Genomic DNA, 71,638 nt, shown 5'->3' with positions numbered 1-71,638 from the left:
AGAAAATATTGAAGAAATTCCAGAAATAAGAACGATGCAATCAGCTAGCATTTGCAATTGGTATTCATCACATGCCTTCAGTACATCAGATACTAAAAATGCACACTTTAAATTATAGGGTAAAACAATTTTATTCGCACTTTTAAATGACATCTCTCCTTCGCCGAACCTGTATGAAAATATGCCCATTTTAATAGACTGAATTAGACATTTATGAAAACTACAGAATAGCTTTTTGCTCAGAAACCTCTAATCATTGATTTTTTTAAGATGAGAAAATGAGAGATGCCGCTGTGATAATAGAAAATACTGAGTTGTGGCTCTGAAGAGTCTGAAGCGAAGCGTCTATTAATGTTAGCCGTATTAGCTTCTGGCAGCCAAATATAGAAAATGCCGTGTTGGAGGGGAAAAGTACAGCAAAAAAACTTTGTTATAAGGTTGCTGTTAACTTTCTGCTCTGATTCAAATTCAGAATTCAGAGTAGAAAATTTACATCACACTTTCTGTTTACATGCATGCATGATTCGTTCATTTTTTTTCAAATATAAGCGCACGGAGCTCCAAGTATGGATTGATTAAAGCACAAGATGCTGCTATTTTGTTCAGTTTGCCTCACTAAGCTGAGCTGATGAATCCGACAGGCATGCGACAGCAACTCGTCAGCCACCTTGTTACAATCTCTAGTATAATACTAGAAGGTTTACTTTAACTTGCAAAATTCAAAAAAGAGACAAGTAGGAGCTTCCCTGAATAAAACTTACACCAGCGTCAGGCCATACTTGTCACTGAATCTTCAGGGCATCATCAACTTACAGAGCCTTCAGAATCATGTATAGTGCATCAAAGCCAATGCCAACATGTTTCACATCGTTTCCTGGAAAAGAAAGCAGCATCTACATCCAGTTTCAGCACATCTTCAATTGCAAAAATTCAAATTCAGTAAATCAGTATGCTCCTATTGCCCAGCCACTTTTTGCTTGAGGAAGAATTCCATATCTAAGAACTCCATATCTTCTCACCTCGTGGTAAGTCACTTCATCAGCCAACCTGTTCACTTCGCCTACATTTCATTAATCTTGACTCTATAATTTCAACAAGCACCAGACAAGGGCGGGACACAGCTGATCGTTAAATGCTACTCAACAATGGCCTGCTTTCACAACAGTTAATATCTTATAAACAAAGCTACTCCAGGAAGAAGGAATATTTCAGCTTAGAAGAACTAAAGCAAGCAACCAACCAACCAACAAACTAGATCAAAACTGGATCTTCAACAGTGATCAGCACATCAACAAATCCAAAATTGTTTCTCACTGAAAAAGGGGTCCAAAAATTTCATGCAAAGGAAAGGTTGAGACTTCATATCATCTTCATGGCCAAAATGAGAACATTCTTTCATGGAAAGATAGATAGAGGGTTGCATTCAAAACTGAAATGGCCATTTCAGAACATACAAACAGAGAGTGTGCAGAAATACTACTCATTGATACTTCAAAGAATTTGCAGAATACCCTGATCTCATACTCTCCTAGCTCCAAGGTGTGCAATATGACAAAGACAGGTTCATAGCAGTGCGGTGCATGGTTTCTTCTCTACTGAATGACATAATGAACATACCAATTTTCTTATTAGTCTTGGTTCATGTAAAACTGAATCTAGCTGGAACCTCCCCTCTGCAAGCTCTTGCATAGTCTTCAGCGAGATGCGCTGGAGCATCCTTATGAGGGCATATGAACCTCTCTCATATTACATGAATGAGGACAAAATATTTGATAGCCGATCCATGGTTTGTTCTCTGCTGAGTGAAGACATTACATATCAGTATTCAGGAATCAAGTTATCAGTTTCATCACATGTTAACAACAACCAACCCAGCATCTAACTGACATACAGCAGCGAACAACAAGCACACAGTTACATCAGAGCCCATTCCTGGGTTACATGAATCTGAAATTAGTGGGCACTTCCCCTTTGCAAGCAGCATCGTAGTCTTTCCCAAGGTGCGGTGCAGCTTCCTTATGAGGGTGTATGAACATCTCCTTGAATGCCTTCTCGGACTCCTTGAAAACAGTAAAGTAGCTCAGGTCACGCTTGAGCAATCCATTTTCCTTGAGAAACTTTACAACATAGTACCGGGGTCTCATCCGGCCTTCCAGGCTGTAACTGAGCATTGCTGGGCGATAAGCAATGTACCCAGGTTCCAACCCCACCTCAGAGATGAGGAACTCGGACCTACGGTGCAGTGATTCCTTACTCTTCTTCAGCACAATTGGAGCCTTAGAAACAGCAATACCCACCTCGGCATCTGACCACCTGAACGTCTTCTTCAAGAGTTCCACTTTGGCGGTGATCTTCTCGTCGTCAAAAAATGCAACACCATGCAAGGCATGCCTGAACATCCTTGATCCACGGGGCACACCAAGTCGTTCAGCAGACGCCACTATCGCCTGGACGCGCTCCGGGTTGATGCTGAGCATCCATGGCACACGGATGCACAGCTTGGCAATATCGCAAACACCTAGCCCGCACTCCTGCAGTAACACGATGTTGGGTTTGACAACCCTGTCGAGGTCGCTTCCCAGGAGATTGGGGTTGTTCTTGAGTACCCGGAGGAGGTTGTCGTAGGATCCGAAGAGGGACATGAAGTAGGGTAGCCTTGAGGCAACAAATCTACGTCTGAAATACTCACCGGCTAGCGAGACGAGGCGTGCGATATCAGGACGCGCGAGACCGAGGTCGGTGAGCCGGACGACGACGGGGTACAGGGTTCTCTCGACGCCGGCGCAGAGGAACAGCGGGTCCTTGGCAACAAGAGCTGCGACGTCGGCGGCGGAGAGGCCGAGGCCGGCGAGGAAGGCGAGGACGGCGTCGGGCTTGGCGGGGGATTTGAGGTGGGACAGCTTGGCGGAGGCCTTGGCGGCCTGTGGTCGGGTGAGGCCGCAGGTGGCGACGAGGTACTCCTCCACGGCGAAGCTAGGGTTGGGGGAAACAGCGGGCACGGCGGCGGAGAAGAGGCAGCTGAGGTGGGAGATGGGAGAGGCGGAGGAGGAAGGGAGGAGCTGGGTGAGGATGCATTTCCGGAGGCGGAGCATGGTGGCGGCGCGGTGGCGCCGGCGCCCGGCGGCGAGGAACAGCCGGTGCAAGAGCAAGAGAGAGGGGTGAGGATTTGCGTGGTCTGGTTCGACCTTGTCGCTGACCAAGTGACCCCACCAATCAGTGTTGATCTGATGATGGGCTGGGCTTTTTTTAGAGCGCTCATATGCACGAATTTCCTTCATCTTTTTGTTGTTCTTCTCGTGAAAAAATACTCTCTCCGTCCGAAAATACTTGTCCGAGAAATGGATGAATCTAAATGTATTTTAGTTTTAGATACATCCATTTCTATCATCTTTTCAACAAGTATTTCCGGACGGAGGGAGTACTTGTTTGTTTTTCCTTTCTTTTTTTGTTTGGCCGCATCGCACGAAGTTTAGAGCATCTCCCAGCCAGGCCCGCTGGGAACGGCCGAGTCGACCATTTTTCTCTCAGTCGGGCTCGCGGCGTGCAGCGTAGAGGAGCATGATGCCGAGCCGATGCGAGGGGGGGATGGCGTGAGCTCGCGCGCATTCGTGAAAAAACGGTGGGAGGAATTGGGACACCTCCTGCCGAATCGGACGCTATTTAGCCCACGTCACCTCATCCTGATTTCCCACCACCATTTCCCCCCTTCACGCTATCCATCTCGGGCGAATTCGTCTGCAACTAGCAGGTAAACTGCACCTCTTCTTCGGCCGACAGTAGACGATGGCTGCACTTCGTCATCCTCCTCTTCTCCGATGAGTTCCGCGTCACCTCCCTACTCACCGTTGGCTGTAAGTTCTATCACTCCCCTCCCTACTTGATATAACTTAGGTCTATGAGTATGTGCTAGGGATAGATTTATGGACAATGGTAGCATTGCAGAGTGTTGATCTGTGACCATGTGATGTTGTGGTAGATAGTGGTGATGGATTACTGGAACCATAGGTTTGGTACTATGGTTTCATGATGTTATCCATTTTGGCTACATCGTAGCTGTGGTGGTCGACTTTCATGCCTGCAACTCAACGGTAGCACTCTTTTCTGGATGTGGTATGAAATGTGCTCTAAACTTCATCGAAAAAAGTTCAACGCTTTTGAAGAAAACTTCATTGAGTTTGAAAAATAAGTTCATCGAATTTGAAAAAAGTTCATCAAATTTAAAAAAAAAAACTTCATCAATTTTTAGAAAAAGTTCATTTATTTTGAAGAAATAATTCACAAATTTTAAAAAATTCTTTGAACCAAGAAGAAGAAAAAAGAAAAAAATAGAAAGAAGAAAAGAAGGAAAACGATGTAAGTGTTTGGCCTGAGGTTCGGTGGCGGTGTGGTTACTGCACAGTACTCTGTGATGCCCCCGATTCAATTGTACATTAATCATGCATGCAAATGTGTACGATCAAGATCAGGGACTCACGGGAAGATCATGTGCGGCGACGGCGATGGCGAGGGAATGGGGAAAGCGTGGTGGAGTGATTTGCGTGGGTTCGACTTCTTTTTTTTTCTTTTTTCTTTTTTGAGGGTTGTAAATGCATCTAGTGCCCCTTAGTGATTTTGGTGTATTGAAGACTTATAGGTTAAGGGTCTAATGTGTTTATGAGTATACACAGGTCTATAAGTCTATGAGGAGTTTGATATTTACAGAGAAAGTCGACCCCTAAAAATGAATATCTTCGACTAAAGATTTTGGTATTTCTGAAGACTTTCATGAAGACTTTGAAAGTGAAGAAATTGGTGTGTCCATGAAGACTTGATATACATGCGAGGAATATGAAGCTTGAAGACTTTCATTTTCATAGTTTTGTTTTTCTCATTCTTGAGTCATAGGAAACACCGTACTGTTAAAGTGGGTCGAGGAAATACTAAGGAAAAATTTCCATGTGATGCTCAACTCAAAATCCTACACCTACCAATCCCTTCGAGTGAAGCCATTAGAAATCTCATACAGTTCAGTCAATTTCTTCAGAGACAGAGACGAAGTTCTTCTGGTCGCTGAGGAATTTGCTCTGACTGAGGAGTTAGGAATTCGCCAGTGCGGATTGCCTACACAGTGAGGAACATGATAGCCCTGAGGAATTTGAGAGTCAAATTTCCGACCATTGCTGTGCTACGCGCCAGCTCTCCCAAAATATCTTATCCACATAACGGTCATATCATTGAAGGGCATTTATGTCTTATCATGTCGGGCTACTCCCTAGGCTATAAATAGCCGCCCCCTACAACCACTAGCTGGTTGGCTGCTCCGAGAGAAACTGACACTTGTCATTTGAGAGCAACACATCCTCCGAGGACTTTGAGCGAAAATCATCGAGTGAGGAAAATCCAAACCCAAACACCCGCAAACCCAAAGTGATTGAGTATCACTGAAGAGATTGATCCTGCGTGGATCCGACGCTTCTTACCTTTGAAGACTGTGCTTCTTCCATACGGTTAGGCGTCATGGTCTAGAGCATCCAAGAGGAATTATGGATCGCCGAGTGACCAAAGTCTGTGAAGGTTTGGAAGTCACCTGAAGACTTACCACGAGTGATTGGACGAGGTCTGTGTGACCTTAGTTCAAGGAGAATACGATGAGGACTTGGTGTCCTGAGCTGCATGCTCAGTGACTGGGTGTCCGGGATTGTGTGTCCTCGAGTTTAAATACTCAGCCGCTCCAATCAGATGTACAACTGAGATAGCAGTTGGAACTGGTCTACCAAATCATTGTCTTCACCAACCTTACTGGTTCTATTTCCTCAACTCTTTCATTTCCTCATTACTGTGTTGATTGTTTGTTCATATCTATGTTTGAAGACTTTGACTGAAGACTTTCTCAATTTCCTCAGTTCAATTTCTTTAGTCTGTTTGTCTTCATCTTGTGCTATCCTGTGTTTACGCTTTCTGTACTCTGTGTTTGTCTTCATTTCATCATGATGACCATGTGTGTATTCTGTCATGCTTACTTTTGAGTACTTATTCCGCTGCAAGTAGTTCTTCGCTAAGGAATTTCCTCACCGGCAAATTCCTCGGTGAAGAATTCATAAAAATTGCCTATTCACCCCCCCTCTAGTCGATATAACGCACTTTCAATTGGTATTAGAGCAAGGTACTTCCTTGTTCTGTGTGATTTTGGTTTAACCACCTGGAGTTCTAGTTATGTCGACCGCAGGTATGATCAAGGTCTTTGCTGGGTGTCCTACCTTCGATGGCATGGACTACCCCTACTGGAAGAATAAGATGCGAATGCATCTTGAAGCAATTGACAATGATCTCTGGTACGTTGTGGAAAATGGTGTTCCCTCAGTCACACCTTCCCTGAATGCTGCTGATGTGAAGAGATTCAAGCAACTCGATTCTCAAGCGAAGAATATCATATGTGGTCATCTGAGTAAAGGGCAGTATGGTAGAGTGAGTGCTTTGGAAACTGCTAAGCTTATCTGGGATAGGCTCTCCAAAGTAAACGAAGGAGTCTCAATTCAACGTGACTCTCGTGTTGATGTTCTTCGCAATCTCTTCAACCGCTTCAAAAGACTCGACAATGAAAATGTTCAGCAAACCTTCGATCGCCTCACTGATATCTCAAATGAGCTTCAAGCGCTCGGTGCCACTAACATCATCGATCATGAGGTGGTGAAGAAATTGCTGAGATCACTTGATTCATCATTTGACACTCTAGCACTGATGATTCAAGAGTGTGCTGATTACAAGTCACTAGATCCCGCTGATATCCTCTAGAGGCTAAATACTCATGAGTTCCAGCTTGCTGAAAAGAGAGATCTCTATGGTTCAAGCTATGGCAAACCACGTGCCCTGAAGGCCAAGGCAGTGTCTGAACCGGAATGTGAAGATTCTGGTAGTAGCCTTGGTGATCCTGAAGAATTGAGCCAGGAGCTAGCACTGCTCGTGAAGAAATTCCAGAAATTCTCAAGATGTGGTTGCTTTGGAAAATCTTCAAGGAGCAGTGATTCCTCATCAAGTGACTATAAGAGAAGGCTATGCCACAAATGCAAGAAGCATGGTCACTACATTCAAGATTGTCCTCAGTGGGACAAGGAACTAAAGAAGAAGAAATACAAGGATTACAATTCTGATGATGCCAAGAAGAAGAAGAAATCTTCAAAGTCTTCATCATCAAAATCCTCGAAGTCTTCATCTCACAAGAAGAGCAGCTCCAAGAAGGCTCGGACATTCATTGGCAAGGAAATGGATTCTGAGGCTGAATCTGAGGATCATGAGGAAGAGGAGGCATCCGAGGAGTCTGAGTCAGGTGTGGCAAGTCTAGCTCTTGCTACTGCATTTGTCAGCAAGTCTATCTTCAACTCTGAAGAAAATGGCAACACCAACAACGTTGATGAAGGCAATGACGACTACGCTCCCACCTATTGCTTCATGGCAAAGGCTGCCAAGGTAACACCTCTAAATCAAGTGAGGATGAATCTGATGAAAATCTTAAGCCTAGCTACTCCAAACTTGCTAAGATTGCTGTGAAACAACAAAAGGCTATTGAAAAACTTCAAAACATGCTAGACAAAAGTGATGATATGTTGGGTGATGAAATGGACCGCACTAAAGACTTAACTGAAAATCTTCAGAGACTTCAGTCTAAGTTTGACAACCTTGAAAGTCATCATAAAACTCTCTTAACTGATCACGAGAAGCTTTATTATGAATTTCTTCAAAGAAAGCAAGATCTTGAGAAGCTAAAAGTGTATTATGAAGATCTTCAGAAGGAGCGTGATTCATTACTTGCTCAACAAATCAACGCTACTGAGGAAGAATTTGACCCTCCATGCTTAAAGTGCATTGAACGTGAATATGCTAATTCTTCACCTGAATGTTTAAATGCTTCAAATGTTACAAATTCTTCACCTGCCTCTGCTATCACTAATTCCTCATCCGAGGACATTGCTAGTATTACTGACGATGCAGGGCTGAAGGAATTGTATATGACAGGCATGTACAAAAGCCTCAAAGGGCATCAGACTCTTTGTGATGTGCTTAAGAAGCAGATCCTCAACAGGAACCCTAGGAAAGAGGGTATTGCCTTTGAGAGGAAACTCAATGCTGATGGAACATATTGGAAGCCTGAGCAGTACCCCAAAACCTCATGGGTTGCTGCAAAGGGACCTCCAGTTGATCCATCTAACTTATCTGGCTTTACATGTGAATCTCCTCATTCTTTTGATGAGTCATTTGACTCCAACTATAAACTATTATCAGAATGGTGAAGTATTTGCTAGATATGCTGGCACTAACTGCAGGAACGGTTCCCCTATGAAGAAAATCTAGGTTCCCAAAAGTTATGTTGAAAGTCTTTAGGTGAATGTCCTCATGACACCACCAGTGAAGAATAGGAACCCTAGATCAAACTCTTCATATGGACCAAATTCTTCATACGGAGCCAAGTCCTCATACGGACCAAATTCCTCACATGGATCAAATTCCTCAAAAGGATCAAAATCCTCATATGAACATCATCGTGCTAACAACTCTGTTTCGCAGGGTAGAGCTAAGGGCTACGAATATGTGTATTATTCTTCAAATCATTATGTTCATAATTCCTCGAAGAATTTTTCTGCTTATTCATATGCTTACCCTAACCCCTCTTATGTGAAACAAAGTGGACTGGCGTCCATGCCACCTTTCTCATATGGTGCTCGCAGAGTGATGAATTCTTTGCCACCCTCCAGATGTGGGTGGTGAAGAAAAAGAATTAATCTCTTATGCAGGGTCAGGTCTCCAGTCGTGCTCAAAACGACTGAAGAATTTGCTGGAGACCTGAACATTTCCTGAAAGGACGCAGGCGAATCATGATGAAATGAACTTTCATTTCACCCGTCCTCATACTGATTATCTGATCAAATTACTTGATGAAATTGAAGTGATGATACTGATGTCATATTCTTCACTGATGAAGTATATGAGTTTGTAAGCTGCACTAATTCATGTGCAGGATGATCAACCCAAAGCAAATGAGTGCATCCTCGATAGTGGATGTACAAATCACATGACTGGTGACAAGAATCTATTGATGGATGCTCCCTTAACTCCGTCACATCTGAAGCATATCATCTTCGCTGACAAAGGCAAAAGTCAGGTATTGGGTCTAGGTAAGGTTGCGATCTCTAAGGATCGACACATGGACAAAGTCATGCTTGTCGAGTCCTTAGGATACAACCTCATGTCTGTCTCAATGCTTTGTGATCTTGATATGGTTGTTGTCTTTGGCAAGTATCGTTGTGTTGTGATCATGGAAGCTGACAATTCCAAAGTCTTCGAAGGCTTTAGGAGAGGAGACTTGTACATTGTTGATTTCTCTACAGGACCACAACCTGCCGTGTGCTTACTTGCAAAAGCTTCAGAAGGCTGGCTATGGCATCGACGACTTGGTCACGCAGGCATGAGGAATTTGTACACGCTTGCGAAGAAGAAGCATGTCATTGGCATTGAGAATGTCAAATTCCTCAAGGATCATTTGTGTGGTGCCTGTGAAGCTGGGAAGATGACTAAGGCCAAGCATCCAGCGAAGACTATCATGACCACCACTCGACCATTTGAATTGCTTCACATGGATCTCTTCAGTCCTAATCATTATTCTGCTGTGACTAATGATGCATCTCTATATGGCTTTGTTATTGTTGATGATTACTCTCGTTACACATGGGTACACATTGTTACTTACAAACATGAAGTGCAGGAAGTCTTCAAATGATTTTCCTTGAGGGCTTCAACCAACTTCGGTATGAAGATCAAGCACGTTAGGAGTGACAATGGAACTGAGTTCAAGAATTCCGATCTTAATGACTATCTTGATGAACTTGGTATTACTCATGAGTTATCTGCTCCTTATACTCCTCAGCAAAATGGCATCGTGGAGGGCAAGAACAGAACTCTTGTTGAGATGGCTCGCACTATGCTTGATGAATACAAAACGTCTCATCGTTTTTGGATTGATGCAATTGATACCGCGTGCCACATCATCAACAGAGTATATCTTCAAAAATTCTTCAAGAAGACTGTCTATGAACTCCTCACTAACAAGAAACCCAATGTGAGTTATTTCAAAGTCTTCGGTGCTAAATGTTAGATTAGAGATCCTCATCACAATGCTAAATTTGCACCGAAAGCACATGAAGGTTTTATGCTTGGTTACGGAAAGGACTCACACACCTACAGAGTCTTCAACATCACTCTTCACAAGATTGTTGAAACTGTAGATGTGCGGTTCGATGAAACTAATGGCTCGCAAAGAGAGCACCTACCTTCTGTGATAGATGAACCAGCACCTGAGGATTCTATCAAGTTCAAGGCTACTGAGGATGTCATTCCTACCGAAGAATCTACTGAAGAATTCATTCCAGAACGTGAAGATCGTCGAGCTGATGTACCTGAGGAAAATGCTTAAGAAAATGCTGATCAAATTCCTCAACGACAACCAACTCATCCTCGTGTTGCAAAAGAAGTGCAAGTTGAAAAGATCATCGATGACATTGAAGCACCAGGTCCACTCACACGCTCAAAAGCTTCACATTTATCTAACTTTTGTGGGAACTATGATTTTGTCTCTATCATAGAGCCCACTAAGGTAGATGAAGCATTTTTGAAGCCTGAGTGGATTCAGGCCATGCAAGAAGAATTACATCAGTTCGAGCTTAATAATGTCTGGGAACTGGTCAAACATCCAGATCCTCGCAAGCATAATATCATCGGCATAAAGTGGATCTACCGCAACAAGCAAGATGAAAATGGCCTTGTGGTGAGGAATAAGGCACGACTTGTAGCTCAAGGCTACACACAGGTTGAAGGAATTGATTTCGATGAAACTTTTGCACCCGTTGCTAGACTTGAGGCTATTCGCATATTACTTGCTTATGCTAACCATCATAATATTATCTTACAACAAATGGATGTGAAAAGTGCATTCCTCAATGGTAAGCTTGAGGAAGAAGTATATGTTGCTCAACCCCCAGGTTTTGAAGATCCAAAGAATCCTGACAAAGTCTTCAGACTCAACAAGGCCCTCTATGGCCTCAAGCAGGTCCCTCGGGCGTGGTATGATACTTTGAAGGAATTCTTCATGAAGAATGGCTTCACACCCGGTTCACTCGACCCTACTCTCTTTACTAAATTTTATGATGGTGAACTGTTTGTGTGCCAAATATACGTTGATGATATTATCTTTGGTTGTACTGACCAACGTTATAGTGATGAATTTTCCTATATGATGAGTGAAGAATATCAAATGTCTATGATGGGAGAGTTGAAATTCTTTTTAGGTCTTCAAATTCGTCAACAACACAATGGCATATTCATATCTCAGGAGAAATACCTCAAGGAAGTTCTGAGGAAATTCGGCATGCAAGATTGCAAAGGAGTCAAAATTCCTATGCCCACAAATGGCCATCTATGCACTGATGAAAATGGTATTGACTTTGATCACAAGGTATACCGCTCCATGATTGGTTCTTTATTGTACTTATGTGCATCTAGGCCAGATATAATGCTTAGTGTTTGCCTGTGTGCCCGATTTCAAGCAACACCGAAGGAATCACACCATAAGGCTGTGCAACATATTCTTCGATATCTAGCTCACACGCCAACACTAGGATTATGGTACCCCAAGGGCTCTACTTTTGATCTGATTGGATATTCTGACTCTGACTATGCTGGTGATCGTGTGGACCGCAAGTCAACATCTGGCACTTGTCATTTCCTGGACGATCTTTGGTCTGTTGGTCCTCGAAGAAACAGAACTGTGTATCACTGTCTACTGCTGAAGCTGAGTACATTGCTGCTGGTTCTTGTTGTGCTCAATTACTGTGGATGAAGCAAACTCTCAAGGACTACGGCGTCAACATGAAGAATGTGCCTCTCTACTGTGACAATGAGAGTGCCATCAAGATTGCTCACAACCCAGTTCAGCACTCAAAGACAAAGCACATTCAGATTTGTCATCATTTTCTTCGTGATCATGTGTTGAAGGGCGACATTTCTATTGAGCATGTGAAGACTGAAGAACAGCTAGCCGATATCTTCACAAAGCCCTTGGATGAGAAGAGATTTAGCAAGTTACGGTGTGAGCTAAATATCTTAGAGTCTTCGAATGTTCTTTGAAAAGGACACACATCCTAACACTTATGCAAAATTGATGACTTAGATGTGCAACACATGAAGAAACGTTTTTCTTCAATCAATGAAGAATAACACTCTAAGTGTGAAGAAATTAATGAAGAATTTGATTCTCAGAACCCTACGACAATTGTACGCGGTGTCTGAAATCATCATTCTTATACGGTGGGTCACGCCACCACAAAAGTTGAAAATCTTCAATTTGAGTTTTTCCTCAGTTTTTTCAAATTCTTCAACTTTGCAAAATCTTCACTGTTTCCGTCGGTTTTCTTCATTGGCTACATCATTCACTAAATATGGGTTTATGTCCTCTACAGCATTCACTTATGGCTATTTCTTCAAGTTGCAATTTCTGCTAAGTGAATGTGATCGGACCTTTCCCCCTCTATGCTATACTCAACCCAATCTATTCACAAATTCTTCATGTGCATTCTATTTGAAACTCGTTCAAAATCTTCACTGTGTCCTGTCAGCTGAAGAAATTGCGAACGGAACTTTAAAACTAATCTTATCCAAATTTTCGATTTTGTCGCTCAAACCGTCCCGTATCCCACGATAGACTTATCTATTCACCCACGATTTAACACGATCTCCACCTTCAGTATGTGGGTGACACATGTCAAGCGAATGAGAAGGGCCAGGGGCACGTTTGCCCTAAATCTTCGGCCGAACAGTTTTTCACTGTGACTATAAATACCCCCTCACCCTTCCTCACTTCCTTTACTCCGCTCGACCACTCTCTCTCTTGCTCGAGCTTCTCAAACCCTAGCGTCGCCGCTACTCCATCATCGTCGGTGAGGAAGAGCTTCACTGCCTCGACCTCTTCACCGTCGTACTCGCACCGGTTGCAGAAATCTTCACTCCACCGCCGCCGTAGCTGTCTTCCTCCGCCAAGTTAGGGCGTGGAAGATCTGAACTGACGAGCTTCAAATCTACACTTCTCAGTTCGTCGTGTTCATCATCAAGGGTAATTAAAAGTTACTTTTACTACCCTCTTTGATTCAAATTTTCTCTACAAAATCTTCAAAGGTGTTTTATTCTTCAAATCCCCACACACAAAACACCTCACTAGTCATTTGTTCTTGATTCGTTTCTCTAAGCATCATTTATCTTCAAGATTCCTCAATTGTGTGGATCCTCAATCTATACAACTCTGGAACCTAAGATAAAGAACGCTCAGTGAAATTCTTCAAGACTCATCTAGTTAAATTCCTCAAACTTGTTCATTTTGAAAATCCTCTGAGAACGCATATGACCTCTTCAAATTCCTCGCAACTATACTCTGTTCACAGGTACTCATGTCCGCTGCTGAATCACTAGGTTCTCATCAACTTAACTCATTTGCAGCGTTCCTCGAAGAAAAGTTGCATACTTCTTTAGAGAATTCGATTATTCAAATTCCTCATCTGAAGAATATGGCAGACGGTAAGAAACCACAGAAAGGAGGAAAGAAGCCTGAGGTCATGACTGCATTTGAAATTCCTGAGGACATCTATGCTGACTATTGCACACCTGATGAAGCCAAGTTTGGAAAAGAGAACAAAAATCAGCGCAAGGTGCGCATACAGAGGATTGAAAGGAGATGGGCAAGAGAATGGAGGGAGTACAGATATGTAACTCCAAAGTATATGAAGAAATTCGCTCTAAATCCTCCATGCCCAAGAGCTCCATTGGCACCTGGTCAAAAAGCTGATCCCACCAGCCTCAAGCGCGGTGAGGATTTTCCTAAAGAATGGGCCAAACGCCAAGCCAAGTTGGCAAGACAAGCCAAAGAAGCAGTGAGGAAATTTAATGAAGACTCTGCTGCTGCTGCTGCCACAAAGGCCTCTGACAAGCCTAGAAAATCAATGGCAAAGAAACCTGCTCATAAGCCAAGTGCTTCATCAACTATGCCCTCACGGCCAAGTTCCTCAGCAATGCCCTCTCAGCCAGAATATTCAAAGCCCTCACGGCCAATGCCTCACGCTGCTCCTACTCCTCCAAAGTCCTCAGTTGCTCCAGCAAAGTCCTCAACACCTGTACATCTGGCCACATGCCAAAGGACTGCAGGCATCTCCATTGCCTCTAGTGTTTCAGCGAGTTCCTCAGCTGCACCAAATTCTTCATCAGGCCCCACTCTGCTGAAGACCAAGGCCACTGCTGGACAAGGTCCTCGGCCTAGTCCGAAGAAGAAACAAGTTGCCTTCCAAGTGCCATCTGAAGATGAAGCTGATGATGATGAACTTGTAGAAATCATCAGAGATAGGCAAGAAAGGGCCGCTAGAGCCAAAGGGACAACAGTGCCACTGCTTTTGGATCCAAAGACGATCCTCGACTACATTGATCTCTGGCACAAGGACCCAAACACTCCTATGCCTGATTTTCATTTGACTCCTGGCCAAAGTCACATGCTGACCCATTTCATCTCTGAAGAGAAATGGAAATTTGAGAAGGCCAGACAAATCAAGAAGGCTCAGTTCAGGAAAGAGAAGTTCCTGAAGAACAACGTTGTCAAAATGACACCTGATGAACTCCTCACGATCCAGTCTGAAATCAAAGCCCTCAGCGATGATTTCAATGCTTATTATGCTGATTGGCAAGGAGCCAAAGTCAGGTTTGTTAAACTGACTGAGAAGTTCACCAATGTTGCAGCACCATCGCAACAAGAAATTCCTCAAGTTGAAGCCTCTGCTCAGCAAACTGAAGAACATGCCAGCACCGCTGATGATTTTCAGACTGCTGAAGAAAATGCTAGTTCCAGGGCTGATGACTCCATTCCAGCCGCTGAAGAAACTGCCAGGGCATCCACTAGTGGTGCGCCTGAAGAAAATGAAGAAGTCAGGGCAACTGCATCAGTTGCGCCTGAGGAAATACAGACAGATTCCTCAGCTCCTCCTGCGGCTACCCCAACTCCTACCCTACCATCTGCATCAGATGTGAGGAAGACCAAGGCTGCAGAAAAGGCCGCAGTGAAGAAAAGGAAAGCATCATCTGCTTCAGATTCTTCAGCTCCGAAGAAAATAAAGCCTATGACTAGCTCACTTGAGAATCCCATTGATGTTGTTCCGATTTCCACCATGCCATCTAAGGACCTTGTTCCTTATGGTGAAGAATATGTGATCCCTTGCGGATCTGATGAAGAAAATCATTCTGCTACTTCATCAGAATAGATTGATGAAGAAATTGAAGTGGATGCGATCCCTTCAACACCTGTTGCTTCCTCGCCAATGCCTCAGTTCACAGCTGAAGAAGCTGACGTTGAAGAAATTGAAGATGAAGACGTGGATATTGGATGCACCACGCCTATGATGAATGATGACTTTTGGGAGAGTCAGCATCCCAATTCTCCACACTTCACCCCACTACAACAGATACCTCAGTCCCCCGCACCAACAGTTCAACTGGGCTCTGAAGAAACTCATCCCACCTCGTCTGTGCATGAAGAAATTCCAGCCACTAGTGCTGAAGAAATTGCGGCTACTAATACGTTGAACATGCAGACTGCCACTGAAGAGGAACCAGAAATTCCTCAGCCCGAAGAACCGGAGATTGTGATTCCTGAGGTTATGATGCAACTCACTGACACTCTTGTGCCCAAGCCAAAGGATCCATTCTCAAAGAAGCAAAAGTTCAAGGCTGCTGATTTCTTCAACGAGCATGTGTTCTTCACCAACTATAATCCCTATGATTCTACTCGCATAAGGAAGAGGCGTTTCTGGACTGCTAGTCAAGCAAATTTCTATTCCTTTGTACTATTCGACAAAGACAAAGTCTTCGATCATGCACACATTCCTCACGTGGACATGGAATCTCTGTCGTGCTTCGAGCCAGTCCTCAGTGTTCTTCACGAAGCTGGATTACTGAATTTATGCACTGACATCTGTGATTGGAATGAAGAACTCATTCTTCAATTCTATGCGATGCTGCACATCACAGGAAATTCTGAAGATGTGAACTCATGGGTGCTGGATTGGATGTCAGAAAATACTCACTACAAGGCACCAGCAACTGAATTGCTTCGTGTCCTCCCACTCAGTCCTCCCCTTGATGGTGCACGTTGCATCTACAATGAACCTGAGCTTACAAATCATTACATGCAAGTGTTGATGAAGCCTTTGAAGCCAGGGCAAGCTCCTCGAACCAAATTCCTCGTCAAGGAATTACTGTATGTGCCACGGACTGTGTATCGCATTCTTACGAAGGCAATGAGTCCTATCAAAGGCCACGACTCAAATGATGAAGAAGTCATTGGCATCATGAAGAATATGCTTTTCAATATCGTTCATGGCGTTCCCGTCAACTTCCATGATTTCTTCATGAGGACTCTGGCAAATATTGCTATGTCACCGTTTGAGCTGAAGCCTTATGCGCCATGGATTATGAAATTCATCAGGACAAGGTCTTCACTCAACTACAAGGCTGATACTCTGAACCATGGCAGTTTCTTGCCTCCAATTGAAGTCCTCAAACGAACATTTTCCTCATCTAATGACAAAGGCAAGGCAACTGCTGTGATAGATGAAGGCATTCGTCCATTGGATGGTCAATTTCGCAAGGCTGTATCCTACTCCACCAATGATGACTCTGCCACACATGACTCTGCCGCCAACACCTCTGCCAAGCAAATTCCTCAAGCCACAACACCCAGGGTGATGACTGATCATGAGTTACTCCTCAGCCTTCATCAGAAAGTTGATCGCAATCATAAATGGGTCAAGCATCAGTTTGGTTCCATTCTTTACAACATGACCTCAACCCACAATGCTGTGAAGAAAAACCAATACTACCTCCATGAAACCTTCAACCGTACCTGGGCTGTTCTATATCATATCTACAGCGCCGAAGATCTGAAGAACATGGGTCTCAAGGAAGAATTTGACTGGTCTGCACCTCCACCGAAGAAATTCAAGAAGGTCAAGGTTCCTTCCTTGGTGGCCAGCTCCTATTCTTCATCGGGCGACACTGATGAAAATGAAGACTTGGATGACACTGCGGCAGGCCCTACTACGACAACCAACCCCGGCAACGCTGGCGCTCCTCCATCAACTTGATATTCTTCAGGGGCGTTAGTCCTCAGTTTTGATCCTTTTGGTCATTCGATGACAAAGGGGGAGAAATCTGAGTTAGTCTTCAAGCGGGTCTATTATATGGGCGTTTTTTTGCTAAGTTACAACTCGCGTTCTTCTGAAACTTTTATTGGATCGAGTTGTAATCTTAAACCCGATGGTGCTCTCATACTTTTGATGCACTGTGCTCTGATTCTGCATGCTTGTTCCTCGTTAATATTATTTCACGCATGTTGAATCTCCTCAGGCACCATATTTCATCTTGCATTTCAAATTCTTCATATTATATGTCAAATGCATGTATGAATTACAAGATATAGGGGGAGATCTCCATGATTCAACTCTTCAAGTGTGCATTGCTTCAAAAGCAAATTCCTCTCTATGCACATCTTCAGGGGGAGTTCTTCTATATCTTGCAATCAAATTCCTCAATATCAGTACTTACATGTCATATGTTTATCCCCGTTGAAAACTTAACCTATATTGTCATTAATCACCAAAAAGGGGGAGATTGTAAGTGCATCTAGTGCCCCTTAGTGATTTTGGTGTATTGAAGACTTATAGGTTAAGGGTCTAATGTGTTTATGAGTGTACACAGGTCTATAAGTCTATGAGGAGTTTGATGTTTACAGAGAAAGTCAACCCCTAAAAATGAATATCTTCGACTGAAGATTTTGGTATTTCTGAAGACTTTCATGAAGACTTTGAAAGTGAAGAAATTGGTGTGTCCATGAAGACTTGATATACATGCGAGGAATATGAAGCTTGAAGACTTTCGTTTTCATAGTTTTGTTTTTCTCCTTCTTGAGTCATAGGAAACACCGTACTGTTAAAGTGGGTCGAGGAAATACTAAGGAAAAATTTCCATGTGATGCTCAACTCAAAATCCAACACCTACCAATCCCTTCGAGTGAAGCCATTGGAAATCTCATACAGTTCAGTCAATTTCTTCAGTGACAGAGACGAAGTTCTTCTGGTCGCTGAGGAATTTGCTCTGACTGAGGAGTTAGGAATTCGCCAGTGCGGATTGCCTACACAGTGAGGAACATGATAGCCCTGAGGAATTTGAGAGTCAAATTTCCGACCGTTGCTGTGCTACGCGCCAGCTCTCCCAAAATATCTTATCCACATAACGGTCATATCATTGAAGGGCATTTATGTCTTATCATGTCGGGCTACTCCCTAGGCTATAAATAGCCGCCCCCTACAACCACTAGCTGGTTGGCTGCTCCGAGAGAAACTGACAGTTGTCATTTGAGAGCAACACATCCTCCGAGGACTTTGAGCGAAAATCATCGAGTGAGGAAAATCCAAACTCAAACACCCGCGAACCCAAAGTGATTGAGGATCACTGAAGAGATTGATCCTGCGTGGATCCGACGCTTGTTACCTTTGAAGACTGTGCTTCTTCCATACGGTTAGGCGTCATGGTCTAGAGCATCCAAGAGGAATTGTGGATCGCCGAGTGACCAAAGTCTGTGAAGGTTTGGAAGTCACCTGAAGACTTACCACGAGTGATTGGACGAGGTCTGTGTGACCTTAGTTCAAGGAGAATACGGTGAGGACTTGGTGTCCTGAGCTGCGTGCTCAGTAACTGGGTGTCCGGGACTGTGTGTCCTCGAGTTTAAATACTCAGCCGCTCCAACCAGATGTACAACTAAGACAGCAGTTGGAACTCGTCTACCAAATCATTGTCTTCACCAACCTTACTGGTTCTATTTCCTCAACTCTTTCATTTCCTCATTACTGTGTTGAGTGTTTGTTCATATCTGTGTTTGAAGACTTTGACTGAAGACTTTCTCAATTTCCTCAGTTCAATTTCTTCAGTTTGTTTGTCTTTATCTTGTGTTATCTTGTGTTTACGCTTTCTGTACTCTGTGTTTGTCTTCATTTCATCATGATGACCATGTGTGTATTCTGTCATGCTTACTTCTGAGTACTTATTCCGCTGCAAGTAGTTCTTCGCTAAGGAATTTCCTCACCAGCAAATACCTCGGTGAAGAATTCATAAAAATCGCCTATTCACCCCCCCTCTAGTCGATATAACGCACTTTCAAGGGTTGATCTGGTTTGACTTCGTCCCAACCCAGGTGAGCTCCTTTCCCTAAAAAACAGGTGGGCTCCCACGGTCCCACCTGTAGAACAGAACAACATGATAATATGAGAATGAGATTATCGAGTTCAGAATACTCCAACATCCAAGTTCATAATCAAATCAAAAACAACCATCAAATGAATCAAATTATGAATATTGATACATTCACCTTAAAAAGACAGTGTGGATAATACAGATGAAGCACTTGATGACTGATAAATTAATTCCAGCAACAGCGACAAACATGATGGTAGGAGGACCGGGCCTTACTAAGTAAAAATAGTTGGGATGAAGGGGTGAGGGCTGGTGACATGGGAAGAAGCCAACGGAGCAGCCGATGGGATCAAGGGATGGGATGGCCAGTGACATGGGGAGAAGCCAAAGCAGCAGCCGACATGGTGCTTATGTTTGACAATTGATAAGGAGCAAAGCCAGCCATGTGACACAATAAGGAGTAGGATGATGGTTGGGTGCTAGGTGTGATTGAGAATCAGGGTGAAACGGCAGGCGTGAGAGAAGAGGAGCCAAGGTAGCTGCTAAAACCAGAAGGCTAGTGCAGCCCAAGTTTCATGATCCTATCTTAGATGTAACAAAAAAATTGTGTAACAAAAAAAATTGCGCAACTGGACTGAAACCACATCCATCTTTAAAAAAGAAGAAGTTGGAAACATCTACCTCTTTGTAGAATGGATGTTCTTGTCATCTATGCTTTAAAATGTGAAAGTATGTGAAAGTACGTTCCAAATTTTATGAGGTATTGTCATAATCAACAAGACATCGGGTTTAGCGATGCTGAAAGAACATGCCTATTCTATAGGATAGCTGGTTGATTGGCTCCAAAAAGTAAGAATTAGATTTGCCTATAAAAATTAAACCCCATGCTGTATTAGCTTTTGCCACCAATTCATTCATTCACTCAACGGGAAAAACCACTAGAAACATCACGTTCTTCCCCTAGTTAATTTGTGTGTCAAATTTCAGCTCTGGTTCAAGTTAAAAATTAAGACAGAGTCTACTAATTAAGTCTGGAAGAATATGCTTTGAGCTCTAACTTAGGGTTGAGAGCAGAAAACTATGATAGAAGTACATATTACATCCCCAACTGTGGCCCTAGTCTAATATACACCCCAACTTCAATATCATCAACTCTACAACCCTCAACTCTCAAAATCGGCCAGAATTCAACACTTCCCTCCCTATTGATCGGTTTTGACACGGTGATTGGGTGAACAGTAAATTAAAAAATTCAATAAAATAGTTTCATTTTTCACCGGGTGAGCAGTAAATTTTAAAAAAAAGACGTGGATTTTTTCACCAGGTGAACAGTAAATTAAAAAAAAACTAAAAATCCGTTTTTTCATGAATGCCATGTCCGTGCCAATTTTTAGCTTGTTTGGACATTTGAGTAGCTCTCATTAAAAAAAGACAAATGTGGGGTCTTTGGAATAGTTAACTGTTTGGGCCTTTTTTTCTAAGAGCTACTCAAATGTGTATATGAACGCGACGAAAATTGGCACGGACCTGACATATTGAGACATCTTTTTTTAGTATTCTTTTATTGGCATTTTTTTATTTTACTAATTTTTTTCAAAAAATAATTTTGTTTTTTTCACCAGGTGAAACATAAATTTAAAATAATAAATAAATTTTCCAAGTTTTTTTAATTTTTAATGTACCGTTCACCCAGCCAGCGGGTCAAAATCGGTCAACCGGGAGGGGAGAATTGAATTCTACCTAATTTTGAGAGTTCAAGGTTGTAGATTAGACGATATTAGGGGGGAGGGGTGTATATTAAATTAGGGCTAGAGTTGGGGGTGTAAAGCACTTCTCTCCAAAACTATAGCACACCAATTGACTAGTTGACTACACATAGCCATCACACGTGACTAGTTGACTTCTTTTTTCGGTGAAAAAGGGTGTTTGATATTACTCAGTAATAGTTGTACAATATACCGCTAACAACTCGGCACAAAGTTAGGATTTGGTTAATTGGTTACAAAACTATGAGCAATCTATTCCTCCCCTCGCGCGGTGGCGGCTAGGGTGAAGGTTCGTTCCCTCCGATGAGCTCGTGGATTCTCCTCGCACGTGTCTGCCGCTCTGCAACCAATGACGGGGAGGGGATTCCAGATACCTCGAGCTTGGTCTAGTAGTTTAGGTTTGGGCTTTTTAGTCCTTGCAGGGCGATGCTGTGGCAGATGGCGATGCTTCATCTTTGAGTTGGTCTACCGGGATAGATTCGGCGAGCACTGACATATTCTTGTTGTCTTCTTGGGGCGGTGAGGTTACAGGGGAGTTTTTGGTGTCAGATACTCTGGATCCATAAAAGAGTTCAATAGTGACGACTGCAACTCTAGATTGATGGCCCTTAGGGGTACATGCACGAAGTCTTTTTGGCTATCATCGACAAGGTCAGACCAGCTCTGATAAGGGATTGACGATAGCGGCGCATCGGTGGCTCGTCCTAACAGCATAGTGGTTGTTCGGTGGCTGAGGGACCTCAATGTAATTCTTCTTATGTTCAGGATGCTTTTGTGCTGGCGATGAACCCTTATAATAGATAAGAGCCATTAAAATATTTGGTTACAAAAATCCATGTAATAATCAGAAAATAACTTATTAAAACTGCACGCTCGAACATAAGGAAAACACCTTCTCCTCTATGTCACCACTCCCGTGAGAATTCCGACCGAAGAGGGATATTCAAAAAATTGATACATATGGACCTATCTTTTGAAAATTGCAAATATCATACTTTGAAGTTTTAGATATTCAAATGCAAATGTGATATTCTCATGCAATTAATTTGAATAAAACTGAGTATACTTAAATCTAAAATTAAATTCTTATTTTTTTAGGTGAATAGAATGAGTTTACTGGTGGTGGAAATATTATCTTTCAAACTAAAAGAAAAAAGAAAAGCACAAGGTGACCTCTCATCTTGTCAAATTTTACACACGGTATGATCATATCTATTTTCCATGACAACTTTGTGGGTCGACGGACGCAAATTTTGCATGAGCACCTCTCAATAAGAGTAGCTTTTTTTTATAAATCCCATTTAAGAGCGAGTTTGTGACACATCTGGTAACAGACATTCTCAATTCAAAATTTTGCACAAGAGTGTAAGTGCATCTAGTGCCCCTTAGTGATTTTGGTGTATTGAAGACTTATAGGTTAAGGGTCTAATGTGTTTATGAGTGTACACAGGTCTATAAGTCTATGAGGAGTTTGATATTTACAGAGAGAGTCGACCCCTAAAAATGAATATCTTCGACTGAAGATTTTGGTATTCCTGAAGACTTTCCTGAAGACTTTGAAAGTGAAGAAATTGGTGTGTCCGTGAAGACTTGATATTCATGCAAGGAATATGAAGCTTGAAGACTTTCGTTTTCATAGTTTTGTTTTTCTCTTTCTTGAGTCATAGGAAACACCGTACTGTTAAAGGGGGTCGAGGAAATACTAAGGAAAAATTTCCATGTGATGCTCAACTCAAAATCCTACACCTACCAATCCCTTCGAGTGAAGCCATTGGAAATCTCATACAGTTCAGTCAATTTCTTCAGTGACAGAGACGAAGTTCTTCTGGTCGCTGAGGAATTTGTTCTAACTTAGGAGTTAGGAATTCTCCAGTGCGGATTGCCTACACAGTGAGGAACTTGATAGCCCTGAGGAATTTGAGAGTCAAAATTCCGACCGTTGCTGTGCTGCGCGCCAGCTGTCCCAAAATAACTTATCCACCTAATGGTCATATCATCGAAGGGCATTTATGTCTTATCATGTCGGGCTGCTCCCTAGGCTATAAATAGCCGCCCCCTACAACCACAAGCTGCTTGGCTGCTCTAAGAGAAACTGACACTTGTCATTTGAGAGCAACCCATCCTCCGAGGACTTTGAGCAAAAATCATCGAGTGAGGAAAAACCCAAACCCAAACACCTACAAACCCAAAGTGATTGAGCATCACTGAAGAGATTGATCATGTGTGGATCCGACGCTTGTTACCTTTGAAGACGGTGCTTCTTCCAGACGGTTAGGCGTCATGGTCTAGAGCATCCAAGAGGAATTGTGGATCGCCGAGTGACCGAAGTTTGTGAAGGTTTGGAAGTCGCCTGAAGACTTACCACGAGTGATTGGACGAGGTCTGTGTGACCTTAGTTCAAGGAGAATACGGTGAGGGCTTGGTGTCCTGAGTTGCGTGCTCAGCGACTGGGTGTCCGGGACTGTGTGTCCTTGAGTTTAAATACTCAGCCGCTCCAACCAGACGTACAACTGAGACAGCAGTTGGAACTGGTCTACCAAATCATTGTCTTCACCAACCTTATTGGTTCTATTTCCTCAACTCTTTCATTTTTTCATTATTGTGTTGAGTGATTGTTCATATCTGTGTTTGAAGACTTTGACTAAAGACTTTCTCAATTGCCTCAGTTCAATTTCTTCAGTCTGTTTGTCTTCATCTTGTGTTATCCTATGTTTACGCTTTCTGTACTCTGTGTTTGTCTTCATTTCATCATGATGACTATGTGTGTATTCTGTCATGCTTACTTCTGAGTACTTATTCCGCTGCAAGTAGTTCTTCGCTAAGGAATTTCCTCACTGGCAAATTTCTCAGTGAAGAATTCATAAAAATCGCCTATTCACCCCCCTCTAGTCGATATAATGCACTTTCAATTGGTATCAGAGCAAGGTACTCCCTTGTTCTATGTGATTTTGGTTTAACCACCTGAAGTTCTAGTTATGTCGACCGCAGGTATGATCAAGGTCTCTGTTGGGTGTCCTACCTTCGATGGCACGGACTACCCCTACTGGAAGAATAAGATGCGAATGCATCTTGAAGCAATTGACAACAATCTCTGATACGTTGTGGAAAATGGTGTTCCCTCAGTCACACCTTCCCTGAATGCTGCTGATGTGAAGAGATTCAAGCAACTCGATTCTCAAGCGAAGAATATCATATGTGGTCATCTGAGTAAAGGGCAGTATGGTAGAGTGAGTGCTTTGGAAACTGCTAAGCTTATCTGAGATAGGCTCTCCAAAGTAAACGAAGGAGTCTCAACTCAACGTGACTCTCGTGTTGACGTTCTTCGCAATCTCTTCAACCGCTTCAAAAGACTCGGCAATGAAAATGTTCAGCAAACCTTCGATCGCCTCACTGATATCTCAAATGAGCTTCAAGCGCTCGGTGCCACTGACATCACCGACCATGAGGTGGTGAAGAAATTGCTGAGATCACTCGATTCTTCATTTGACACTCTGGCACTAATGATTCAAGAGCGTGCTTATTACAAGTCACTAGACCCCGCTGATATCCTCGAGAGGCTAAATACTCATGAGTTCCAGCTTGCTGAAAAGAGAGATCTCTATGGTTTAAGCTATGGCAAAACACGTGCCCTGAAGGCCAAGACAGTGTCTAAATCTGAATGTGAAGATTCTGGTAGTAGCCTTGGTGATCCTAAAGAATTGAGACAGGAGCTAGCACTGCTCGTGAAGAAGTTCCAGAATTTCTCAAGACGTGGTCGCTTTGGGAAATCTTCAAGGAGCAGCGATTCCTCATCAATTGACTATAAGAGAAGGCTATGCCACAAATGCAAGAAGCATGGTCACTACATTCAAGATTGTCCTCAGTGGGACAAGGAATTAAAGAAGAAGAAATACAATGATTATAGTTCTGATGATGCCAAGAAGAAGAAGAAATCTTCAAAGTCTTCATCATCAAAATCCTTAAAGTCTTCATCCCACAAGAAAAGCAACTCCAAGAAGGCTCGGGCATTCATTGGCAAGGAAATGGATTCTGAGGCTGAATCTAAGGATCATGAGGAAGAGGAGGCATCCGAGGAGTCTGAGTCATGTGTGGCAAGTCTAGCTCTTGCTACCGCATTTGTCAGCAAGTCTATCTTCAACTCTGAAGAAAATGGCAACACCAACACTGATGAAGGCAATGACGACTACGCTCCCATATATTGCTTCATGGCAAAGGCTGCTAAGGTAACTAAATACCCCTCCTCAGAATCAAGTGAGGATGAATCTGATGAAAATCTTAAGCCTAGCTACTCTAAACTTGCTAAGATTGCTGTGAAACAACAAAAGGCTATTGAAAAACTTCAAAACATGCTAGACAAAAGTGATGATATGTTGGGTGATGAAATGGACCGCACTAAAGACTTAACTGAAAATCTTCAGAGACTTCAGTCTAAGTTTGAAAACCTTGAAAGTCATCATAAAACTCTCTTAACTGATCACGAGAAGCTTTCTTATGAATTTCTTCAAAGAAAGCAAGATCTTGAGAAGCTAAAAGTGTGTTATGAAGATCTTCAGAAGGAGCGTGATTCATTACTTGCTCAACAAATCAACGCTACTGAGGAAGAATTTGACCCTCCATGCTTAAAGTGCATTGGACGTGAATATGCTAATTCTTCACCTGAATGTTCAAATGCTTCAAATGTTACAAATTCTTCACCTGCCTCTGCTATCACTAATTCCTCATCTGAGGACATTGCTAGTATTACTGACGATGCAGGGCTGAAGGAATTGTATATGACAGGCATGTACAAAAGCCTCAAAGGGCATCAGACTCTTTGAGATGTGCTTAAGAAGCAGATCCTCAACAGGAACCCTAGGAAAGAGGGTATTGCCTTTGAGAGGAAACTCAATGCTGATGGAACATATTGGAAGCCTGAGCAGTACCCCAAAACCTCATGGGTTGCTGCAAAGGGACCTCCAGTTGATCCATCTAACTTATCTGGCTTTACATGTGAATCTCCTCATTCTTCTGATGAGTCATTTGACTCCAACTATAAACTGTTCAAAAATCAGAATGGTGAAGTATTTGCTAGATATGTTGGCACTAACTGCAGGAACGGTTCCCCTATGAAGAAAATATGGGTTCCCAAAAGTTATGTTGAAAGTCTTCAGGTGAATGTCCTCACGACACCACCAGTGAAGAAAGGAACCCCAGATCAAACTCTTCATATGGACCAAATTCTTCATATGGATCCAAGTCCTCATACGGACAAAATTCCTCACGTAGATCAAATTCCTCAAATGGATCAAAGTCCTCATATGAACATCATCGTGCTAACCCTTCTGTTTCGCAGGGTAGAGCTAAGGGCTATGAATATGCGCATTATTCTTCAAATCATTTATGTTCATAAGTCCTTGAAGAATTTCGCTGCTTATTCATATGCTTACCCTAACCCCTCTTATGTGAAGCGAAGTGGACTAGCTTCTATGCCACCTTTCTCATATGGTGCTCGCAGAGTGATGAGTTCTTTGCCACCCCTTCAGATGTGGGTGGTGAAGAAAAAGAACTAACTTCTTCCGCAGGGTCAGGTCTCCAGACGTGCTTTAACGTCTAAAGAATTTGCTGGGGGCCTGACAAAATGCTTGAAAGGACACAGGCGAATCATGATAAAATGAACTTTCATTTCACACGTCCTCACACTTCTTATCTGTGCTATTGCTTGATGAAATTGAACTGATGAATTTGACGTCATATTCTTTACTGATGAAGTATATGAGTTCGTAAGATGCACTAATTCATCTACAGGATGATCAACCCAAAGCAAACGAGTGGGTCCTCGATAGTGGATGTACAAATCACATGACTGGTGACAAGAACTTATTGATGGATGCTCCCTTAACACCGTCACATCTGAAGCATATCATCTTTGCTGACAAAGGCAAAAGTCAGGTATTGGGTCTAGGTAAGGTTGCGATCTCAAAGGATCGACACATGGACAAAGTCATGCTTGTCGAGTCCTTAGGATACAACCTCATGTCTGTCTCAATGCTTTGTGATCTCGATATGGTTGTTGTCTTTGGAAGATATCTTTGTGTTGTGATCATGGAAGCTGACCATTCCAAAGTCTTCGAAGGATTTAGGAGAGGAGATTTGTATATTGTTGAGTTCTCTACAGGACCACAACCAGCCGTGTGCTTACTGGCAAAAGCTTCAAAAGGCTGGCTATGGCATCGACGACTTGGTCACGCAGGCATGAGGAATTTGCACATGCTTGCGAAGAAGAAGCATGTCATTGGCATTGAGAATGTCAAATTCCTCAAGGATCACTTGTGGGGTGCCTGTGAAGCTGGAAAAATGACCAAGGCCAAGCATCCAGCGAAGACTATCATGACCACTACTCGTCCATTCGAATTGCTTCACATGGATCTCTTTGGTCCTAATCATTATTCTGTTGTTTCAAATGATGCATCTCTATATGGCTTTGTTATTGTTGATGACTATTCTCGTTACACATGGGTACACATTGTCACTTACAAACATGAAGTGCAGGTAATCTTCAAACGATTTTCCTCGAGGGCTTCAACCAACTTTGGTGTGAAGATCAAGCACATCAGAACTGACAATGGGACTGAGTTCAAGAATTCCGGTCTTGATGGCTATCTTGATGAACTTGGTATTACTCATAAGTTATCTGCTCCTTATACTCCTCAATAGAATGGCGTCGTGGAGCGCAAGAACAGAACCCTCGCTGAAATGGCTCGCACTATGCTTGATGAATACAAGACGCCTCGTCATTTCTGGATTGAGGCAATTGATACTGCGTGCCACGTCATCAATCGGGTATATCTTCACAAATTCTTCAAGAAGACTGCCTATGAACTCCTCACTGACAAGAAACCCAATGTGAGTTATTTCACAGTCTTCGATGCTAAATGTTGGATTAGGGATCCTCATCACAATGCTAAATTCGCACCGAAAGCACATGAAGGTTTTATGCTTGGTTACGGAAAGGACTCGCACACCTACAGAGTCTTCAACAATGCTCTTCACAAGGTTGTTGAAACTGTAGATGTGCGGTTCGATGAAACTAATGGCTCGCAAAGAGAGCACATACCTTCTGTGATAGATGAACCAGCACCTGAGGATTTTATCAAGTTCAAGGCTACTGAGGATGTCATTCCTACCGAAGAATCTATTAAAGAATTCATTCCAGAACGCGAAGATCGTCGAGCTAATGCACCTGAGGAAAATGCTGAAGAAAATGGTGCTGAAGAAAATGCTGATCAAGTTCCTCGACGACAACCAGCTCATCCTCGCGTTGCAAAAGAAGTGCAAGTTGAAAAGATCATCGATGACATTGAAGCACCAGGTCCTCTCACTCACTTAAAAGCTTCACATTTATCTAACTTTTGTGGGCACTATGCTTTTGTCTCCATCATAGAGCCCACTAAGGTAGATGAAGCATTTCTAGAGCCTGAGTGGATTCAGGCCATGCAAGAAGAATTACATCAGTTCGAGCTCAACAATGTCTGGGAACTGGTCAAACATCCAGATGCTCGCAAGCATAATATCATTGGCACAAAGTGTATCTACCGCAACAAGCAAGATGAAAATGGCCTTGTGGTGAGGAATAAGGCACGACTTGTAGCTCAAGGCTACACACAGGTTGAAGGACTTGATTTCGATGGAACTTTTGCACCTGTTGCTAGACTTGAGGCTATTCGCATATTACTTGCTTATGCTAACCATCATAATATCACTTTATATCAAATGGATGTGAAAAGTGCATTCCTCAATGGTAAGCTTGAGGAAGAAGTATATGTTGCTCAACCCCCAGGTTTTGAAGATCCAAAGAATTCTGACAAAGTCTTCAGACTCAACAAGGCCCTCTATGGCCTCAAGCAGGCCCCTCGGGCGTGGTATGCTACTTTGAAGGAATTCTTCGTGAAGAATGGCTTCACACCCGGTTCACTCGACCCTACTCTCTTTACTAAATCTTATGACGGTGAACTGTTTGTGTGCCAAATATATGTTGATGATATTATCTTTGGCTGTACTGACCAACGTTATAGTGATGAATTTGCCTATATGATGAGTGAAGAATATCAAATGTCTATGATGGGAGAGTTGAAATTCTTCTTAGGTCTTCAAATTCGTCAACAACACAATGGCATATTCATATCTCGGGAGAAATACCTCAAGGATGTTCTGAGAAAATTCGGCATGCAAGATTGCAAAGGAGTCAAAATTCCTATGCCCACAAATGGCCATCTATGCACTGATGAAAATGGTATTGACTTCGATCACAAGGTATACCGCTCCATGATTGGTTCTTTATTGTACTTATGTGCATCTAGGCCAGATATAATGCTTAGTGTTTGCATGTGTGTCCGATTTCAAGCTACACCGAAGAAATCACACCATAAGGCTGTGAAGCATATTCTTCGATATCTAGCTCACACACCAACACTAGGACTATGGTACCCCAAGGGCTCTACTTTTGATCTCATTGGATATTCTGACTCTGACTATGCTGGTGATCGTGTGGACCGCAAGTCAACATCTGGTACTTGTCATTTCCTCGGACGATATTTGGTCTGTTGGTCCTCGAAGAAACAGAACTGCGTATCACTGTCTACTGCGGAAGCTGAGTACATTGCTGCTGGTTCTTGCTGTGCTCAATTGCTGTGGATGAAGCAAACTCTCAAGGACTACGGCATCAACGTGAAGAATGTGTCTCTCTACTGTGACAATGAGAGTGCCATCAAGATTGCCCACAACCCAGTTCAGCACTCGAAGACAAAGCACATTCAGATTCGTCATCATTTTCTTCGCGATCATGTGTTGAAGGGCGACATTTTTATTGATCATGTGAAGACTGAAGAACAGCTAGCCGATATCTTCACAAAGCCTTTGGATGAGAAAAGATTTAGCAAGTTGCGGTGTGAGCTAAATATCTTAGGGTCTTCAAATGTTCTTTGAAAAAGGACACTCATCCTAACACTTATGCAAGATTGATGACTTAGATGTGCAACACATGAAGAAACGTTTTTCTTCAATCAATGAAGAATAACATTCTAAGTGTGAAGAAATTAATGAAGAATTTGATTCTCAGAACCCTACGACAATTGTACGCGGTGTCTGAAATCATCATTCTTATATGGTGGGTCACGCCACCACCAAAGTTGAAAATCTTTATTTTTGAAATTCCTCAGTTTTGAAATTCTTCAGTTTTTCAAATTCTTCAACTTTGCAAAATCTTCACTGTTTCCGTCGTTTTTCTTCATTGGCTATATATATTTATATGAGTTTATGTCCTATACAGCATTCACTTATGGCTATTTCTTCAAGTTGCATTTTTTGCTAACTGAATGTGATCGGACCCTTTTCCCTCTATGTTATACTCAACCCAATCTATTCACAAATTCTTCATGTGCGTTCTATTTAAAACTTGTTCAAAATCTTCATTGTGTCTTTGTCAGCTGAAGAAATTGCGAACGAAACTTAAAATCTTATCTTGTAAAACTTAGTTCAGGGATCAATAACTAAGCCATGTTTATTTTTCCTCCAGAAAACAGGAAATGCTCTCAGACAAATGTCTTGTACCTCCTCTCTACCACGTATGGAAATCGTATTTGCAGGCAAAAACAGCTCACAGAATGAACACAGATGTTCCCATGATGATCACAAACTTTACAAATACTTCCTCTGTAAAGAAATATAAGAGCTTTTAGATCATTAAGTCCCTGTTCGGAATCTCTCCACTCCGCTCCACTCCGTGGAGCTGTGGAGCTCGGTTTGAGCCGCTCCGTGAGTGCTGTCGAGGGAGTGGAGAGGAACCGAACAGGCTCTAAAGTAGTGATCTAAACGCTCTTATATTTCTTTACAGAGGGAGTAATAGAAACACAAATAAATGCTACCTCTATGACAAATAAATGCTACACAGACAACGGCTTGGATCACAAACTCGACACTACTACTAATAGCAATACCAAATACATAGCTCCCTCTCTCTACTCTTCCGCTAAATGTGGAGCACGTCGATATTTTCTTCAGGGGCCAACTCCTATTATTATATTGCTCATGTCCAGGCAATTCCTCCCTCCCTTGTATGCACATGCACAAGCTGTCAACACTAGTGCTCCTTACTGGACTCTGCAACCAGTTACCATGCTACTGATCAACTAACTTTTCAATAAGCTTCAGGCCTCTGTTCCAAGAGAACAAAATAAGATTGCAGATACTCTAGCCAAGGCTGCGTATCATGCAGGAGCAGGACATGTGAATTGCACATCCCCCGATCTCAAAAATAAATATATTAAATAGCATATTCTCCCAGACTCATAAGTCATAACAGGGAATGATCGGCAAGGTCCCTGGCTACCTCAGCCGAGCCGCGAAATTTCCGCAGCACCAGGCTAAAGCATTGTTCCATCATGAAGGGAGTTGACAACATCAGAAAAAAAAGAGGTGGACTAATACACTTAACCTCTTCCAGCTGGCCCCTATCATCAGCCATGCATCTCCCAGCGCTGCCCTTGCCTGGGGTCTCAACCTTTAAAGTTGGTACACACCTACAGCTTTACGTATCTCCGGTGCTTGCAACCAACAATCCAGAAAGTCAAAACAACTTTTACATGCACTGAAATTCAAAAGATAACAAAATATTTACAGATATTTATGAAGCGGCAAAATTACTGACTAGAAACAGTATCAACTCAGAAGGGGGCAATGAGCTCTTTTAGTTCATGTGTTTCAAGAGCGGAAATGAATCGGCTCCAAGAATTAATATACCATGGTATGGGCACAAGTACAAATAGTAACAAGAGCACTTTATACGAAGAGCAGACACAAAATTTGTATGAAATCACATCAACCAGGATCAACAAGAACACAAACTGCTGAACACAAATAGTTAACTCACAAGGGGACAATTAGTTCTTTTATGCGTTTTACGAGAAGCAAAAGAACTGAATCATCTCCAAAGAATAATAATATAACATAGCATGGAACAAGTACATACAGTATAACAACAACACTTTCCACGTCGTAGTCTTTAGCATTCCTTTCTTACACAAGAATAGACGGATAATACATCTCTTATTCTTAAAACCGAAAAATGATGAGATGGTTAATTTGTTTGCACCTTCAAACCACGAACGAGGGCGGAGGTGGACTATCTGTACAATGGCACCCAGATGCTACTTATACACACATGTAAAAAAGTTTAAAAGGACACCCAGCTCTTTCTCCTGTGTTCTAATAAACAATAATGATCAACACAAAGCCACAAAATTCTCAAAAAACAAGACTGTACTTATGGTAGGCTCTATGCAGAAATTGCAGTACCGCATCATTCAGTTTTTAGATCAGTTGTCCCTGGGACTGGAAGTATCAGCCAGTACACCATTCAGAAATACAGAATTAAAATAAAGGAAAAAAACCATTCAGAAATACAGAATTAAAATAAAGGAAAAAGTGAGACATTTTCAGATTTTACTGTTCACTCGAACTCATATGAGCTCAAGCTGAGAAAGGCACTTTCATCGTACATTTCATCCCCTCAAATACAAGTTTGTTGTTGTTGTTGTAAAATATATTTGAGATTTTTTTTCAATTCTATTTCTTTATGATTTAGATAGAAAAATACGATGCCCTGATAATATATGTTGTATCCAACAGAGAATGAGTACCGATCCGACCAAGGATTACAAGCGATGTAACCACATTGAAATTGTTCTGACCGCACCCACATCATGCAATCAAGATCTATAAACCCGCTCATCGAGTGAAATAGTACAAACACGATTGTAACAGTTTTCTTTCCTCAAGTTGCGCAAAATGCGTAGGAAACGGTGCTTGATGTGGCCGTAGCAGTCTTCACCATATTGTGCTAGCTGCTCTCTATCTCTCTCTGAATATGCAGTTGAACTGACTCATTCCCTGCTGTACATGGCACTACGTACAAGTCCAACCCCATATTATGTAGACACGTCAAATTGACGGTGTCATTTTGAATCCACTGTCGCGTTGACCATTATGGTCTCTTTTTTGTTTCTGTTTTGCAAAGTTGAATTAGTAAATAACATTGTCCACATTTCTATAGAGAAAGAACAGTACCAGTACAGCAATACTGATGAAATTTGCTTGTCAAAAATTGCAGCTGACATTAGAATTTTCACGAGAACATAAAAATCAGACTTGAACAATTATTAAGGCCTGATAGATTCAGAAACAAACTTTCACTTACTATAGATAGCTTGTTCACTTGGGTGCAAGTCAGGGAGGAAGATTCCGAGATTCAAAGTAACCTGAATTGCCTTGCTTCCAGAATTCTGCAATTAAGCCTATTCTGCAATTCTGGAAGCAAAATTGTTCATTCTGCAAGCAAAATTAAGCCCTGTTGCGGTCCCTCCCTTTTTCCCTCCGTCGCCTCGCTTGTACCAAGCTCCAGCGATTGCCAATCCAGTACGTAGCAAACATGAGAGGCAAGTGAGCTGGGATCGCAGCTCGAAACATGCCATATTTTCTAGCCTTCTGGATCCCCCAAAGTGTCCCAGCAACACCAACAGTCGCCATCTTCCTTTCCCAACTAGGAAGAGATTTCTGAAACAACAATCAGCCGAGGTCAATTCAAAACTTATATAGAGCTGGCAAACAGTCTACATGCCCTACAGTAAAAGTCCACACACACATACACACGCTCAAACCCGCCTTTTCAGCTCAAACTTTGCTGACCCTCCTTCAGAGTGAAGAGTCCCCAGCCGGTGCCTCTAATTATCTACTAGACAGGAAACGATTGTCTATTGATTTCTAGATATTGATGAGGAAAGCTATACCACTTTTCTCATTTGCTGGGACAGCTGAGAAATGATAACTTCACAATGCGCCTAGTGAAAAATACTGAAATTCTTGCAAGGAACCACCTACTAAATAGCATTTTTAGATTTGCCTGATCTCGTAATATCTCTATTCCAACATGTGGTGTCAACATCACATGAGGATGGAAAATTTCAAAACCGTGCCATCAAGGAATGGAAAGCATCAGTTTCATCAGGAGCTAGCAATGACCAGAAGAAAGAAAGAGCACTTTGATGTGGTTGTAGTTTGGACTATCTTGTGCTGAATCCCCATACGTGGCACCATACCTGTCCATGTTCAAACCCAGCCACTGTTTATTTAGACTCATCGATTTATAGTCCTGTTCAATCCCCTGAATATCTCATCATTAGGCTCTCCTCTTCGTGTAAAAGTTCAGTTGGTATACAACCTTGTTGAGTTTGATCTGGAAACAGAAGCAGTACTACATCATCCTCCAGTTGGTGCCGCTCTCCTGGTCATCCTCACGTCCGCGGTGGTCTTTCCGTCTCTGCTCCATAGAGATAATTGTTATAATTTTCGGGATTAATTCAGGAGCTGTATTTCATTATCAATTTTCAGCACATTGCCTTCAGGCGGTAAGTTCACTAGTGAAGTTTATTTATCTACTCGAAATGGATATGCATAAATGTTGGAGAAATAAATTGCAGAAATAAGAATGATGCTAATCAACTAGCATTTGCACTTGGATTTCATCACCGTGCCTTCAATACATTAGATACTAAATGCACGCTTTAGAATTCAATGTAAAACAGTTTTATCTGCTGACAATGTAAAAATGACACTTCCCTTTTGGTGAACCTATATGAAAATATGCCTATTTTAATAGGCTAAATTGGACATTTATGAAAACGACAGGAGAATCAAAATCCTCTAATCACTGATGTATTTAAGAAAAGAAAGTGATTTTTCATCATAATTAGTTAAGCCCAGTCCCAACGTTTTGAAAACATAAGACCTCTCGTCATACATATGCTGCTATGATAATGGAAAATGTTAATACTCTTCATCTGAGTATAATAGTTGTGGCTCTGAAGAGACTGGAGTGAAATTGTAAATAAAAGTTTAGCCTATTAGCTGCTGGTAACTTACTGCTCAGATTCGAGTTAACCTGGCTCCTGAAAGATTTCTAAATGCTTACTATAGCTTCACACTTGAATTGGGTATAATAAGTTTCAGAGTTCACACATGAAGTTTGAAAGATTCATGGCTAACGTTCAGCTCTGGTTCGAATTCAGGGTTCAGACTTCAGAGTACAAAATTTACATACCGCCTACTTTTTACATGCATGCGTGACTCGTTCAGATTGTTTACATCCAAGTGAAGATGCACCAAAATGTAGAAAATTGATTAAAGCACCAGATGCTGCTAGTTTATTCAAAGCTATAGTACAATACTAGAAGGATTACTTAACTTGCAAGATGCAAAAAAGAGAAAAGTAGGAGCTTCCTGAATAAAACTCATGCATTGTCAGGCCATACTTGTTGCTGAAGCTTCAGGGTGTCAAAAACTAACAGAACCTTCAGAATAATGTATAGTACAGCCAAGCCATTGCCGCCATGTTTCGTCTCGTTTCCTGGAAGAAGAAAAAAAGCACCATCTACATCCGGTTTCAGCACATCTTCACCTGGAAGAAAGAAAGCACCATCCACATTCAGTAAATCAGCATGCTTCTATTGCCCAGCCCTTTTCAACATCTTCTCACCTGGTGGTAAGTCACTTCATCATTCGACCCGTTCCCCTCGCCTAGATTTCATTAATCTTGTCTACAATTTCAACAAGTACCAGAGAAGGGACACACAGTTGATCTTTAAATCACATCTCTTCGCAGGTATTAGCATCGACCATCTCCTTTGCCCTCTGCTTTTCGGCACCATACCATACAAGCATCGGTTTGCTTCTCTGGTACGAATACCAGGGCACATGAAATATCTGTTACGTAGTGTATACAAATTGGCAATCAACAGAAATGCTACTATCCTACTACTCAACTAGCCAGTTTGGAGATCAGATGGCCCAAGAAAAGAATTGGCCATACACGAGACAAATAAATAAATAAACTGATACAAACTACTAGTAAATAATGGCCGTCTTCAACAATAGTTAATATCTCATAAACAAAATTACTGCACGAAGGAAGAAGGTATTTAGCTTAGATGAACTAGAGCAAGTAACCAACAAACTAGATCAAAACTGCATCATTGGCAGTGATCAGCAAACTGTAGCCAACTAGCCACCAACAGACTCAAAATTGTTTCCCACAGAAAAAGGGGTCCAAAAATTTCATGCAAAGGAAAGGTTGAGACTTCATATCATCTTCATGGCCAAAATGAGAACATTCTTTCATGGAAAGATAGATAGAGGGTTGCATTCAAAACTGAAATGGCCATTTCAGAACATACAAACAGAGAATGTGCAGAAATACTACTCATTGATACTTCAAAGCATTTGCAGAATGCCCTGATCTCATACTCTCCTAGTTCCAAGATGTGTGCAATATGACAACATGAGGAAGGATAAGTTCATAGCAGTGCAAAGCTTTCTTCTCTACCGAATGACATAATGAACATACCAATTTTCTTATTAGTCTTGGTTCATGTAAAACTGAATCTAGCTGGAACCTCCGCTCTGCAAGCTGTTGCATAATCTTCAGCGAGATGCGGTGCAGCATCCTTATGAGGGCATATGAACTTCTCGACGAATACCTTCTCGCTGATCATGACTGCAGCATAGTAGTCCCGGTCGTGATCTAGCAATCCATTTTCCTTGAGAAATCTGATGACGTAGTATCGGGGTCTGAGCCGGCCCTCCAAGCTGTACATGAGTATTACCGGACGACAAGCAATATATGCCGGTTCCAACCCCACCTCGGAGATGAGGAACTCAGACCTGCGCTGCAGCGATTCCTTAGTCCTATGTAGCACTGTTGGAGCCTTAGAAACAGCAATGCCCACCTCAGCATCCGACCACTTGAAGGTTTTCTTCAAGTGCTCCACTTTGGTGGTGATTTTCTCCTCGCTGAGGAATGCAACAGCTTGTAACGCATGCTTGAACATCGGAGATCCACGGGGTACACCAAGAAGACCTTCGACGCACGCCACTGCTGTCCGGATGCGTTCCGGGCTGATGCTGAGCAGCGATGGCGTAGGTATGCAGAGCCTGGCAATATCACAAGCACCTAGCCCGCACTCGCGCAGGAAGGTGACATTGGGCTTGACCACCCGCTCGAGGTCGGACCCGAGAACGGAGCCACCCTTGAGGGCTCGGAGGAGGTTGTCGGAGGAGCCGAAGAGGGGCAAGCAGTAGTGCAGCCCGGCGATGATGGATTTACAGCGGAAAGTGACACCGGGGAGAGAGACGAGGCGCGCGATTTGAGACCGCGAGAGGCCGAGGCCGGTGAGCCCAGCGACGACGGGGGATAGGGTTTTCTCCACTTTGGCACAGAGGAACAGCGGGTCCTTGGCGACGAGGGCGGCGATGTCGGCGGCGGAGAGGCCGAGGCCGGCGAGGAAGGCGAGGACGGCGTCGGGATTGGTGGGGGATTTGAGGTGGGAGATCCTGGGGGAGGCCTTGCGGGCCTGCGCTGGGGTGAGGCCGCATGTGACGACGAGGTAGTCCTCCACGGCGAAGTTAGGGTTCTGGGAGACGGCGGGCGCGGCGGCGGAGATGAGGCGGCTCAGGTGGGAGATGGGGGAGGCGGAGGGAGACGAGAGGATCTGGGTGAGGAGGCAGCACCTGAGCCGGAGCATGGCGGCGCCGCCCGCGGAGAAGGAGATTGGCGGGGGCAGCGGCGGCGGCGGCGGGGAAAGCGGATGGCTGCTCTGCTTCTGCTTCTGCTTCTGGTTGGTGGCGGGGAACAACGAGTGGACGATGATTCCTGTCTCCAGTCCACCCAGCCACCCCAAGTGGGTCCCGACCGTCAGTCTCATGCTGCCATTTCTATCTATAATGTGAGCGATCCCTTTTGCATTGCAGCAAGGGAGGCACACACTTTAGTTACAAATTCTTATGATTCCAACTATGTATCCCTAAATTCCCTCAAAAAAAAAACTATGTATCCCTAAATTATGTGACCTGGTTCCCGATGTAATTCTCATTTGAGTTCAACAAAATGTGTCACACCTTCAAACGAATAGTTGACTGTCTTTTAGGTGATTGCAAGATATCCTCAATAATACGCTACAATAAACTAACATTCAACATATCCATGAATCCTAGAACGCATCGCTTTAACTCCATCCGTCCGTCTTGTTTCTTTCCCCTCCCCTGCGGTAAGGCGTCCCGTAGCTTGCCAACAATGCAGAGGGGGGAGATTCGGATGAAAAATGGCATCATCTTAGGTGGAGCTCACGACGGCGGAAACAACTTCGTTGAAGGAGATGGTGATTGAGAGAGAGGTTAGTGTTGCATTGCGTGGCAGAGCTTGCTAGCAATGTTGCCATAGCGGTGCCACTGACGGATATATATAGGTTGAGAGGGGTCAAAGGTCATGGTGCACCAACACACGGAAAAGGAAGAGAGTGATAGCCTAGGACAACGGCCAGATCGGCGGCGGTGACGGACAGAGAGAGGTTGTGGGAGTAGGAGAGCTTTTGCATAGCGTGGCAACGACACGACATCTTGAGAACTCTAAGATAGTACTCCTATATAGCATCAATCACAATTGCCTTGGGTGTAATAAGTTTCAGATCTCAACCATCAAGTCTGAAAATTTCAGAGTCTAAGAGCTAACCTTTCGGCTCTGGTTTATATTCAGAATCAGAGTAGAAAATTCATACCACGTCGAATTGATTGTTTGCTCAACTTGTTGTTTGTTCAGGCCGCCTCACTCAGCTAAGGTGACTCCGGTATGGGGCAATGCGGCACAATATACAAGAAGGAGTTCTTCTCTGAACAAAATTATGCTTCAGTCACATCAGGTCATACTTGTCGCTTAAGCCGCTTCAGGGCAGCGGGCATAGCAAAGCCCCATCTGCCATGCTTCGCGATCTCCTGGATCAAGAAGAAAGCACCATGAATCTTCTACATCCCGTCTCAGCGCATCTTCTCCTACAACATTTGGTAAACCAGTCGATATGTTCTTGTTTCACCCATAAAAGACAAACACCTCCAGTGGTCATGTCTTACCTCCCTGCCTTTTAAGCAATCTCCGGCACTTATTGGCCGTGTTGTTTCGACGATCTGTAGCTAGGTACATTCCCTGCTGCATCTCAGGACCTACCTAGGAGCGCTTGATGTGGCTGTAGTTTAGACTATCTTGTGCTGCTCTTCTCTCCGATTATTGAGTTGAATTGAATCCCCGTACGTGGCACCATACCTGTCCATGTTCAAACCCAGCCCGTGTTTATTTAGACTCGTCGATTCATAGTCATGTCCAATCCCCTGAATAAGTCTCTGATTATAAGGCTCTCCTCTTTGTGTAAAAATCCAGTTGGTAAATAACCTTACCGAGTTGGTTGCCGCTCTTCTCCTTCTCCTGGTCCTCGTCGCATCAATTACTCATCATCATGGCCTCTTGCGTGAGTTTTTCAGGATTAATTCAGGAGCTGTAACTGTCAGCACATTTCCTTCATGCAGTAAGTTCAGTAGTGAAGTTTATTTATCTACTCTAAATAAATATGCATAAATGTTGGACAAATAGATTCCACAAAATAAGAATGATCCAAATCAGCTAGCCTTTGCACTTGGATTTCATCACATGCCTTCAATACATTTTTTAGATACTAAACGTACGCTTTACACTTCAAGGTAAAACAGTTCTATCCGCTGACAGTGAAACTAATAAAAATGACATTTCACTTTTGGTGAACTTTTATGAAAATATGACTATTTTAATAGACTAAATTGGACATTTATGAAAACGGCAGGAGAATCAAAATCCTCTAATCACTGATGTATTTAGGATAAGAAAGTGATTTCTCATCATAATTAGTAAAGCCCAGTCCCAATATTCTGAAAACATAAGAACTCTTTGTCATACAGATGCTGCTGTAATGATGGAAAAGGTTGAAGTGGATCATACATAGAAGTTTACCCTTTTAGCTTCTGGCAACCAAATATAGAATATGTTGTTCTGTGCGGGGCGCACAGTTTACAAACTTTGTTGTAAGATTGCTGTTAACTTTCTGCTCTGGTTCGAGTTAAACCTAGGCTCCTGAAAGATTTCTAAGTGCTTACTATAGCTTCACGCTTGAATAGGTTATAATATGATTCAGAGTTCGCACATGGAGTCTGAAAGATTCAGAGTTAATGCTCAGCTCTGATTCAAATTCAGAGTTTAGAATTCATACAAACTGTTCACACCCAAGTGAAGATCCAACAAGATGCAAAAAATGATTAAACTACCATATGCTTGTTTATTCACATCAATAGTACAATACTAAAAGGATTACTTAACTTGCAAAATTCAAAAAAGAGAAAAATAGGAGCTTCCCTTAACAGAACTCGTGCCACCGTCAGGCCATACTTGTCACTGAAGCTTCAAGGCATCATCACCCAGCAGGGCCTACAGAATAGTATAATAGAGCAAAGCTATAGCCGCCATGTTTTGTCGCATTTCCTGGAAGAAGAAAAAAACACCATCAATATCCACTTTCAGCACATTTCACCTGGAAGAAAGAAAGCACCATCCACATTCAGTAAATCAGTATGCTCCTGTTGCGCAGCCACTCTTTGCTTGAGGAAACCTCCACGTCTTCTCACCTGGTGGTAAGTTGCTTCATTGATCAACCTGTTCCCCTCGCCTGCATTTCATTCATCTTGTTTCTATAATTTCAACAAGCACCACAGAAGGGACACACAGCTAGCTGATCTTCAAATCACATCTCTTGGCCAGTATAGCATGGGCCACTCCTTTGCCTTACTGCACGCACACACCAGAGATCACATTTCTTCCAACTTCCACAGCCTCACATCAGGGACAAACAAATGTGCACCATCCTCACAGGTTGGTTCGTAGACTGAGGTACATAGTAATTCCTATATTTGAAATTCTGCAAGATTCCAGACTACATGGTCCCATCCGTCCTTTTCCTTTTTCCTACTCTGACTTTCCAGATAGAAATTTGCAAAAAAGACGGTACACAAGACCCACTATACTACACTAAACAAATATGCTAAGGGATAAATGTGCCCTCGCGGTCAATATAGATAGTGCGATTATGGAATAATAAAATTAGCTAAAAGAGATAGCAGAAATTTACATGGTAATGCCATAACCCTTTTTAAGGTTACCATAACTTAAGTATGTCCTCTGTTTTTCAGCACTATGCAATACAAGCATCAATTTGCTTCTCCAGTACAAATACTAGGGCATTAGAAATTTCTGTTTACATAGTGATATACAAGTAGGCTTCCAACAAAAATGCAACTAGCCTACTACTCAACTATTCAGTTTCGAGATCAGATTCCCGTAGAAAAGTATCACTTAGAAGGCCATCCAAAACTACAAGAGATAAATAAACGAAAGCTGATACAAACTACTAGTCAGAAACAGAAACACTACTCCAAGGAATTTCGAGACTTCATGTCATCTTCATGGCCAAAATAAGAACATTCTTTCATGAAAGGCAGATGGAGGATTGCATTGAAAACTGCAATGGCCATTTTAGAACACAAAGATACAGAGTGTGCAGAAATACTACTCATTGATACTTCAAAGAAATTGGCAGAATGCCCTGATCTCATACTCTCCTAGTTCCAAGATGTGTGCAATATGGCAACACGAGGAAGGACGAGTTCATAGCAGTGCAATGCTTTCTTCTCTACTGAATGACATAATGAACATACCAATTTTCTTATTAGTATTGGTTCATGTGAAACTGAATCTAGCTGGAACCTCTCCTCTGCAAGCTGCTCCATAGTCATCAGCGAGGTGCGGTGCAGCATCCTTGTGAGGGCATATGAACTTCTCCACAAATTCCTTCTCAGTTATCTTGACTGCAGAATAATAATCCCGATTGCGACTTAGCAATCCATTTTCCTTGAGAAACTTTACAACGTAGTATCGGGGTCTGAGCCTGCCCTCCAAGCTGTACATGAGCATTGCTGGACGATAAACAATGTATGTCATTTCCAACCCCACCTCGGAGATGAGGAACTCGGACCTGCGCTGCAGCGATTCGATGGACATCGTCAGCAGCTTTGGAGCCTTAGAAACAGCAATGCCCACCTCGGCATCCGACCACTTGAATGTTTTCTTCAAGTGCTCCACTTTGGTGGTGATTTTCTCCTCGCTGAGGAATGCAACAACTTGTAGCGCATGCTTGAACATCCGAGATCCACGGGGTACACCAAGACCTTCGACGCACGCCACTGCTGTCCGGATGCGTTCTGTGCTGATGCTGAGCAGCGATGGCGTGGGAATGCAGAGCCTGGCAATATCACAAGCACCTAGCCCGCACTCGCGCAGGAAGGCGACATTGGGCTTGACCACCCGCTCGAGGTTGGACCCGAGAATGGAGCCACCCGCTCGAGGTAGGGCTCGAAGGAGGTTCTCGGAGGACCTGAAGAGGGGCAAGAAGTACTCCAGCGTGGAGACGATGGATCTGTAGCGGAAAGTGACACTGGGGAGCGAGACGAGGCGCGCGATCTGAGAAAGTGAGAGACCGAGGCCGGTGAGCTCCGCGACATTGGGTGCCAGGGTTTTCTCCACTTTGGCACAGAGGAACAGCGGGTCCCTGGCGACGAGGGCGGCGACATCGGCGGCGGAGAGGCCGAGGCCGGCGAGGAAGGCGAGGACGGCGTCAGGCTTGGAAGGGGACTTGAGGTGGGAGAGCTTAGCGGAGGCCTTGAGGGCCTGCGCTCGGGTGAGGCCGCAGGTGGAGACAAGGTAGTCCTCCACGGCAAAGCTAGGGTTCGGGGAGACGGCGGCGGAGATGAGGCGGCTGAGCTGGGAGATGGTGGAGGCGGAGCGAAACGACAGGAGCTGGGTGAGGCCGCAGCACCGGAGCCAGAGCATAGTAAGGCTTCGTTCGGTGTGCAGGCATAAAAAACATAGGAAAAACAAACTGCATAGGAATTGGACCGAGTGAACAGTGGAGAACTGTGGAAAGATGAAACAAGGGAAAGGAGCTAGGGCTTGCGTTCGGGTGGCTCACAAAAACACAGAACGACTAGAGTCATGAGCAGTGGCTATCCCAATATTTTACTGTGGAGTACTACTTCATTGCTTGAATACTTTATTCTGCCACACAGGTGCAACTCCTCGGTTTGCCTCGGGACTCCGCCCAAAAATGTGCTCCGGGTGGATTTGCACAATCCTGTGAAATCTGGATGCCTAGGGATACTTTCCTCTGGAATGTTTTGTATTCTTCCTTTGAACCGAACAGCTAATAGGAAAGAGAACCTGTACAAGCTAATTTTCCTTTGGAATGGCCGCAAATCCCGTGAACCGAACGGGGCCTAAGGGGAAAGAGCGATGGGAGTGAAAAGATGAAGTGCGCGATGCGATGGTGTCCCTGGTTCAACCCAACCCAAAGTGGCCCCGCTCGTCAGTCGTCATCTCATGCTGCCAACAAAAATGGAAACTCCTACTCCAATACACTTTCACGCAATTCCCAAAGTAAAGAATCTTTAACGAGCAAAATACACTTATCAAAATATTTTTCTTGAGTAGTATATAAAACCACAAAAAATAGTAAAATATTTAACGAGCGAAAGTCTGCTTCCGCATTTTTTTTCAGGTGACACACTGGTGGCCATCTGATGCCGTTACTACGGCCGGCCAATTTTGATGTGTTGTCTTCGCATCGAAAGCATCATCTATCAGTATGGTTGATACGGCGGTATGGTTGCACCTTGGCTGGCCAACGTCGCAGTGAGTGTCAACTCTCCCCCAACAATACTAACCTAGCCTCTCCTCCGATTCATAGCTGCTGGTTCAATCATTTATCCCCCCGAACCCTAATTCAGTCGCAGGTACCTTGTTGTCCGGAACATGCCGGCCCTAAGATGTGACAAAGATCTCGGCTCCTTGTTCACGACCTATATATGGCCCGCTCAAAGAGTGAGCCAACAGCCACAACATAAACCCACCTCTTCATCTTAGTCTTCCTATATTAACGATCCTTTGTTTTCCTTGTGTGTTTTTATGCATGTTTGTGTTTTTGTGTGTTTGTGCATCGGTTTAAGGATTCATGCGCAAGCCCATGACTGTCGAGGAATGCGAGGAGCAGTGTTTATACTTATAAGCGGAACAGTATATATTACTGTTTACACTTGGCAGAGCAAGTCAAGATCAGTGCCTAGTTGGGCTTCAATATCGTCATAGGTCAGACAAACATGATGAAACATATAAACACTCAAGTATATGATGCATCACATAGATTCATTGCATGGACTGCCAAAAAAATCCTTTTATCATTGTCAACAAACACTTAATGGAAGCTAGGAAGAATAATCATTGGAAAAATTTCAACAGGTTTGTGTCTTACTGAAAACAACAAACAGTTGGCATTTGAACAATGACGCACCTTTAAGGCCCGTCTCCAACAAAAGCAATTCTTACCCCCACCCCCACCCCCAGAGCCTTTCCATAACCATGCGTTGACAAGTAAAATAAGTAGAGCATTAACAACATGGTAAAATTACATAGCAAACACTTAATTTGCAGATAAGATGATGTATGAAAGGTTTATGTACAGCCAGCTTGAAATGCTTACTTTGGAGACTTTCTGATCGCGGGTTTCATTTGAAAAACCCCAACGCCATTCATCTTGCGTCAAATCCGGTCTTTCATGCAAGAGTTTCATTTTTGGTTGAATAAATGTTCATTTGCTCAACCACAGATAGAATACCTGGGTCATGTCATTAGTGGGCAAGGGGTGGCTACAGACTAAAAGAAGATCCTCGCAGTGAAAGAGTGGCCTATTTTTGGTATAGCTTTGCTAATCTTTGATGGCCATCTGTACTTGTGAAAAGAGATAGAGCCGTCTCGCGCATCACTGCTTACTTGTGATCTAGATCTGCATCCTGATAAGGTGCATCCCGTTAAATGATCTTATGTAAAACTTTGCCGATATTTGCAGGTTCATTAATTTTCTTTTTACCTCATAAGGGAAACAAAGTCGTTAGGTCAAAACAGAGAATGAAAACTACAACCTATCTTCTTGACAATTAGAAGTTAAACTAATTCTAGCATGCTTTGGCAGTTACTTTGGAGGTTAAAGAATGTACTGGAGTTCTTTATGTTTTAAGACCAAGCATAGTTCAAATCCTTGATTTTCCCTCGCGGAAATCATAAGGACAGTATTCGTAACTGAACTTCGATGATATCTTTCTCTAGATGAACACCCAAGATGGCGGAAACTAATTCAAGTATAGATTTTGCGGCCTGTTGGAAGTAATCTGCTCGAATAGCCTAGCAGATTATGTGCAGCATTTCAAACAAACAAGAAAACTAGAGGGATAGCCAGTGAACCAAACACCACCTAAGAACCTGCGGCCTCTGCAGATATTCAGGCCATGTATTTAGAGTATGGAAGTACATGATACCAACAGTTCGGTGCCTATATTCACAATCATACTGACCAAAATAATAAATTAAGCACTCAGTTTTAGCCAAATTAAAGAAGAGGTAGCTCGGTTATAGAAAGAGACGCCAACTAGCTGAATAACCCGCAGGAGCAAAACACAATAATGAACTAAAAAACTTGAGCTGCCATCCACAATAAACGCATGGTTTTTATGGCTGTGGTGCAGAGCATGAAAATCCACAATATACACAGTACAAAATCAGTGCTTCTTTGTCTCAATGACAATAACATCACTGGCAGTAAGTGCGTCTCCATTGTCTCAATAACATTACCAACATAAAAAGGAACATATCCACCTAAGTTTACTTACTTAAACTTAAATGGTGCCAAGCCTCCTCCATGTGAGAGTTTGATGTTTAGTTAAGTGTGCATCTCTCTTTAGCAGATAACCAGATGTGAGCCCTGTACATTTCTCCTGCAGCCCAGTAGGTGTTTCCAATCTGACCGATGGCTTCAAATCATTACCTCTGATCCAACTAAAGGCAAACTCACTTGCAGACACTTACTATAGTTGAATGAACAAATCTATCTTTAGTTCGTTAGTTAAAGCAAAAAACGAATCTCTATGAATCTACATATGAGCAAACCAAAATGACTTTTATATCAAACCATAACTGAAAAATAGATTAAGCCAAAGCCAGGCGAATTGACCATTCCAAAAAGACTATTTACCTAAATTTGGGAAGGGTGTCATAGTGATCCTCAAATTATCAACTATGATTTCCAAAAATAAAAATAAAACATTAGGAATGCATTACCCACAATGAAGGAGACCTTACCTTGGCTTATTGCATCTCTCAATACACCAGCAACTAACTTGAAAACTGAAATTTTAATACAATGAAGAATGTGCCAGCAATCAATACATGTGTTTAAAAACATGAACGAGGACAACAAATTTAATAAGCAATCCATGGTTTCTTCTCTGTTGGATGATGGCATTGCACAGTATTCAGGAATCAAATTATCCGTTTCATCACACTTTAGCAACGACCAACCCGGCATCTAACAGACATACGACGGCAGATAACCAGCACACAGTTACATCATAGCCTATTCCTGGCTCATGTGAATCTGAAAATAGTCGGCACTTCCCCTTTGCAAGCAGCAGCATAGTCTTGAGCGAGGTGCGGCACAGCTTCCTGGTAAGGGCATATGTACTTCTTCATGAAATCGTTATCGCTCACTACGACTGCGACATAGTAGCTCCGATCATTCTCCAGTAATCCATTATCCTTGAGAAACTTCATAATGTAGTGTCGGGGCCTAAGACGGCCATCTAGGCTAAGAGTGAGAATTGCCGGCCTTTGAGCAATGTAGGCCGGCTCCAATCCCACCTCGGAGATGAGAAACTCTGACTTGCTGCGCAGAAAGTCCTTGGACATCACAAGCACCCTTGGAGCCCTAGAAACATCAATGCCCACCTCAGCATCCGACCACCTGAACATGCTCTTCAAGTAGTCTACTCTGTCGGTGATCTTCTCCACACTGAGGAATGCGACAGCCTGCAATGCTTGCCTGAACATTCCAGAGCCACGGGACACACCTATGCCTTCTGCGCATGACACCATTGCCTGGAGGCGCTCTGGGTTGGCTGCGAGCATCCATGGCTGAGAGATGCTCAACTTGGCAATATCGCAATCACCTAGCCCGCACTCACGCAGGAACGAGACATTGGGCTTGACCACCCTCTCGAGGTCGGCCGAGAGAAGGCATGAGCCGTGGTCGCGCTTAAGAGGCCGGGGGAAGTTCTCAAAGGAGCCGAAGAAGTGCAGGTAGTATTCTAGATTGGAGACGATGGATCTGCACCGGAATTTGTTGTGGGAGAGCGAGACGAGGCGCGCGATCTAAGAAGGCCAGGGTTCTCTCCACTTTTGTCGCAGAGCAACTGCGGGTCCTTGGCGACGATGGAGGCGATGTCGGCGCCGGATAGGCCGAGGCCGGCGAGGAAGGCGAGCACGGCGTCGGGATTGGTGGGGGATTTGAGGTGGGAGAGCTTGGCGGAGGCCTTGAGGGCCTGGGCTCGGGTGAGGTCGCAGGTGGCGACGAGGTAGTCCTCCACGACGAAGCCAGGGGCCGGGGAGACGGCGGCCGCGGAGATGCGGCGGCTGAGCTGGGAGATGGTGGAGGCGGAGCGAAACGACAGGAGCTGGGTGAGGCCGCAGCACCGGAGCCGGAGCATGGCGGCGCCGCCGTCGGAGAAGGAGATTGATGCAGCTTGGGTGGCGGCGGCGGCGGCGGCGGCGAGGGAATGGGGAAATCGCGATGGCCGGCCGGTGGTGGAGTGAAGGGCGTGGTTCTCTGTCTGCCGCCTAAGCCAGAGACCCAGGTGGGCGTGGGCTCCCACCCATCAGTCTCTCTCATGCCACCTCATATTATACTACCTTAGATGCAACAGATTTTGTTTGGATCGACAGATTTTGAGTAACCTTAAAATCATTTACTCCCTCCGTTCCTAAATATAAGTCTTTCTAGAGATTTCAAATGGACTATCAGATACGGATGTATATAGACATATTTTAGAGTGTAAATTCACTCATTTTACTTCGTATGTAGTCACTTGTTGAAATATCTAGAAAGACAAATATTTAGGAACGGAGGGAGTACATAAAAAAACTGTTTATTTAGCTCAATATCCAAGAAGAGAAGTTGGAGACATCTAGCTCACTGGAGGAGATTTGTTTTTTTATCAAACTTTACAATTTTTTTTATTGAGTTAACGTTTGAGCATTAGGGCATCTCCAACACCAGCCTTCAAACCACCCGCAAGCGTGCGGCGGTCATGCAACGGTCCGCGGCGACGGAGAACGGCTCGCTAGGAGTAGTGAGTGATACGATGGAGGGGAGGTACTGCCGTTGTGCCTCTCTCTTGGACGTGGAGGACCTCAAGGGCCAGCGGCACAATCTTGTGTCCAGGGCGAAGAACCACAATGTTCCAGTGTAAAGGGGACCAACTTAGAGGGGATCTATACCAGAATCAAGTGGATAGAAGGAGCCAGAGAGAAATAAAACAGTTCCAGCTAACCCAAACAAGTGATCAGCCACACAATGTATTGGGAAACAAATCAGAAGCTAGCTTAGCCTTCGGTGTTGTTGAAACTGATAATTATAGGGAGAGTGATAGAAGTCAGGGGGATAAAGAGGTTACGAACCCAGGAAGTTTTTAATTCTCTTGGCGGTGCTGACCAGTCTTAGACCTGGTGCATCATAGTTGGCATTGCCTAGGGACTCATCTAGGGCATTCTCATCGTCATGCAGGGCCAAGGCTTCTATCTGCGTCGTCCTCAGGGTTGTAATCATCCCCATCATTGATGTTGTGGCCTGCCTTGTTGTTGTCGTCGTCGTTATGAGGACCGCTGCCGCCATGACTGTGTCGTTCTTGGGGGTGTTTATCATGTAGACAACGTACATGGATGTTGCGGTCCACCGCTCTGTAGCTTTGGCGACTGTGGTGTGGTGTCAAAAGACTCTTCGACCTCGTTGTCCATGTTGCTTGCCTCCTTAAAGGCGCTTGCGAGCACGTCGGTTAAGTCCTCGACATTGACAACAAGGTGGATGAGTAAAAAATTCCAAACTCCCCTGACTGCTCCAAGGTCTGATCGTAAACCGAGGTTTGATCGTCCGAGATCGCGAGCTTCTGAATTCGATCTAACATCTCGTTCAAAAGGATTTCTCGCAGTCGTCCATGGTCTGATCGAGCGGCGGGGCCAATGGAAACTTCCCCGGGGTCCGATCTGACATCGACCCGAGTTCTCTGTCGATAGCCAAGCTGGACTTCTGGTCATCAAGGGGAGTGCTCGGATCCTGGCTTGAAATTGTAACTAAGGCAAGGACTTCGTCGTTATCCAGCGTAGGGACCGACTCTAGGGTTTGGATAGGTACGTCGACATAGTCTTCGAGCTTGTCTGACATCCAGCTCGAAAAGATAAGCTCACCGCGAGGATCCGCGTGTAGAAAATATGCCATATAGATAATAATAAATGTTATTATTTATTTCTATGCTCATAATTATGTTTATATTTTGTGCTATATCAGCTATGGTTCTCGAGTCTGCAATAACCATGAGGCTCAGATGAAAACTCATATGCACGTATGTAATAATAAACGGTAAAATAGATTCTCAGTCTAGTCTCTAAGACTAGCTCAAGTGTTGCATGGTGGTTTTGTTTTCCTAATCATGGGTATGAGTATGGTGACAACTTTAAGAACACAATGTTAGAAGAACACTTGTGTTGAACCGACCCAATTGTTGTTATGCTATGAGTTCTTTTTTTCACAAGTTAACGGTTTATAACACAGGTAAAATTAAAGGTTTGCATAATTTCTTAGACCATGAGAGTATCGAGCTCCTTCATACTTGCTTCTTGAACTTTGAGTTTTGTTAAACGTCATCTATAACATGGTGGCTATTAACATGGTGGCTATTATGATGGCTTATGGGTTCATGGAGAAGTATGATAAGCGTCTAGATAGCTCAAGATTGAGATTTGCTCCTCCGACAGTGGAGAGATATTCTTGGGGCCCTCTTGGTGTTATGGTATCCATCATCCAGTACAAAGTGTAATTTGATCACAGGGATGTCGGAACACGGGAACAACAAAAGAGAACAAAACCGGTAACGAGGAAATTGACATAGTAGTTTTTCATAAAACAGGAATCAATCACTAGGCCGTGTTTTTTCCCCCTCCAGAAAACAGGAATTGCTGTCAGAAAAATGTTGAATATATCTTGTACCTCCTCTACCACATATGGAAATCGTATTTGCAAGCAAAAAAAGCTCCCAGAACGACCACAGGTGTTGAATATATCTTGCAAACTCCCAGGATGATCACAACTTTACAAGTAACAGAAACACAAATGCTTACTCTGTCATCTCTCTGGCAATAAATGCCACTGTCTATGGCTAAGCAGACTGAATCTTAGGCGCATGATAAAATCTTTGCTTCAGAAACTCCACACTACTACTACTATAACCAAACACACAGTTCCCTCTCTCTACTCTTCCGTTAAATGTGGAGCATGTCAATGTTTTTTTCATGGGCCAAATTTGTACATGCCTCTCTATTGCTGATGTCCAGGAAATTCCTCCCTCCCCTGTATGTATATGCATAAGCTGTCAACACTCCTTCCAGGAGTGCAAGCATGCTAGCACAAAACACTCTGCTTCCTCACTGGACTCTCCAACGACTTACCATGCTGCTGATCAACTAACTTTCTCATAAGCTTCAGGCCTATCTAAAAACATGTCGGCTCAGAATCGATCTGTACTGAACTCCCAACTTTTGCTCTAGGGTTCAGGTGAATATAAACATATAAAGCAGCTCACATGATCTGCAGTAAGTTCGGATACCTGGAAACACAATGTATCAAGTGTTTATGCCCTGATTCATTTAACAGTGCTTCTTCTTTAACGAGAACAGACTGGTAGAGAGATTTTCACAGCTACGATATTAGAACAGAGTAAAACAAGAGGAGCAGCTCATCCAGATCAGTAATTTGTCCAATGATATTTTTAAGTGCCAATAAGGCAATTGTCTAATCATGGAGCACAATAGAAGTTACTTTAATTAGCAGAGGGCACGCACATCATCTAGTTCCAATGTAAAACATCATCCGTACACAACCATCATTTTGCTTTGACTTCAAAAAGTTGTACATGGTTGGCTGGTGTTGCCATTGGACCAGCATGTCCATCACTCAGGAGTTTTCAGGCAAAATTAACTAACTACTATGAATTCTATCTGCTTTGAAGCAAAATTAACTACTCCCTCTGTCCCATAATGTAAGACGTTTTTTGACACTAGTGTAGTGTCAAAAAACGTCTAACATTATGGGACGGAGGGAGTAACTAATATGGATTCTATCTGGAGTAGCAAAGCAGAATATATACAACAAAGCCAGGTCAGAGATCCAAATTTCAAGATAATCTCTAAAGTATCTAAGCCATCACAGAAAGCACACATGCGGAGACGTACCCCAGATAACATAACTAGATGGTTGAATAATTTAGGAAGAGGGTGTAAAAAAAAGGAAAACCATGAACAAAAAATTAGCGAACGTGCAATGAAGATCTGAAAAAGTGTAGTCTCTTCATGAGTGGTATGTTATCAAGGTTAACATGCACAGACCTTAAAAAGTGTCCAGGAAACGGTACATGGATGCAAATCACTCTTGATGTCAAGAGGAAGAGATGAGGGCTATTGGAGGCAGCATAGTAATAGGCTATTGTCAAATCCTGCAAGCATGAACCAAAGAGCAGGTAAATAGATGTTTAATGAACTACACAAACAACACAATGCAAACATTTCTATACTTGCAGTTGGCCTAGATCAATGTCTCAGTAAATAGTATAAAATGTTGCAATCTATCTGGACTGGACTATTTTCTCAATAAATGGTGTAAAATGCTTACTATAGATACCATCACACTCAACTTGGGTGTAAGGGCAGAGTTCCCCATCATGTCAGACACAAACAGATTCAACTTTCAGCTCTGATTCAAATCCAGAGTTCAGATTAGAATTTTTTTTATACCACATCTAATTGATCGTTTACCTCATGACATGCATGACTCGTTCAAATTATCTACATTCAAGTTAGTGAAGGAAGATCCACCATGTCTTAAGCAAGAGGAAACCCAGAGCCCATCAGTATACAAACCAATCAAAGCACCAGACACGGCTACTTTACTCTACTTTATCTGTTTAGGCTACCTGATGAAATCTGTCACGCAGGCAGGTATTGCCCAGCCTGCGGAATACAAAAAGAGAAACACAGGAGCTTCTGAACACAAAACTCACGACGGCGTCAAGTCATACCTGTTACCGAAGGAAGCTTCAGGGCATCATCAACTAGAGTAGCATCGACTGACATCTGCCTCTGCTTGCACTGTGATATGCCCCAAACCTGGCCCTGAACCGAAGCTGATTCTCCATTGGAGTCTTCGGAGTCACATGGAGGCAGATTCATAGCTGCCAGCACCAGGCTTCATCGATATCCTGGAAGAAGGAAGCACCCTCTCTATCCAGTTTCAGCAGCTAGCACATCTTCTCCTGGAAGAAGGACAGCACCAACAGCAGTTCAGTAGGCTCATATTGCCCGGCCACTTTTTACTTGATGAAAATGTACCTTTTTTTTCATACCACACACATCTTCTTCTCAACTGGAAAATCACTTCACATGCATCACATTAATCTTTGTTCCACAAGCACCAGAGAAGAGGGACACAAGTGATCTTTAAACCAAAGCTGTACGCCACCATCTCCTTTGTGTTACTGCAACTGCAAGGACATGCCTGACTACCTGAGATCTCATTTCCTCCATTTCCAACATCTACAGCCTCACATCAGGAACACATGTGCACCATCATTACATAGCTTGCTTCTTATATTTTAGTTTGAGGTATACAGTATATCTACTATTCCTCTGTTTAAAATTCTTCAAGATTCTAAAACTACGCTATATGTGACAGTTGGTACTTGCATGCCTAGGCTGAGATTTGACTAAATAGGCGATCCGACATGCAGTACAACTAAGAAAATACTGCACTCCCTTAAATGTTAAGACCAAGCTTGGTTAAGACAACATATCTGGGATCATCTCTTGGCTAAGGTAACAGTCTACGACATCTTGTCATCTTCATTCTCTTTTCTCAAGTACTAGCATACATTTCTTCTGAAGAGATTGTAGCCAAGACAGCTGAAGCAAATATAAGAGAGCATCTAAAAAGCAAATAGCATAAAACAGAGGATGGTACATAAGACCCACCTTACTATCCTAAAAAAATATGCCAAGGGATAAAGATGTCCTGACCTTCTGAATAGAACTATAGATAGTGCTAATATGGAATAAACTCAGCTAAAAGGTACTCCATTGACAGGACCTATGCTTTATAAGATTATGCTGATAGATCATCCAAAATACAGAAAATTAAACAAACTACTAGAAAAAACAACCAGCTTTCACAACAATTATAAACAAAGCTACTAGAGGAAGAATGGATATTTTCAGATTAGAAGAGAGCAGCAACCAATTAGATCCAAACTGCATATTTTCAGATTAGAAGAGAGCAGTAACCAACACATTGAGGTCATAACAAATCCAAATTTTTCTCCACGGAAAGAATTCCAAAATTCTCCTCCAAAGGGAAAAATTGAGGCTTCGTGTCATCTTGATGGTCAAAAAGAGAACCTTCTTTCATGGATAGAACTGGAAACTGCAATGGTCATTTGAAAACACAAAAACAGAGTTTGCAGATACACTACTCACTGATACTAGAAAGCATTTGCAGAATGCCCCCCTGATCTGTGATCTCACACGCTCTTAGTTCCAATATGTGTGTCGGTATGACATGAGGATGGACAAGATAGCAGTGTGATGCTCTTCTCTACTGAATGATGTAATGAACATACAAGGACTCACAGCTCAAATGATCAGTTTCATCCTGGATTACAATTAAAGATCAGCAAATCTAACAGGCATACTATAGCAGACAACCATCACTCAGTTAGGCCAGGATCACCGACTTAGGAATTAACAGCCTAACACGCAGAGTGAATTTTTATGTGTGCAATGCCCAGTTAACAATTTCCATACCCGTTCTTTGCTCATGCAAATCTGAGTCTAGTGGGCACTTGCCCTCTGCAAGCATTGACATAGTCATCAGCGAGGTGTGGTGCAGCTTCCTTGTGAGGGCATATGAACTTCTCCATGAATACCTTCTCGCTCTTCTGCACTATACTGAAGTAGCTAACGTCACGCTCTAGGAATCCATTTGCCTTAAGAAACTTTACAAGGTAGTACCGGGCTCTGAGCCGGCCCTCCAGGCTATAGGTGAGCAATGCCGGGCGATGGGCAATGTATGCCGGTTCCAAGCCCACCTCGAAGATGAGGAACTCTGAGGTGCGGCGCAGCCTTTCATTAGAATGCCTCAGCAGCCCTGGGGACTTGGTCAAAGCAATGCCCACCTCATCATCCGACCACCTTAAGGTGGTCTTCAAGTAGTCTACTTTGGCGGCAATCTTCTCCTCACTTTGGAACGCAACAGCACGTACTGCATACATGAACATCCGAGATCCACGGGGCACACCAATACTTTCAGCACATGACACCATTGCCCGGATGGATTCTACACTGGTGGTGAGCAGCCGTGGATTAGGGACGCACAGCTTGACAATGTCGCAATCACCCAGCCCCGAGTCCCGCAGGGCAGCCACGTTGGGCTTGACCACCCTCTCGAGGTCAGACGAGATAAGGTAGAAGTTGTACTTGAGAGCTCGTAGGGTGTTGTCGATGGAACCGAAGAGGAGCAGGTAGTACTGCAGCTTGGAGACGATGGATGTGAGTGTCAGCACTAGCGTGCTGACAATGGGCGTCACACAGGTGGGAAGGCGTAAAGCAACACCGAAGGAGACGTAAAGTGCTGGCGGGCGATTCAAACCTCTAGTTTGGGCCAGGAGTGGCGTGGTGGGCCGTGGGCCAGAGTTGAGTTGTAACGAGCCGGTTGCATATATAAGCAACGGCCATCCGCTGTAGCGGTATCGAAGAAATGAAAACATTCTGAACCTCTCGCTCTCTCTGTTTATCCCCTCTGTTCCTTCTCCTACCTTCCTACCTCGCCTCAGATCTCGTCGTCTCTCATCACCTCCGACTACCCCGGCCACCGGCAAAACCCACCGTCCTCAAGACGTGACAATCTGAGTATCAGAGCCACCGCTTCCGCTCGCGCTACCACAATTTTTTTCCCCAATTCGTACCCGACAAACTCCGACGCGACGGTAGCGGATCACCTGAGGGTTCGATCTGCGTAAATCCTGACCCGAGGTGGGTTGATTTGGGGAAAATTCGTCACCACAGCGACATTCAAGCCCAATCCGCAGACGCGTTACCTCGCGGAAGAGATGGAGGCGTTCCAGACGCGGATACTGCAGGAACTGGCTGAAATCCGAGCGGCGCAGGCGAAGCTAACCGCGGTAGATGGCATCTGCGAGAAGCTAGAAGCCCTGGATGCCAAGCTATCGGAGCAGGGAAATCGGCTAGATCAGGTACAAATGAAGGTCAATTTGTCCTATGACACTTTGGGGAAGGTGCAGCAGGAGCAAGCGCACGCGACACAGTTGGGGAAGCAAAATTGTGCGCAAGGGAGTGGAAGTTCGTCACCGACTGCTTCGGAGGTGTCGGACGGCATTCTGGGTGCAAATCCTTCAGGTCAGTATCGCGCACCACCGCGTTTTCCCCCAATTCCCATTCAGATGCCGCCTGCTGGCCATGGAGTTGCTGTGGGAGGGGATGAGTCCACAGGGAAACACGCTTGGATGCCTAAGATGGATTTTCCGCGATTCGATGGCACAGATGTGAGGATTTGGTTGGACAAGTGTGAAGCATTTTTTCAGCTGTATCACATACCTGACAACTTCAAAGTTACATCCGCTTCTCTGTATCTGTCAGACAACGCAGCCCACTGGTATCAGGCATTCAAACAGCACAGCGCGTTTCATACTTGGGAACAGTTCCGGACAGCTGTGTTACAGGAATTCGATGTGAACATACACCAAGAGCGACTGAAGTCTCTGATGATGCTCAAGCAACAGGGTTCAGTCGAGGAATACAAAGTACAATTCCAACAGCTGGTGTACAATATCAGGCTATACGAACCAGCCATCAGTGACACGTTTTTGGTGACCAGATTTGTCATGGGGCTGAAAGAGGAACTGCGGAGTGTGGTGGAACTTCAGCTTCCTGTCAATGTGCAAACGGCTTCTATGTATGCTGCAGTACAGGAAGGGCTCTTAAACCAACAGAAGACATTCAAGTCTGGTTTCACTAAGAATACAGCGACTAGGAATGACAGCAGAAACAATTTCGCTCCGGGTGAGTTGTGGAAGGCCAAGCAGCTCAAGGAGTACAGACGTGCTAATGGTTTGTGTTACAGTTGTGGGGAGAAATACATACCTGGGCACAACTGCAACAAAGCACCTGCACCTGCAGCTCAGTTAAAGACAACAAAAATGATAGATCCTCACAAGATCATTTCAGATGCAATACTGGATGCTCTGATCGACGACTATCAACCTAAATGTGCTCATATCTTAGTTACTGCTCTGTCAGGTGCTGCTCACCCTAAAACAATACAACTCCGAGCTCTTGTGGGTAATCAAGTGGTGCTGATTTTGATTGACTCAGGGAGCACTCACACATTTGTAGATAAAGCCTTGTTGAGCAGAGTACCAGTAACCGCAGAGAAATTAGCATCTCCTCTGCATGTGAAAGTGGCAAATGGAGATAAAGTGGACTGTACAGAGTTTATATCCAACTTGAATTGGTGGATTCAGGGTCATGATTTTTCCACACCAATGCATGTGTTGGAATTGGGAGGATATGACATTATTTTGGGAATGGACTGGCTGGAGAAATGGGGAGTTATGCAATGTCATTGGGCTGATAAATGGATTAAGTTTAACTACCAAGGGAAAGAGATCAAGCTACAAGGAGTGTTGCCTGTTAAACAAGAGCAAATCCAAGAAGTGTCCATGGAGCAACTGCAGAAGTGGGACAAGGGCAATGACATATGGACAACTGCTATTCTGCATCACATTTGTGTTGCTCCAACAACTGAAGTACCAGAAGAAGTACAAAAACTGTTACAAGAAAATAAAGCTGCATTTGTGGATCCAAAAACCCTACCTCCCCACAGGGAGTTTGACCATGAGATACACTTAGTACCAGATGCTGTACCTGTCAACTGCAGACCATATAGGTACTCTCCCCTGCAGAAAGATGAGATAGAGAAGCAGGTTTCAGAGATGTTGCAATCTGGTCTGATCTCACCTAGTTTGAGCCCTTTTGCTTCACCTGTATTGTTGGTCAAGAAAAAAGATGGTACATGGAGGTTTTGTGTGGACTATAGAAAGCTCAACTCACTCACTATTAAAAGCAAATTTCCAATGCCTGTGATTGATGAGCTGTTGGATGAATTAGGAGGTGCTCAATGGTTCTCCAAGTTGGATCTAAGATCAGGCTACCACCAAATAAGGATGGCAGAAGCAGATGAGTTTAAAACAACATTCAAGACACATAATGGACAATACCAGTTTAAGGTGATGCCCTTTGGATTATGTACTGCTCCAGCTACTTTGCAATGTTTCATGAATTTCATTTTCAAAGGTTCAAACAGAAAATTTGTACTCATATTCATGGATGACATATTGGTGTTCAGTGGGACATTAGAAGAACATCTGCAACATTTGCAAGAAGTATTTGCAGTACTCAAGGAGAACAACCTGTTTGTTAAGGAAAGCAAATGTGCTTTTGCTTAGAAGTCCATGGAGTATCTGGGCCACATTATTACTGCTACAGGAGTAACCACTGATCCTGCCAAAACTACTGCTATGGTGGATTGTCCTACACCTCTAATGTCACTGAATTGAGAGGATTCTTGGGACTAACTGGCTACTATAGGAAGTTTGTCAAGAACTATGGTCTGCTGGCTAAACCTCTCACCGTTCTGTTGAAGAAACAAGCATTCCAGTGGACCGAATCTGCACAAGCTGCCTTTCAGCTTCTGAAACAAGCTATGGCCACTACACTTGTGTTGGCCTTGCCAGATTTTAACAAATCTTTCATAGTGGAAACAGATGCTTGCAACACTGGGATAGGTGCAGTACTCACACAGGAGGGACATCCCATTGCATACTACAGCAAGGCCTTGGGCACAAATAGTCAGAAAATTTCCATTTATGAAAAAGAATTTATGGCCATAATGATGGCTGTGGATAGATGGAGATCATATCTGTCTAAAGCCCCCTTTGTGATCAAAACTGACCACCAGAGTTTGTGCCATCTAGGTGATCAAAATCTGACATCTGATTTGCAGAGGAAGGCAATGACAAAGCTAGTTGGATTACAATTTTCCATTCAGTATAAAAAGGGAATAGAAAATACTGCTACAAATGCATTATCCAGAGTGGCACACTTGTTTCCTATGCAAGCTGTTTCCACCAGCAAACCTCTGTGTATACAAGAGATATTGAACTCTTATACTGTGGATCCTGCTGCCCAGAACATGCTACAGAAAATTGCAGTAGATGCAGATGCGTGCCCTGGATTCAAGCTCCAAGATGGTCTGATCAAACATGAAGAGATAATATGGGTGGGAGCAAATGCTGGCCTTCAAACCAAACTGATTCAAGCTTTTCATTCAACTCCTATTGGGGGTCACTCTGGGATGCTGCCCACTTATCATAGAGTCAAACAATTGTTCAGTTGGCAGGGCTTAAAGAAGGATGTGGAAAACTTTGTTAAGCAGTGCAGTATTTGTCAGCAGGCTAAGCATGAGTTGTGTAGGGTGCCAGGTCTTCTCCAGCCTCTACCAATCCCAGATGGTCCTTGGCAAGCAATCAGCATGGACTTTATCGAGGGTTTGCCTACATCAGATGGATACAATGCAATTCTAGTGGTGGTGGATCGTTTCACAAAAGTGAGTCATTTTATACCTCTGAAACATCCTTTTACAGCAGCTTCAGTGGCAAAAGTGTTCCTCAATACAATTGTCAAACTGCATGGCTTGCCATTGTCCATTGTGTCTGATCGAGACAAGATATTCACAAGTGCTTTCTGGAAAAAAATGTTTAGAGTGTGGGGAACTGAGCTACAGATGAGCACTGCATATCACCCACAGACGGATGGTCAAACCGAAAGAGTCAACCAATGTCTGGAGATGTATTTGTGATGTGCAGTACATGCTTCTCCCCACAAGTGGGCCTCTTGGTTACCACAAGCAGAGTTCTGGTACAACACCACGTACCATTCTTCATTGGGATGTACCCCATACAAGGCACTGTACGGGCATGAAGCTAACGTGGGACAATTTCAGGGTCAGACAAAGTCATTGAACCCAGATGTTCAGGAATGGCTAGCAACACACACACAGCACACTGCATTACTGAAGGAACACCTGGCCAGGGCTCAGTGCAAGTGCAAACAATATGCAGACAAGAAACGATCTGATCACCAATTCTCTGAAGGGGAGATGGTCTACCTCAGGCTGCAACCATACACACAATCGTCAGTAGTGAATCGACCATGTCCGAAGCTAGCAATGAAGTTATTTGGCCCTTTCAAGATTCTGGCAAAGGTGGGCGCAACAGCTTATCAACTGGAACTACCTCGAGGCAGTATGGTACACCCAGTGTTTCATGTCTCACAACTCAAAGAACACATTCCAGATCATACCCCAGTGTTCAAGACGCTGCCAGAACCACTGGATCTATCAGGCCCTGGACTGGTACCCGAGGAGATCCTTGATCGCAGGTTGGCCAAGAAAGGCAATGCCGCGCATCTACAAATTCTGGTGAAGTGGTACTCGATTCCAGTGTCTGCAGCAACTTGGGAAGACTATGAGGTGCTGCGCGCGCGTTACCCGAAAGCACCAGCATGGGGACAGGCTGGTTCTCCTGGGGAGGGTATTATCAGTACTAGCGTGCTGACAATGGGCGTCACATAGGTGGGAAGGCGTAAAGCAACACCGAAGGAGACGTAAAATGCTAGCGGGCGATTCAAACCTCTAGTTTGGGCCAGGAGTGGTGTGGTGGGCCGTGGGCCAGAGTTGAGTTGTAACGAGCCGGTTGCATATATAAGCAACGGCCATCCGCTGTAGCGGTATCGAAGAAATGAAAACATTCTGAACCTCTCGCTCTCTCTGTTTATCCCCTCTGTTCCTTCTCCTACCTTCCTACCTCGCCTCAGATCTCGTCGTCTCTCCTCACCTCTGACTACCCCGTGTTGGGGAACTTTGCAGAAAATTAAAATTTTTCCTACGGTTTCACCAAGATCCATCTATGAGTTCATCTAAGCAACGAGTCAAGGGAGAGAGTTTGCATCTACATACCACTTGTAGATCACGAGCGGAAGCTAGCCAAGGGGATGGTGATGATGGAGTCATACTCAAACGTGATTCGGATCACCGATGTCCAAGTGCTGAACGGACAGCACCTCCGCGTTCAACACACGTATGGGACGGGAGACGTCTCCTCCTTCTTGATCCAGCAAGGGGGAAGGAGAGGTTGAGGAAGATTGCTCCAACGGCAGCACGACGGCGTGGTGTAGTTGGTGCAGCAGTACTCCGACAGGGCTTCGCCAAGCATATACGGAGGAGGAGAGGTGTTGGGGAGGGGAGGGGCTGCGCCTTGGCTTGTCTTCAGCTCCCATGCGCCTCCCCACTATATATAGGGGTGGAGGGGCTGGTTTCTTTCCCTCCAAGTCCATTGGGGCGTTGGCCATGGTGGGAGGAAAGAAATCCCATCATTTCCTTCCCCACCGATTGTTATCCCCCCTTTTTAGGGATCTCGATCTTATCCCTTCGGGATATGATCTTATTCCTTCTAAGGGGGGATCTTGGTGCGCCTTGACCAGGGGTGTGGGGCCTTTCCCCCACTACTCACGTTCATGTGGGTCCCCCCATGCAGGTGGGCCCCACTCCGGAACCTTCTAGAACCTTCCCGGTACAATACCGAAAAATCCCGAACATTTTCCGGTGGCCAAAATAGGACTTCCCATATATAAATCTTTACCTCCGGACCATTCCGGAACTCCTCGTGACGTCCGGGATCTCATCCGGGACTCCGAACAACATTCGGTAACCACATACAAACTTCCTTTATAACCCTAGCGTCATCGAACCTTAAGTGTGTAGACCCTACGGGTTCGGGAGACATGTAGACATGACCGAGACGTTCTCCGGTCAATAACCAACAGCGGGATCTGGATACCCATGTTGGCTCCCACATGCTTCTCGATGTTGTCATCGGATGAACCACGATGTCGAGGATTCGATCAAACCCTGTATACAATTCCCTTTGTCAATCGGTACGTTACTTGCCCGAGACTCGATCGTCGGTATCCCAATACCTTGTTCAGTCTCGTTACCGGCAAGTCACTTTACTCGTACCGTAATGCATGATCTCATGGCCAACACTTTGGTCACCTTGAGCTCATTATGATGATGCATTACCGAGTGGGCCAGAGATACCTCTCCGTCATACGGAGTGACAAATCCCAGTCTCGATCCGTGTCAACCCAACAGCTACTTTCGGAGATACCTGTAATGCACCTTTATAGTCACCCAGTTACGTTGTGACGTTTGATACACCCAAGGCACTCCTACGGTATCCGGGAGTTACACGATCTCATGGTCTAAGGAAGAGATACTTGACATTGGCAAAGCTCTAGCAAACGAACTAAACGACCTTTGTGCTATGCTTAGGATTGGGTCTTGTCCATCACATCATTCTCCTAATGATGTGATCCCGTTATCAACGACATCCAATGTCCATAGCCAGAAAATCATGACTATCTGTTGATCACAACGAGCTAGTCAACTAGAGGCTCACTAGGGACATATTGAGGTCTATGTATTCACACGTGTATTACGATTTCCGGATAATACAGTTATAGCATGAATAAAAGACAATTATCATGAACAATGAAATATAATAATACTTTTATTATTGCCTCTAGGGCATATTTCCAACAGTCTCCCACTTGCACTAGAGTCACCAATCTAGTTACATTGTGATGAATCGAACACCCATAGAGTTCTGGTGTTGATCATGTTTAGCTCGCGAGAGAGGTTTAGTCAACGGATCTGCGACATTCAGATCCGTATGTACTTTGCAAATTTCTATGTCTCCATCTTGAACATTTTCACGGATGGAGTTGAAACGACGCTTGATGTGCCTGGTCTTCTTGTGAAACATGGTCTCCTTGGCAAGGGCAATAGCTCCAGTGTTGTCACAGAAGAGTTTGATTGGCCCCGACGCATTGGGTATGACTCCTAGGTCGGTGATGAACTCCTTCACCCAAATCGCTTCATGCGCTGCCTCCGAGGCTGCCATGTACTCCGCTTCACACGTAGATCCCGCCACGACGCTCTGCTTGCAGCTGCACCAGCTTACTGCTCCACCATTCAACATATACACGTATCCGGTTTGTGACTTAGAGTCATCCGGATCTGAGTCGAAGCTAGCGTCGACGTAACCCTTTACGACAAGCTCTTCGTCTCCTCCATAAACGAGAAACATGTCCTTTGTCCTTTTCAGGTACTTCAGGATATTCTTGACTGCTGTCCAGTGTTCCTTGCCGGGATTACTTTGGTATCTAGCTACCAAACTCACGGCAAGGTTTACATCAGGTCTGGTACACAGCATGGCATACATAATAGATCCTATGGCTGAAGCATAGGGGATGGCACTCATCTCTTCTTTATCTTTTGCCGTGGTCGGTGACTGAGCCGAGCTCAATCTCACACCTTGTAACATAGGCAAGAACCCCTTCTTGGACTGATCCATTTTGAACCTCTTCAAAATCTTATCAAGGTATGTGCTTTGTGAAAGACCTATGAGGCGTCTCGATCTATCTCTATAGATCTTGATGCCTAATATGTAAGCAGCTTCTCCAAGGTCCTTCATTGAAAAACACTTATTCAAGTAGGCCTTAATGCTGTCCAGAAATTCTATATTATCTCCCATCAAGAGTATGTCATCTACATATAATATGAGAAATGCTACAGAGCTCCCACTCACTTTCTTGTAAACGCAGGCTTCTCCATAAGTCTGCATAAACCCAAACGCTTTGATCATCTCATCAAAGCGAATATTCCAACTCCGAGATGCTTGCACCAGCCCATAAATGGATCGCTGGAGCTTGCATACTTTGTTAGCGTTCTTAGGATCGACAAAACCTTCCGGCTGCATCATATACAGTTCTTCCTTAAGATGCCCGTTAAGGAATGCTGTTTTGACGTCCATCTGCCATATCTCATAATCATAGTATGCGGCAATTGCTAACATGATTCAGACGGACTTTAGCTTCGCTACGGGAGAGAATGTCTCGTCGTAGTCAATCCCTTGAACCTGTCGATAACCCTTAGCGACAAGTCGAGCTTTATAGATGGTGACATTACCATCCGCGTCTGTCTTCTTCTTAAAGATCCATTTGTTTTCTATCGCTCGCCGATCATCGGGCAAGTCTGTCAAAGTCCATACTTTGTTTTCATACATGGATTCTATCTCGGATTTCATGGCTTCAAGCCATTTGTTGGAATCTGGGCCCGCCATCGCTTCTTCATAGTTCGAAGGTTCACCGTTGTCTAACAACATGATTTCCTGGACGGGGTTGCCGTACCACTCTGGTGCGGAACGTGTCCTTGTGGACCTACGAAGTTCAGTAGCAACTTGATCCGAAGTACCTTGATCATCATCATTGGTTTCCTCTTCAGTTGGTGTGGGCATCACAGGAACATTTTCCTGAGTTGCACCACTTTCCCGTTCGAGAGGTAGTACTTCATCGAGTTCTACTTTCCTCCCACTTACTTCTTTCGAGAGAAACTCTTTTTCCAGAAAGCATCCGTTCTTGGCAACAAAGATTTTTGCCCTCGGATCTTAAGTAGAAGGTATACCCGACAGTTTCCTTAGGGTATCTTATGAAGACGCATTTTTCCGACTTGGGTTCGAGCTTTTCAGGTTGAAGTTTCTTGACATAAGCATCGCATCCCCAAACTTTTAGAAACGACAACTTAGGTTTCTTCCCAAACCATAATTCATACGGTGTCGTCTCAACGGATTTAGACGGTGCCCTATTTAAAGTGAATGTAGCTGTCTCTAGAGCGTATCCCCAAAATGATAGCGGTAAATCAGTAAGAGACATCATACACCGCACCATATCCAATAGAGTGAGATTACGACGTTCGGACACACCGTTTCGCTGAGGTGTTCCAGGCGGCGTGAGTTGTGAAACGATTCCACATTTCCTTAAGTGTGTGCCAAATACGTGACTTAAATATTCTCCTCCACGATCTGATCGTAGGCACTTTATCTTTCAGTCACGTTGATTCTCCACCTCATTCTGAAATTCCTTGAACTTTTCAAAGGTCTCAGACTTGTGTTTCATTAAGTAGACATACCCATATCTACTTAAGTCATCAGTGAGAGTGAGAACATAACGATATCCTCCGCGAGCCTCAACGCTCATTGGACCGCACACATCGGTATGTATGATTTCCAATAAGTTGGTTGCTCGCTCCATTGTTCCAGAGAACGGAGTCTTGGTCATCTTGCCCATGAGGCATGGTTCGCACGTGTCAAACGATTCATAATCAAGAGACTCTAAAAGTCCATCGGCATGGGGCTTCTTCATGCGCTTGACACCAATGTGACCAAGGCGGCAGTGCCACAAGTATGTGGGACTATTGTTATCAACTTTACATCTTTTGGCATCTACACTATGAACATGTGTAATATTACGCTCGAGATTCATTAAGAATAAACCATTGACCATCGGAGCATGACCATAAAATATATCTCTCATATAAATCGAACAACCATTATTCTCGGACTTAAATGAGTAGCCATCTCGTATTAAACGAGATCCAGATACAATGTTCATGCTCAAACTTGGCACTAAATAACAATTATTAAGGTTCAAAACTAATCCCGTAGGTAAATGTAGAGGCAGCGTGCCGACGGCGATCACATCGACTCTGGAACCATTCCCGACGCGCATCGTCACCTCGTCCTTCGCCAGTCTCCGTTTATTCCGCAGCTCCTGCTGTGAGTTACAAATATGAACAACGGCACCGGTATCAAATACCCAGGAGTTACTATGAGTACTGGTAAGGTACACATCAATTACATGTATATCAAATATACCTTTGGTTTTGCCGGCCTTCTTATCTGCTAAGTATTTGGGGCAGTTCCGCTTCCAGTGACCCTTCCCCTTGCAATAAAAGCACTCAGTCTCAGGCTTAGGTCCATTCTTTGACTTCTTCCCGGTAACTGGCTTACCAGGCGCGGCAACCTCCTTGTCGTCCTTCTTGAAGTTCTTCTTACCCTTGCCCTTCTTGAACTTAGTGGTCTTATTGACCATCAACACTTGATGTTCTTTCTTGATTTCAGCCTCTGCTGACTTCAGCATCGAGAACACTTCAGGAATGGTCTTTTCCATCCCCTGCATGTTGTAGTTCATCACAAAGCTCTTGTAGCTTGGTGGGAGCGACTGGAGGATTCTGTCAATGACCGCCTCATCTGGGAGGTTAATGTTCAGCTGGGTCATACGGTTGTGCAACCCAGACATCTTCAGGATGTGCTCACTGACAGAACTGTTTTCCTCCATCTTACAACTGTAGAACTTGTTGGAGACATCATATCTCTCGACCCGGGCATGAGCTTGGAAAACTAGTTTCAGCTCTTCGAACATCTCATATGCTCCGTGATGCTCAAAACGCTTTTGGAGCCCCGGTTCTAAGCTGTAAAGCATGCCGCACTGAACGAGGGAGTAATCATCAGCGCGAGTTTGCCAAGCATTCATAATGTCTTGGTTCTCTGGGACGGGAGCGTCACCTAGCGGTCCTTCTCGGACATATTGTTTCCTGGCAGCTATGAGGATGATCCTCAGGTTCCGGACCCAGTCCGTATAGTTGCTGCCATCATCTTTCAGCTTGGTTTTCTCTAGGAACGCGTTGAAGTTCATGTTGACATGAGCGTTGGCCATTTGATCTACAAGACATATTTGCAAAGGTTTTAGACTAAGTTCATGATAATTAAGTTCTAATCAAATTATGAATTCCCACTCAGATTAGACATCCCTTTAGTCATCTAAGTGTTACACGATCCGAGTCGACTAGGCCGTGTCCGATCATCACGTGAGACGGACTAGTCATCGTCGGTGAACATTCTCATGTTGATCGTATCTTCCATACGACTCGTGTTCGACCTTTCGGTCTCCGTGTTTCGAGGCCATGTCTGCACATGCTAGGCTCGTCAAGTTAACCCTAAGTGTTTTCGCTGTGTAAAACTGTCTTACACCCGTTGTATGTGAACGTAAGAATCCATCACACCCGATCATCACGTGGTGCTTAGAAGCGACGAACTGTAGCAACGGTGCACAGTTAGGGGAGAACACTTCTTGAAATTTTTGTAAGGGATCATCTTATTTACTACCGTCGTCCTAAGTAAACAAGATGCATAAACATAATAAACATCACATGCAATTATATAGTTGTGACATGATATGGCCAATATCATATAGCTCCATTGATCTTCATCTTCGGGGCTCCATGATCATCTTGTCACCGGCTTGACACCATGATCTCCATCATCATGATCTCCATCATCGTGTCTTCATGAAGTTGTCACGCCAACGACTACTTCTACTTCTATGGCTAACGCATTTAGCAATAAAGTAAAGTGAGTTACATGGCGTTCTTCAATGACACGCAGGTCATACAAAAAATAAAGACAACTCCTATGGCTCCTGCCGGTTGTCATACTCATCGACATGCAAGTCGTGAATCCTATTACAAAGAACATGATCTCATACATCACAATTCATCATTCATCACAACTTCTGGCCATATCACATCACATGATCAATCGCTGCAAAAACAAGTTAGACGTCCTCTAATTGTTGTTGCATCTTTTACGTGGCTGCAATTGGGTTCTAGCAAGAACGTTTTCTTAGCTACGAATAACCACAACGTGATTTTGTCAACTTCTATTTACCCTTCATAAGGGCCCTTTTCATCGAATCCGCTCCAACTAAAGTGGGAGAGACAGACACCCGCCAGCCACCTTATGCAACTAGTGCATGTCAGTCGGTGGAACCGGTCTCACGTAAGCGTACGTGTAAGGTTGGTCCGGGCCGCTTCATCCCACAATACCGCCGAAGCAAGAAAAGACTAGTAGAGGCAAGTAAGATGACAAAATCCACGCCCACAACAAAATTGTGTTCTACTCGTGCAAAGAGAACTACGCATAGACCTAGCTCATGATGCCACTGTTGGGGAACTTTGCAGAAAATTAAAATTTTTCCTACAGTTTCACCAAGATCCATCTATGAGTTCATCTAAGCAACGAGTCAAGGGAGAGAGTTTGCATCTACATACCACTTGTAGATCACGAGCGGAAGCTAGCCAAGGGGATGGTGATGATGGAGTCGTACTCGAACGTGATTCGGATCACCGATGTCCAAGTGCTGAACGGACAGCACCTCCGCGTTCAACACACGTATGGGACGGGAGACGTCTCCTCCTTCTTGATCTAGCAAGGGGGAAGGAGAGGTTGAGGAAGATTGCTCCAACGGCAGCATGACGGCGTGGTGTAGTTGGTGCAGCAGTACTCCGACAGGGCTTCGCCAAGCATATACGGAGGAGGAGAGGTGTTGGGGAGGGGAGGGGCTGCGCCTTGGCTTGTCTTTAGCTCCCATGCGCCTCCCCACTATATATAGGGGTGGAGGGGCTGGTTTCTTGCCCTCCAAGTCCATTGGGGCGTTGGCCAAGGTGGGAGGAAAGAAATCCCATCATTTCCTTCCCCACCGATTGTTATCCCCCCTTTTTAGGGATCTCGATCTTATCCCTTCGGGATATGATCTTATTCCTTCTAAGGGGGGATCTTGGTGCGCCTTGACCAGGGGTGTGGGGACTTTCCCCCACTACTCACGTTCATGTGGGTCCCCCCATGCAGGTGGGCCCCACTCCGGAACCTTCTAGAACCTTCCCGGTACAATACCGAAAAATCCCGAACATTTTCCGGTGGCCAAAATAGGACTTCCCATATATAAATCTTTACCTCCGGACCATTCCGGAACTCCTCGTGACGTCCGGGATCTCATCCGGGACTCCGAACAACATTCGGTAACCACATACAAACTTCCTTTATAACCCTAGCGTCATCGAACCTTAAGTGTGTAGACCCTACGGGTTCGGGAGACATGTAGACATGACCGAGACGTTCTCCGGTCAATAACCAACAGCGGGATCTGGATACCCATGTTGGCTCCCACATGCTTCTCGATGTTGTCATCGGATGAACCACGATGTCGAGGATTCGATCAAACCCTGTATACAATTCCCTTTGTCAATCGGTACGTTACTTGCCCGAGACTCGATCGTCGGTATCCCAATACCTTGTTCAGTCTCATTACCGGCAAGTCACTTTACTCGTACCGTAATGCATGATCTCATGGCCAACACTTTGGTCACCTTGAGCTCATTATGATGATGCATTACCGAGTGGGCCCAGAGATACCTCTCCGTCATACGGAGTGACAAATCCCAGTCTCGATCCGTGTCAACCCAACAGCTACTTTCGGAGATACCTGTAATGCACCTTTATAGTCACCCAGTTACGTTGTGACGTTTGATACACCCAAGGCACTCCTACGGTATCCGGGAGTTACACGATCTCATGGTCTAAGGAAGAGATACTTGACATTGGCAAAGCTCTAGCAAACGAACTAAACGACCTTTGTGCTATGCTTAGGATTGGGTCTTGTCCATCACATCATTCTCCTAATGATGTGATCCCGTTATCAACGACATCCAATGTCCATAGCCAGGAAATCATGACTATCTGTTGATCACAACGAGCTAGTCAACTAGAGGCTCACTAGGGACATATTGAGGTCTATGTATTCACACGTGTATTATGATTTCCGGATAATACAGTTATAGCATGAATAAAAGACAATTATCATGAACAATGAAATATAATAATACTTTTATTATTGCCTCTAGGGCATATTTCCAACACCCCGGCCACCGGCAAAACCCACCGTCCTCAAGACGTGACAGTGAGATGTAAATTGCCGTGGCAGTAGGAGAAGAGGCGCGCGATCTGAGAACGCGAGAGGCCGAGGCCGGTGAGCTGGGCGACGACAGGGCCAAGGTATCCCTCCACGCTGGAGCATAGCACCTTGGGGTCGCCCGCGATGACGGTGGCGACGTCGGAGCTGGAGAAGCCGTGGACGGCGAGGAAGGAGAGCATGATGTCGGGCTTGGCGGGGGATTTGAGGTGGGAGAGCTTGGCAGAGGCCTTGAGTGCCTGCGCTCGGGAGAGGCCGCAGGTGGCGACGAGGTACTCCTCCACGGCGAAGCTAGGGTTTGGGGAGATGACGGGCACGGCGGCGGCGACAGAGACGGCGCAGTGGAGATAGGAGCCGTGAGAGGTGGCGGGGGATGAGCGGAGGCGGGCGAGGATGCGGCACCTGAGGTGGAGCATGGCGGCGCGGTGGCGCGCCGGAAGGCGGCGGCGGCGGCGGAATGAGGAACGAACGACGACCCGTTGGTTGGTGGGATAATGAATCGTGGTGTGGGTCCAGCCCAAGTGGGCTCCCACGCATCAGTCTGATGGTGTCGGTAGAATTACGGGGCTTTAGAATTTTTGAACCCTTCAAGCATTTCTTTTCATTTTTTATTTTTATTTTTTCGCGTGAGAAACTTCAAATCTATTTATTTTTTATCATGGCAGTACAAAGAAAACCAGAGGTAATAAAAATTACAACCAAGTTCATGAACCACCTAGCGACGATTAGAAGCATTGAAGCGAGGCGTGGGCGCGCTACCATTATCGCCCCTCCATCTCCATTGCTGGAGCCAGGCAAACCTTATTGTAGTAGAAAATTGAGAAATTTCCGGCCCACTAAAACCAGCGCACCAGAGCGGCAACCATCACCGATGAAAAAACCTTGGGGGAGGAAAGAGAAATTGCTCCAAAAGTCTAAAACCAAGTTGGATCCAAAAGCAATTTTCGTACTACTTCTTTTTCGATCTATTCATCAACTGTCAAGGCGGTACAAAGAACATCAAAAGTAAAAAATTACATCGAGATCTATAGAACACCTAGCGACGGCTAAAAGCAGATGTAGTTTCTGTTGTTGTTTTCTATTTTTTTTGTTTAGTAGGGGGGCCCCACATGGCGTACCAACGTGCGTAGATCTTGGGGCGTGTATAGGGAGTGTGTGGGCACATGACAGCTCCCTAGAAATGAATGTTCTGACGCAAGCTTGTACTCTAAGTTTTGGAAGTACTATGTTTTTCTTTCAGATTTTCCAAAGTTACGAATCTCCTGGTAAAACAAGGCTTAGAAAAACAACATCCAGAAACTACTACAAAAAATCAATGGATTTCGATACGAGCATCTCAAGTTATAATGTCATGCCCAATATGCGACCCTATCCAAAAGTAACTCGAAGGTCCCACCAAGGATAGACCCGCATATTGAAACGCTTTTGCAAGGTGGATATCATTACATCAACATTACATAATAGATGGGGATACATACAAGAGGCATACAATGCCACACGAATACAACATCACATCATACATAAGAGCAACATCCGACTACGGATGAAACACAAAAAGAAGCTCAAACGACATCCACCCTGCTAGCCCAGGCTGCCGACCTGGAACCTATCCCCTGAACAAAGAAGAAGCAGAAGAAGAACTCCAAGACAAGCAAACATCACTCTCGCGTCATGATCATCACATAATCTGTACCTGCAACTGTTGTTGTAGTAATCTGTGAGCCACGAGGACTCAGCAATCCCATTACCATGGGTATCAAGACTAGCAAAGCTTAAAGGGAAAGGAAGGGGTAAAGTGGTGAGGTTGCAGCAGCGACTAAGCATATATGGTGGCTAACATACGCAAATAAGAGCGAGAAGAGAACAAGCGGAACGATCGTGAAGTTAGCAATGATCAAGAGGTGATCCCGAACTCCTACTTACGTCAAACATAACCCAAAACCGTGTTCACTTCCCGGACTCCACCGAAAAGAGACCATCACGGCTACACACACGGTTGATGCGTTTTAAATCGGATCTGGTGTCAAGTTATCTACAACCGGACATTAACAAATTCCCATCTGCCACATAACCGCGGGCACGGCTTTCTAAAGTTTATACCCTGTAGGGGTGTCCCAACTTAGCCCATGATAAACTCTTGCGATCAACGAAGGATATACCTTCTCCCAGGAAGACCCGATCAGTCTCAGAATCCCGGTTTACAAGACATTTCGACAATGGTAAAACAAGACCAGCAAAGCCGCCCGATGCGCCGACAATCCCGATAGGAGCTGCACATATCTCGTTCTCAGGGCAACACTGGATAGGTCAGCCTACGAGTAAAACCAACCCTCGAGTTGCCCCGAGGTGGCCCCACAGTCTGCCCGGTTCGGACCAACACTTAGACAAGCACTGGCCCAGGGGGCTAAAATAAAGATGACCCTCGAGAGAGCGACTCCCAAAGGAAAAGTAGGTGGTGGTGAGGCAAATGGTAAAACCAAGGTTGGGCCTTGCTGGAGGAGTTTTATTCAAAGCGAACTGTCAAGGGGGTCCCATAAATCACCCAACCGTG

General features: G+C 44.1%; 3 protein-coding genes and 1 pseudogene across 6 annotated transcripts; all 4 read right to left on the bottom strand.

The window, feature by feature from the left end:
* Nucleotides 1–1,746: 1,746 nt before the first annotated feature.
* On the bottom strand, nucleotides 1,747–3,165 carry LOC119362396 (transcription termination factor MTERF15, mitochondrial-like). The gene has a single exon (XM_037627605.1). It carries the CDS (start codon nucleotides 3,090–3,092, stop codon nucleotides 1,938–1,940), a length of 1,155 nt encoding a protein of 384 aa, XP_037483502.1. The 5' UTR covers nucleotides 3,093–3,165; the 3' UTR covers nucleotides 1,747–1,937.
* Nucleotides 3,166–32,730: 29,565 nt separating this feature from the next.
* On the bottom strand, nucleotides 32,731–37,867 carry LOC119362395. 4 transcript variants are annotated; one of them, XM_037627602.1, is made up of 6 exons: nucleotides 36,496–37,867; nucleotides 35,629–35,825; nucleotides 35,405–35,550; nucleotides 34,193–34,413; nucleotides 33,295–33,650; nucleotides 32,731–33,101 (listed from the first exon to the last, which is right to left on the bottom strand). In XM_037627602.1, the coding sequence occupies exon 1, from the start codon at nucleotides 37,850–37,852 to the stop codon at nucleotides 36,518–36,520; it is 1,335 nt and encodes a 444-aa protein (XP_037483499.1). In that variant the 5' UTR covers nucleotides 37,853–37,867; the 3' UTR covers nucleotides 32,731–33,101; nucleotides 33,295–33,650; nucleotides 34,193–34,413; nucleotides 35,405–35,550; nucleotides 35,629–35,825; nucleotides 36,496–36,517. The 4 variants fall into 4 exon arrangements, with proteins under 4 accessions (XP_037483499.1, XP_037483498.1, XP_037483500.1 ...); XM_037627601.1 differs by lacking the exon at nucleotides 32,731–33,101 and having other exon boundaries at nucleotides 33,120–33,650; nucleotides 35,629–35,855; XM_037627603.1 differs by lacking the exon at nucleotides 32,731–33,101 and having other exon boundaries at nucleotides 33,120–33,650; nucleotides 35,338–35,550.
* Nucleotides 37,868–41,547: 3,680 nt separating this feature from the next.
* Nucleotides 41,548–43,319, bottom strand: LOC119362393 (transcription termination factor MTERF15, mitochondrial-like). The gene has a single exon (XM_037627599.1). It carries the CDS (start codon nucleotides 42,880–42,882, stop codon nucleotides 41,734–41,736), a length of 1,149 nt encoding a protein of 382 aa, XP_037483496.1. The 5' UTR covers nucleotides 42,883–43,319; the 3' UTR covers nucleotides 41,548–41,733.
* A 2,951-nt stretch (nucleotides 43,320–46,270) lies between these two features.
* Nucleotides 46,271–47,792, bottom strand: LOC119362392 (annotated as a pseudogene).
* Nucleotides 47,793–71,638: the final 23,846 nt, after the last annotated feature.

The sequence above is a fragment of the Triticum dicoccoides genome, chromosome 2B (assembly GCF_002162155.2).
Source record: "Triticum dicoccoides isolate Atlit2015 ecotype Zavitan chromosome 2B, WEW_v2.0, whole genome shotgun sequence".
Taxonomy (NCBI): Eukaryota; Viridiplantae; Streptophyta; class Magnoliopsida; order Poales; family Poaceae; genus Triticum; species Triticum dicoccoides.
Note: the sequence above shows the minus strand (reverse complement) of the source record. Positions and strands in the feature narration are given on the sequence as shown.

Coding starts and splice junctions, on each gene's coding strand:
- LOC119362396 (XM_037627605.1), bottom strand. CDS start 3,092: ATGCTCCGCCTCCGGAAATGCATCCTCACCCAGCTCCTCCCTTCCTCC.
- LOC119362395 (XM_037627602.1), bottom strand. CDS start 37,852: ATGAGACTGACGGTCGGGACCCACTTGGGGTGGCTGGGTGGACTGGAG.
- LOC119362393 (XM_037627599.1), bottom strand. CDS start 42,882: ATGCTCTGGCTCCGGTGCTGCGGCCTCACCCAGCTCCTGTCGTTTCGC.